Source organism: Oncorhynchus tshawytscha, linkage group LG07, assembly GCF_018296145.1.
Source record: "Oncorhynchus tshawytscha isolate Ot180627B linkage group LG07, Otsh_v2.0, whole genome shotgun sequence".
Classification (NCBI taxonomy): Eukaryota; Metazoa; Chordata; class Actinopteri; order Salmoniformes; family Salmonidae; genus Oncorhynchus; species Oncorhynchus tshawytscha.
Window position 1 is genome coordinate 37,753,119 of NC_056435.1, and position 60,948 is coordinate 37,814,066.

The 60,948-nt window shown below is 41.9% G+C and overlaps 2 protein-coding genes across 3 annotated transcripts; one reads left to right on the top strand and one right to left on the bottom strand.

The window, feature by feature from the left end:
• Positions 1 to 18,668: 18,668 nt before the first annotated feature.
• Positions 18,669 to 43,204, top strand: LOC112254455 (rap1 GTPase-activating protein 1). The gene is given in 23 exon segments (XM_024427063.2): positions 18,669 to 19,005; positions 20,772 to 20,807; positions 22,086 to 22,133; positions 22,709 to 22,747; positions 22,921 to 23,106; positions 23,476 to 23,579; positions 25,727 to 25,805; positions 25,944 to 25,997; positions 26,569 to 26,652; positions 26,915 to 27,015; positions 27,369 to 27,498; positions 30,880 to 31,035; positions 31,278 to 31,349; positions 31,446 to 31,532; positions 31,809 to 31,918; positions 31,920 to 31,944; positions 32,953 to 33,072; positions 35,268 to 35,377; positions 39,169 to 39,285; positions 39,810 to 39,945; positions 40,088 to 40,199; positions 40,290 to 40,390; positions 40,962 to 43,204. Coding segments are annotated over 23 exon segments (2,178 nt in total). The 5' UTR covers positions 18,669 to 18,918; the 3' UTR covers positions 41,046 to 43,204.
• Positions 42,563 to 60,116, bottom strand: LOC112254457 (protein-arginine deiminase type-2). Of its 2 annotated transcripts, none has more exons than XM_024427070.2 (16): positions 59,839 to 60,116; positions 53,656 to 53,824; positions 52,095 to 52,164; positions 51,510 to 51,571; positions 51,096 to 51,213; positions 50,687 to 50,833; positions 49,355 to 49,545; positions 48,450 to 48,553; positions 48,222 to 48,333; positions 47,860 to 47,967; positions 47,602 to 47,753; positions 46,390 to 46,537; positions 46,050 to 46,143; positions 43,999 to 44,075; positions 43,792 to 43,917; positions 42,563 to 43,552 (listed from the first exon to the last, which is right to left on the bottom strand). In XM_024427070.2, the coding sequence occupies exons 1-16, from the start codon at positions 60,018 to 60,020 to the stop codon at positions 43,319 to 43,321; spliced, it is 2,094 nt and encodes a 697-aa protein (XP_024282838.1). In that variant the 5' UTR covers positions 60,021 to 60,116; the 3' UTR covers positions 42,563 to 43,318. The 2 variants fall into 2 exon arrangements, with proteins under 2 accessions (XP_024282838.1, XP_024282837.1); XM_024427069.1 differs by having other exon boundaries at positions 49,355 to 49,548; positions 59,839 to 60,115.
• Between the last annotated feature and the right edge of the window lie 832 nt (positions 60,117 to 60,948).

Below are 60,948 nucleotides of genomic sequence, written 5' to 3' on the forward strand. Positions count from 1 at the left end.
GGAGTGAATTATCTGCAGTATGACAGTGTGTAAATGTAGAGTTTAGCCTAGCTGCCTCCACAGTTGACTGCAGGGACTGAAAAGACAGTGACAAAGGGATAGGGAGTGAACGGAAAGGGAAAACATGAACAGAGGGATGAAAATAAAAACTGACGGGAGAGAGAGGGAGACAGTAATCTCCAGTTTAATCTCCAGTCAAATGGGGTATTGTACATTCCTTTAATTACAGCACAGTCCAAAGAACATACGTTTTCTAAATGTTCCTCAAATACATTTTGTGGATCCCTGCCTGGGCTGACAATGAGAGTGATTTGGGATATTGACTCCCCATGAGCTGGTTTGACTCACTCATTCCCTCTGTTTGGAAACAATGATCCCCTGCTAATCCTATTGCAGCCATGCCAAAATCTGAGAGGCCCAGATTGAGATGTGTGTCTAGCCTCACACACCACGTGCCTCATCAGCCCATCCAGGCTGCCTGAGAATTGGTCTGGTCATTGTCTCCTGAGAGGAATCGTTATCTGAGGTAAAAGGATCTTCTCTGTTTGCGTGCCAAAGTAGTTAATCTGGGATAGAGACAGGGGGAAACCACCGGCTGTTAAAAGCAAATTGTAAAAAAGTTTTGAGAGGGGTGTTCTGGATGGCCTTTAGGGAGTTCTGGACTGACTTGTAAGACTACACTCTGAACTTGGTGTGGGCCGCAGGACTAAGACCTAGATTCAATCAGATCAAGAATCAACTGCCGATAGCAGACACCCACATAGTGGATGTTTTGCCGGTGTCAGGACTGCATTTGAGCCGTCAAATCAACCGAGCAGCTGCTCTTGCAATTATTTTCAAGAAGCCACACCTACCCCACTCGTGTTAGAATTTAAAAACAAGACAGTGTAGGCTATATATAAGAATAATTATGCTCAAATTGAAAAATCATTCAATGAAATAATGACGATTTCTATCATCCTAATCGAAGTGTAGATTAGTTCTCACATTCCAGTGTTTGAACTTGTAAACAAGGCTGCATGGAATTTCTGTTAATGTGACTCCATGCAGCCAATGGCAATGTCCACTTTAGTTATAATGCCAGGAACAGCTTGTGGATTGACAGCTTCAATGCAGTTCCACATCGGACACCCCCAAAACAACCGCTATGCGGATGTCGGCTAAAGTGGATCTGATTGAAAAGTGTCTTCTTTCCGTCAATGTCCTTTGGTTTCCTTTGGCATCCACCATGGTCCTTTGTCTAGCTGAGTTTCAGTGGTCCAGGCAGGTCCAGGTGGACCCTCCTCCAGTGTAGAGCTGCAGCAGGCAGCAGCCAGAGAACATGCCTCAGAGCAAGAGGACAGTAGCAGGTACCATGGGCCTTGGAACCAGGAGAGGGAGCTTCTCTGATACTATCCTCTGTAAGTTGCAGCCCATCTGGTAAGGACTGATAGGGGAGGTGGAAAGAGACATCAGTCTGGCTCAGTGGGGGATGAGATAGGTTTCTATCCCTGGTAAACATAGTAGTTTAATGATGATGCGATAGAGTGAAAGAGAAAGAATATAGTGGGAGAGTGAGAGAGAGAAAGAGAGAGAGAATCTGGAGGGTCCTTTGACCTTGAGAAAGAGGAGAGAGAGATAGAAAGGAGAGAGAGGAGAGAGTGAGAAAAAGAAGAAAGAGAGAGGGAAAAGAAAGTGAGCAGCTCAATGCATAGCTGTTCAAAATCGATCCAGTATTGGCTGCAAACATCCTTTTCCCACTCTTCACTAAGATCTGGATGAAGGGAAAGATACCTTCAGACACCAAGGGTACCTAAGAAGGGCACACTATCCGATTGCAACAACTGGAGAGGCATCACACTGTTATCTGTTCCCAGCAAGATCTTTTGCAAGATTATCGTACAACAGATGTCTTCCTCTGTAGACAAAATGCTTAGGAATGAACAAGCTAGTTTTAGGGGAGGTAGGAGCTGTACAAACCAGATCTTTGCCCCTCAGGAACATAATTTAGCAATGTAGTGAGTGGCAATGGAAACTCTACATCAACTTCATTGACTTGCAGAAGGCTTTTGACAGCATCCACCGGAAAGGTTTATGGAAGATCTTGAAAATGTATGGATCCCTACCCATGTTGTTAACATCATGAAACTGTTCTACAGCAACTTTTCATGCAATGTGGGAACGAGCGACATGAGCTTTGCTGTGAAGTCTGGAGTTCGTCAAGGTTGTGTTTTGTCAGCTGTACTCTTGTGGCGAACAGAAGATCAGGCAAGAGGAGAACGATGGACCTTGTATTCTACTCTAGAACACCTTGACTTCGCAGATTACCTGGCTCTTTTATCACATACCAACGTCTACAAGACTAAACTGACAGAGTCCAGTCCTTTGGCTAGCAAGTCAGCCTGGTTATCAACTGCAGCAAGACAAAGGTCATATCCATCAACATCAACACAGCAAAAGCAGTCAAAATCAAGGAACAGGACCTGGAGTTCACCCGCAGTTTTACTTACCGTGTTAGCACAATATGCAATAATGGAGGCACCAGCAAGGATATTTGCACCAGAATCAATAAAGCAAAAGCAATTTTTATGAAGTTTTGGAAATCTGGACCATACAGCACAAATAAAACCACAAAATATACCAGAGCTGTGTACTGGCAACTCTACTTTATGGTTCAGAATGCTGGAAAATAACAGAAGCAGACCTGAAAAAACAATCTTTCACACAACTTGTCTCTGGAGAATCATGCACATCTTCTGGCCAAACACAATATCAAAAATACTTAGACAAATGAAGCAGGAAGCCATGGATTCCATACTCAAGAGATGCTGCTGGAGCTAGATTGGACACTTCATGAGAAAGAGTACAGACTCTATCCCAAGAATAGCTGTCCTTTGGACTCCAGAGGGCAGATGTAAGAGTGGGAGGCCCAAGACAACGTGGCGGAGAATAATCAAGATCGAGCTTCAACAACATCAGCAGAGCTAGAGAAGATGGCCAGAGACAGACAGAAATGGAGTGGCTTTGTTGCTGCCCTATGCGCCAGCTGGCACAGCAGGGATGAGTGAGTGAGTTAGCACTTCACATCATGAGTCTCCTCCACTCCATACACCCACTGCACTCTCGTCACTCATATGAACATTGCCCTTTTATCGAGGAATCAAAGTGAGAGGAATGCTAAATGAACCAATAACTAACAGCTTGGATGGACATGCTTCTCTGTCTCCCTTGTTATAGTTAGAGAAAGGAGAGAGAGAGGGGGGAGGGGGAGAGAGGGAAAGAGAGAGTATGTGCATGTGGTGTGTGTGTACATGTGAGAGAGCGTGAGGAAAGAGAGAGAGAGGGATGGAGAGGAACAAAGAGAGATAGGGAGTATATGTGTGAGAGGAAGGTAGGGGGAGCTTTCCACAGTATCATCTGACAGGAGAGGCTGAGCTCTGGCAGCAGGTGTCAGAGCACTACGACTGAGTTAGACAGAGAGGTAGAGTCACAGAAGGAAAGAGAGAAAGTGGGAAGACATTTGGTGGTGAGGGATAGTGAAAGACCACTCTGTGAAGGAAGTGAGTAAAAGAGGGAAGGAGAAACTAAGAGCAGGTGAAATACGGAGAGAGCGAGAAGGAGAGAATATAGGTGTCTCCAGCACTTTTCATCAACGGTCTCCTGGCTAGGTTCTGCTGCATAGAGCAGTGCTGATCTTCAGCTGATTTCTTCATCCGATGCTGGACCCTGCCTCTGCGCTCTGCTCTCTGCTCACACACTGATGCCTAGAGTAAGTAACTCTGCTTTCATTGTGCATTAGCTGCTGCAGTTGATTTGATTGCCTCCTGTCTGTTTGTGTCCTGGCTGGCTGGATTGGCTGGATAAGCTCCGGTAACTATAATGTGTGTGTGGGTAGATGACCAGTGGAGTGGGGCAGAGGGAAAGGAAGACAGCAACATTAACTCTAGCTGTTGTTAGTTTTAAGATGGCAGGGGATTACTGAACATGTTGGCGTAGTAGAGTGGTTGTATACATGATAACGATCCAATAATCTGATGATAGTGCTTGGATTCATGGTTTTATGTCTGTAGGCTACGTTTGCAATCCAGATGACATATTGTAACAATTTGATGATAACAATTTGTGTCAGTGACACATTCAATACCTTTGAATGTAAATGTTTTATACTCTGTTTCTTGATTATGCTTGTACTATTATGCTTTGATACCTCATTCATTAAGTACATGTTGGTATCAAACTTTATAATATAAGCACTCCTCAACAGACTTGATTTTGCTGCTGAAGTTAATCACTAGATCAAATTGAATTTTTACTGCATCTTGAACCATGGTATCCATCTCTTGGTTGCACCAATAATGAGTGAGAATTTGCCCTCCACATTCGAGGCGTATCAATGGACTGCAGGATATGTTTATACAGTATGACTGGTATGGATTATACCCAACTGCGAGCATTGGACTGAGGATATTGAGCTATTGTCTTGGCGCAAACATGTTCTCGCTCGCTTTCTTTTCCCTCTCTCTTTCTTCTTTTCCTCACTCTCTCCTCTCTCCTTTCTATCTCTCTCTCTCCTCTTTCTCAAGGTCAAAGGACACTCCAGATTCTCTCTCTCTCTCACTCTCCCGCTCTCTCGCTATCTTCTTTCTCTTTCACTCTATCGCTGCAGCTCAGGGACCAAAGAAATGAATGTTGTTCCATTTTGTTGTAATACATGCAAACCTGTCCAGTTAATTTGTATTTCCAGGTGTACTCCACACCCATCAGGGGAGGAGAGTGAGCTAATTTGCATTTTCTTATCAGAGCCCATGACCCAGCAGTACTGTGAGGAGGAAGGCTGTCCAGGTTTAAAATGCTCTCCCTGACTGGAAGTTTCCACGGTCGGTGTGGGACACACAAACAAACACCCACACATAGCATTCATGGTAGTAGTGGCATCTTAATCAGTTGTGATTGAAGGTTGGTGACCTCTTGTCCTCTTCGCCTGGGGATATTTTTGGACAGCTGTATTATGTAATGGTTGCATGACTCATTCTCTGTTTCAGTTCCCCAGATTAGCCCTGGACCAGGACATTCCCTCTGTCTGCCAATCACTCCTCCGTTAGAGAATGTTAACTGAGGCACGCATGGATGACCCCCAGCACCAATCTGTCAGTTAGGCCAGTGTTACTATTAAATAAAAATAGATTACAAAAACCATTGATCTGGACTTGGTGTATCAGTGTATTTTTTAGAACACTCATCGTATGGTAGGTGTCCCGGTAATTGGTATTGTGATGTGACACATATAGGATAGTATTGGTGCTGTCATCAGTCACACTGTGAGACCATCATCTCTTATCTCTGTCAAACTCGCCCTCTGTTAAAACTCACCCTTAGTGAAATGATGATGATACACTCCCTGTATGTGTGCGTTGTTAGGTGGCTTTTAAGCTGCCATTGATAGGCACGCGCACGCACACATTCTGCTCCCGTGATCAGAGCCATTAAGCAGGCTTTGTGTGTTCCTGGGGTGAGGTGACAGGTTTCAGGCTGATCCTTCTAATCCCTCCGTACCTGTAGTGACTCCCTGTGTATTAGTGCCTGGGCTTTACCCAGCCTCTATCTAAACCAGACTAATACCTGATGCCAACGTGTTGCGCTGTTGTTGTTTGGCATAAGCGCAGCAAGACCTTGCTTTTTAATGGGACAGTATTATGACGGCCATGTTTTTGGTTTAGAAAAGCTTTTGACATGAGCTCTCTGTCTTTCTACTGTGTTTTCATATTGAATCTATGAAATAATTATAGAAAAGGAGCATTTCTGTCTAGGCCTGCCTAGGGTGACATAGAAACTGACAACCACTTTCAGCCATCTGAAAATACTATAGAGCCTAAATGAAAGAAGCAGGCAAACAAAGAGCATCATAATTGCTGTAATAGGGTCATCCTATGTTATAAGAACTACTGTTCATGAAATCTCTTGAATGTCCTCTGTTTACATAGGACAATGTGAATCACCAATGCATTCTAGCCAACTACTACTATACTACCCATGTTCACTTCTGCAAGTTTCTTCCCTGCCCCCTAATTTTGGCAATGAATGAAATGGCCTAGACATTAGTAGATCATATTCTATCCCAAAAAGATCAGACTACAGCAAGTATGCCAATAAAACCAAAAGAGATATGCATCATTTTTCATCAAGTGGTGATTGAATCCATTATACGATTAATTGGCATTATCTAATGCAACATTTACTAATGTAATGTTAAAGAAAACAGAGTATAGTTAACTTTATTTACAGGATGATCTATAATGATGCATAAACCAAACATGGGATGACTTTATGAAATGTGAAGGTGTAGAGCGAAGATGTAAAGTGAAGATGTCTCTGTTTCCACCCCTCTCTCTACCCTGGTGCACTGGAACAATGATGTATTCTGGATAGCTGAACTCCTGTAAATAGTGAAAGGACATTTAGATGTCTATGGAACAGTTTTCCAACCATAAAACTGTAAAACACTCACAGTGGGCTATGAGTTTTTCTAATCAGGTCACTACATTTTAAAAATCTTCTGGACCCTAGGGAGGATGAATAGGGACACAGAGATAACAACTGCAATTGGACAATAGAGAACAAATAGGGCTGAGCTTGCTTTATGCAGGGTTGCAATGTCTATGCACCTATAATTAAAAAGTTATTCACATAGTCTATGTCATCACTATGTTGATAAATTAATTTCAGTCAATAATTTGGAATGAAAAGGTCTAGGTAGCCTAACCAGCCGAAGCTGGTTAAATTGATCACATTCACAATTTGTACCGAAATCAATGGGCTTATATAGCTAAATGCGTGATGTAGCGGCTTTGTTTTCCCGAGGCAGAGGGGACAGGGCGCATAGGCTGTAGGCTACCTGTTGTTAATCAGTAGCCTACAGTTTGTCAGACTGAAAAGGATTTATCCATTGTGCCCATGTTGGGCAGAGGTGTGAATGGTATCAAGGAAAGACATAAAGGAAAGGGTTGCATGAGCTTGTGCAAGCCAGAACGGCTCATAGGATCTACTCCTGTTTCTGTAGCGTCAGGCAGCTTGATGTACAAGTATAACCCCTGGTAGGACAATAGTAGGACAATAGTCTATCGCAGTAGGACAATAGTCTATCGCAGGGCCTCACCCCCCAATCTATCTTCTTAATACTGAGTGCCAAGCAGAGACACACCAGGTCCCATTTTCAGTCTTTAGTATGAATCAGCATACTGAGAACCACAGCTAGCTATCTATATCATAATGTATCTAGCAAACACTTTGCATAAAAAGCAGTTCATTTAGAAAGCCAATCAAAAAGATGCATTGAAATCTACCAAGGTCGCACCTAACCTTCTGATCTTTGCAGCAGCTTGCTCTAATGTCGTCTTGGCACACCACAGATAGGTCTACCACAGATTATCCATTATATTGATCAGATACTCAAGTGGCCTCTCATACAATTAAAATAGCAAGGCAGTCAGGAAGAAGCAAGGCAGGTGGGACCATTCTAGCCAATGAGAGGGCAGATACGCATGTGAACAAGAGGAACAACTCTGATTTAATGTGTTTTTTCTGAAAGTTGCCGGGATGTCACATCCTACTTACGTACACTTGTAACAACCTTAGCATTACGAAACTTCTATTCGGTCAAATAAGCCTCACATAGCAAATAAGCCATACACATTTTTGTTGACCAAATTCGACACTCTATCATTGACCTCCATACAAAAACTTTTTTTTTAACTAAACAAACGCCACCTGCTGGAGAAGATGATTTTGGGCACAGTTATCCCTCTCGCTTCGCCTATCCTCTCTCGCTGTACACATCCCATCTTACATATTTCCCTCATCTTGATTCCTAGACAAGACCACCAAGCTAATGTTAGACATACTAGCCAAAAAAAAGCTAGTTAGCAAGTTACTTGAGTAGAGACTTCAGCCACGGTTTCTAAATCAGCTATAACTAGCTAGATACAACAACAAAAAATATCCAGTAGTTTAATAGCTAGCTAGCTAGCAAAATAACATGAATGGCTAAAGCTAATTCACTAGCTAGCTAACAATCGCTAACTAGCTAGCTAAATAATGGATTTGAGCTGTCCAATTAATTAATTCACTCTGGCGGCTAACATGTTATTGATGTGTTCAATAACTTTAGCTAAATAGTAATTACATCTTCAAAGCTGACATCAAATTATTATTACTATTATTTAGTTATTTTTTGTGGAATTTTTACCCCCTTTTTCTCCCCAATTTCGTGGTATCCAATTGTTTTAGTAGCTACTATCTTGTCTCATCGCTACAACTCCCGTACGGGCTCGGGAGAGACGAAGTTTGGAAGTCATGCGTCCTCCGATACACAACCCAACCAAGCCGCACTGCTTCTTAACACAGCGCGCATCCAACCCGGAAGCCAGCCGCACCAATGTGTCGGAGGAAACACCGTGCACCTGGCAACCTTGATTAGCGCGCACTGCGCCCGGCCCGCCACAGGAGTCGCTGGTGCGCGATGAGACAAGGACGTCCCACCGGCCAAGCCCTCCCTAACCCGGACGACGCTAGGCCAATAGTGCGTCGCCCCACGGACCTCCCAGTCGCGGCCGGTTACGACAGAGTCTCTGATGGCACAGCTGGCGCGGCAGTACAGCGCCCTTAACCACTGCAACACCCGGGAGGCCCCCTGACATCACATTTTGATAATATGCACCGAGTGTAGAACAACTTTGTGACAGACAAGTAGATAGCTATTTTCCAGTGTCACAGGAAGTAGGCAGACTGGCTAATCGGAATGTGGAAGTGCTGCCAAAAGTGGGCGTAGCTAAAGGCTATAGAGGAGATTAAGAAATGTATTCACACACCTCTGCTCCAGGTCAACAGTGTATTGTCAGTGATGTTCAGTGGTGTGCACTGAGGGATGCAACAGGGTTAATGGACAGGGAAACCTTCAGAGTAGAGCTGCAATTTGCAGATAAAGTATTTCTGAGAAACAAGACCGCTTGGTAAATTGGCTTATTGAACCTCCAAACCACCCCCTGTGCCATGTGATGGAAATGTGTGTGTGTCTGTGTGTGCGTTCGTTCGCGTGTGTGTGTGTGTGTGTGTGTGTGTGTGTGTGTGTGTGTGTGTGTGTGTGTGTGTGTGTGTGTGTGTGTGTGTGTGTGTGTGTGTGTGTGTGTGCGAACGGAGTGTGTTCATGCATGTGACCGTATGTGCTGTGAGTGTGTGTGTGTGTGTGTGTATTTGTGTGTAAGTGGGGGGGATTTATATATTAGCAGCTCACCTTCCCATGCTAACCAGAGATTGGTTGTTGTGACAATCCTTATTCCTTAACTTTAACCCTTTTCTCAACCGGCTGGTAGAGCATGTTTTGACAATGGATTTAGAAGTGGATATGAAAAGAATCTTCACTTGAACTTGATTCGTCAATTGATTCGTCAACTCCCCCAGCACTCCTGCATCAATGTATATATAATTTGTATCCTTTTGGGTTGTTGTAGTTCAGTGTTGTGGCACTCTAACTTTGCCCACTCAGAGGTCTGAACATGTGGGAAACATGGTTTAAGAAAATGGATCATTTGAAATTTAAGGAAACCATTTTGAGGGACATTCCATTTGGGATGTGACAAATGGACAATTTTGCTTAACGTTTAAACAGCCATTTTTTGTATTGTTTTCCTTCCTATTACGTATGTATGACCGCGAAAAGTTATATTTAACACAGTCATATAACCCTGAAAACACCTTGGCTACAACATGTTTGTCTATAAGGGTACACTACGGCTTTTTAAATGCAGACACATAACCTTTTCTGGAGATACAATGCATTCGGAAAGTATTCAGACCCCTTGACGTTTTCCACATTTTGTTATGTTACAGCCTTATTCTAAAATAGATTAAGTAGTTTTTCCCCCCTCATCAGTCTACACACAATACCTCATAATGACAAAGCAAAATCAGGTATTTAGAAATGTAAGTGCCACTGAACTGGCATTTTACTTTTCTGTAAAAGAATACCGCTTCTGAAGCAGGACTAACATCCATCACTAGGCAACCAGAAGTCAAGCAAATAATCTTGAGCTGCCTACACTCTCCTAAAAACATACTTTAAAATGTGTTAAATACCGTGACTTACCAAGCTTTTTAGTAGAAAAAAAACACGTCTTCCGCTAAGAATCGACTCCTAAGATTCAGTATTTTTGGAACGGAGGAGACTGATTAGTACTTCAGAGAACACAAGCACTTGCATCTTTCATAGTGAGCTAGCGAGGGACGGAGAGAGTGGGGAGGGACACACTATAAGCATGTCAGCCACCAGGCAGATGGATTCAGAACCGTGCAGTAGGCCTATCTTCTGGCAATCTTGCAATGGAATGCTTTTTTTCATAATTTCTTGGCTTACAATGTCTCGCAACTTCAGTAAAGCAGGGCCTGTTATCAAAGAATAGGCTAGGATATTCTATACGCAACAGACCGAAGACTGAACACACACTCGCATCATTAGCAAAGAGAAAAAGCAGGCGAGCCAGCTTCACTGTGATTCAAATTTTGTGGGGGGAAAAAAAGAAAAAAAATATTAACGTTAAAGATCCCAATTTCGTTTAAACGTTATAACGTTAAAATATTTGTACCTCTACATTGCACTATACACCACCTGATAGCATTGCTGGTGTGACCTTCTTCTAACTGCTTAACTGCCTGATAGAACTTTGTTATTGCACCAAAAAATAAATGTTGGAAATTCTTATTTGAGTTGTTAGAAATAGGAATTTAAGGTGAAATCATTTTTTCGACATGCTTTTCAAGAAGAGACAGCTCAAGTTAATAGAGCGCTTCCAGCTTAAAGGCTCAGTAATGGTGCCCTCTGCTCAAGGTTTGTGTGCAGAATGCAGAGAGGCTCATTAATTGATTGTATATGGGCCGTTGAAAGCCTGACTGCCAGTCAATCCAGCAGTTGACTGCTTTGTGAGACGTTGTGTGAAGTAACATGTTTTGACTCAGTATACAGCTCTGGCCAGGATGCTAATAAGATTCTGTCACCAGAGAAAACGTGCACAGACAGAGGGAGGGAGTAGGAGATCTTAACCTCCCTTTTCCCTCTGTGTTGTTCAGAAAATACAATTAGAATTACCTAGTAGTTATTTTTCAATGGTTCAGATATCCCAGTTTCCTGACAGCCCTAGTTATAGCCTGTCCTCACCACTTCACAGGCTCAGGAAACAATACTGTAGGCTAGTGGAACAAGGCAGAAAAACAAGTCTGGTTTAACCCCAAGTATTTACTGTTGAGAGACTGGAAAGACATTCAGCTCAGTCACATGATCCACAGTGTTAGCATGTTCCTCTCTCTAATGTGGTGAGGGCAAAACTTGGAACTCTATAATGGCCAGAATTCACAATACCATATATGTGATCTCTACCAGAGATTTTCCACTCAAAAGCAACCTAACCTGATTTTTCAACTGTAATAGACTCTAATCGTACCCACATAAAGTCATGATATATAAATGTCAATGACTCTGACTTTTCCTCTGTGCCCCACAGGAAAGAGGATGGAAGGATTCCTCGTATCTCTAACACACTAGAGCCCTCGCTGTCTCACTCCCACCCTTCGTATCGCACTCGCTCGTTATCAAAGGTAAGAGGGGGGTCCAAACCGCCCACTGCACCCACCCTGTCAGCTCTTCTATTCAGCCATGACTTCTTACCTCTCTTCACAAGCCTCTCTCTTACCTGTCTCTTTCTCTCCTGTTTTCTATTCATCCCCACTCCTCTCTGTGTTGTGTTCCCTTGTGCTGCTCTGTGTGCAGGTGAAAGGTGTCACCAATCAGATCGCTCCAGATCCAGTCTCATGGACAGTCTGCTCTGATATTTTTTTTCTTTCTTTTTTTGTTGTTGTTTCTTTAACCTTTATTTAACTAGGCAAGTCAGTTAAGAACAAATTCTTATTTACAATGACGGCCTACACTCACATTGAGTGATGGCCTATATGCCACAAGCTCCTGGGGTTGGGTCCGGTATTCATTGAAGTCAAAATCAAAAGTTATTATCAAGGCTATTGTTTGTGGGGGCCTTTGATCTATTACTTTTGATAAAATAATACACAGGTTATTCCAATAGCCAAGGACAAAGCTTTTGTTTTATAGTCCTGAAGTTGTTAGTGGGTGGACCAACAAAACACCTTAAATACCTTTATGATGCTGGGGGCTGAGAGATTTACAGAATACTATAAATTGGGCCTCCTGAGTGGCGCAGTGGTCTAAGGCACTGCATTGCAGTGCTAGCTCTGCCACTAGAGATCCTGGTTTGATTCCAGGCTCTGTCACAGCTGGTTGCGACCGGGAGACCCATAGGGCAGCCCACAATTGGCCCAGCGTCCGGGTTTGGGGAGGGTTTGGCCGGCATCACGCTCTAGCGACTCCTGTGGCAGGCTGGGTGCATGCATGCTGACACGGTCGGCAGGTGTACGGTGTTTCCTCTGACACATTGGTGTGGCTAGCTTCCGGGTTAAGCGGGCATTGTGTCAGTGCGGGGGGTCATGTTTCGGGGGGCACACGGCTCTCGACCTTCACCTCTCCCAAGTCCGTACCGGAGTTGCAGCAATGGTACAAGACTGTAACTACCAATTGGATCCCACGAAATTGGTAACATTTTTTAAATAAAAAATTAATGAATAAGTATACTATAAATTGTACATATAGAAATACATATTTCATAGCATACTGTTTTGGCTCTCGGATCCCAGCTCTTCACAGGCACATAGCTAGAGTCTCATAAAGAATATCTGTCTCTCAAAGACCCACACATTACAGAACTGGAGTGTTAGAGTGAGGTAAACAGTTCCAGTGGTCTAGATTCTAGTGGTCCTTCCTCAACCTCTGCAAACCCGCTGTCACTCACTCTCATGGTGATTCATTTATGCTGCTCTATGAACAAAGGTGCTGTGACTCATATGGACATGAGGAACACTCAATGATTAGGTCTGCAGTAATGCGCACGTTTATAGGTGAGTGACCTCGTCAAGAAGCTGTCCATTATAGTCATGCATAATGTCCATGATTATGCATTGCATCCTTATTTAAAACATATTCGGCAGAATATGAATCACAGAGTACTTCAGTAGAACTGTATCCGGTAAATGCTCTTGGTCCAGACTGTATTGCCATAGTGTCTATCGGTCCATATTCCCACTGCTGTGTGCTGGGGCACAATGCCTCAGCCTGCAGATGTCTCTCTGGTGGTGTTGGTGGTCCTGGAGACACTGCTACCCTCTGCATCAGTCAAGCCCTCTGATGGATGGATGTGTGAAGAGCAGAGGAGAGCAGACCAGAGCAGATGCTGCAGTGGAGACTGAGGCCTCTTTGTGCTCCTCAGCTCGGCTAGCCAGAGGAAGGTCATGTGGGAGTCTGCTGCTGACAGCCACAATGAATGGATCCTGATGCATTTTCTCTGGCCCGTGCCAATTGGCTTTTGTGCACACTGAATACTCCTTTAGTCAATCAGAGAGCATGATTGCAGAGAAGTGGACGGAAGAGTGGGGTGGCCAAAGCATTGTCAGGTCTCTCCACAGGTCTGGGATGGGAAGTTCAGGGATCTGGTGTTGGAATAAGTGGTGGGAGTGAGCTGAAAGTTGTGATGTGAGCTATGGGTTACAGTGGTGATGGGGGATTCAGGTCCATCTTCCTCAGCCCAGTTTGTCTGATCTTACCAACATCCCTGTTCATGTCCTTGTATGCAAAAGCCTTGTAGCGATTGTAGTCATTGATTCATGGTCAATAGGGTCAATGTTATTGCTGTGTAACTCATTGGTATCAGATGAGCCACAGCGAATCGTCTCTCCCTCAGGCCCTGGGCCTATCAGGCGCCTTCTAACTGAAGCTTTGCCACACTGTTATATTTAGGGTTGGAGGGAACATCATTGCACTCACACAGAGTAGCTCTGGTAATCAAGTCAGAAAACAAAAATGGGTAGCGTGTAGACCCCCAGGCAAGGGAGGGCAGTGAGAGTGCATCAGTGGGAGAGAGGCTCCTTATTGCATCTATCCTAGGGCACTAACCTGGAGTGCTTAAAGGACTTGTAAAGGGAAATAAAGGTAAAGTGTACTTGGACTCTCAATATAATGTTGGGGCTTGAGAAAGAGAGCTCTTATCTATTCACTATGCTGGTTATTACTTTTCTACAGTATTTCCCTTTTATCATTCAGCCCACATCCCTTCTCTGTGTGTATGCATGGTTTCCACATGGTTTCCATTGAATGCTACTTGTATTTGACAATGAGCTAAGATTTTAACAGTTTTGACAGTTTTGTTTATTACATTCACTTCCCACATCCAGTGTGAATTCTAAATTCCACTTGAGTTTAATTTAGACTTATAATTGATGTAAATGGAAAAGGAAAGTGTTATGCAATGACCACATACAGTGCATTTGGAAAGTATTTCCACATGTTGGTACGTTACAGCCTTATTCTAAAATTGATAAAATTATTTTTTCCCCCTCATCAATCTACACCCAATACCCCATAATGACAAAGTGAAAACAGGTTTTTAGAAATGTTTTCAAATGTATTAAAAATACATAAGTATTCAGACCCTTTCCTATGCGACTCAGAATTGGGCTCAGGTGCACCCTGTTTCCATTGATTATCCGTGAGATATTTCTACAACTTGGAGTCCACCCGTGGTAAATTCAATTGATTGGACATGATTTGGAAAGGCACACACCTGTCTATATAAGGTCCCACAGTTGACAGTGCATGTCAGATTAAAAACCAAGCCATGAGGTCATATTACAGAGGGTAGTGCGTAGGGGGGGTAGTGTGCACTACAGAGGGTAGTGCCAGCGGCCCAGTACATCAATGGGCTAAGCTGCCTGCCATCCAGGACATCTACTGTATACCAGGCGGTGTCAGAGGAATGCCCTAAAAATTGTCAAAGACCCCCAGCCACAGACTGTTCTCTCTAAGCGGTACGGAGTGCCAAGTCTAGGACAAAAAGGCTTCTCAACTGTTTTTACCCCCAAGCCATAAGACAGGTATGAAGGTAAGACCCAGATGCAGACCATGTTGAGGAAACAATAGTTTAATATTCCACCAGGGGCAGGCAATAGACAGGTCAAGACAGGCAGGGGTCAGTAAACCAGAGGTGGGGCAACGGTACCGGGTGGCAGGCAGGCTCAGGGTCAGGGGCAGGCAGAGTGGTCAGGCAAGCAGGCTCGGAGTCAGGACAGGCAAGGGTCAAAACCAGGAGGGCGAGAAGAAAGACTGGAAAAAGCAGGAGCTGAGACACAAAACACTCGTTGACTTGAACAAACAAACAAACGAACTGGCAACAGACAAACAGAGAACACACAGGAAATAATGGGGAAGATGGGCGACACCTGGAGGGGGGTGGAGACATTCACAAAGACAGGTGAAACAGAGTCAATAATATTTAAACCCCTTTGTTATGGCAAGCCTAAATGAGTACAGGAATAAACATTTGCTTAACAAGTCACATAATAAGTTGCATGGACTCATTCTGTGTGCAATAATAGTGGTTAACATGACATCTCCATCTCTGTACCACACACATACAATTATCAGTAAGGTCCCTCAGTAGAGAAGTGAATTTCAAGGACAGATTCAACCACAAAGACCAGGGAGGTTTTCCAATGCCTCGAAAAGAAGGGATGGGTGAAAATACAAAAAAGCAGACACTAAATGTCCCTTTGAGCCTGGTGAAGTTGTCAGTTACGCTTTGGATGGTGTATCAATACACCCAGTCACTACAAAATGCAGGCGTCCTTCCTAACTCGTTTGCCGGAAAGCAAGGAAACCGCTCAGGGATTTCAACAGGAGGCCAATGGTGATTTTAATACAGTTACAGAGTTTAATGGCTGTGATAAGAGAACATTTAGGATGGATAGTTACTCCGTAATACTAACCTAAATGACGGAGTGAAAGGAAGGAAAAATATTCAAAAACATGCATCCGGTTTGCAATAAGAGGAATAAGAGGAAAATCTGGTTCAGTCTTGCTTACCAAGAAGACATTGAATCGGTTTGAAAATCTATGGTAAGACTTGAAAATGGCTGTCTAGCAATGATCAACAACCAACTTGACAGAGCTTGAATTTTAAAAAGAATAATGAGCAAATATTGTACAATCCAGGTATGTAAAGCTCTTAGAGATATACCCCAAAACACTCACATCTGTAATCAATGTCAAATGGGATTCTAACATGTATTGACTCTGGGGGTTGAATACTTAGCTAACCAAGATATATTAGTGTTTTATCTTTCATAATACATTTTTTTTAATCTTCCACTTTTACATTACAGAGTATTGTGTGTGAAACGTTGACAAAAAAGGACAATTAAATACATTTTAATCCCACTTTGTTACGTAACAAAATGTGTAAAAAGTCAAGGGATGTCAACACTTTCTGAAGGCACTGTATTACCCTGTAGCCTTGCGTCTAATAATAATACACTGATATGTTCTCAGACATTTGCACACATCTTTACAATATCGACAGAGGTTACCTTTTTTAGGATATTACTGCTGAACCCAAGTTTGGTTATTTAATATAAAGTCTGAGTATACAGACTGACAAATGAGATGTGGTACATTCTAAAGAGCCTATACCAGGGATGGGCAACTTCATTTGTTGTGGGGCCCACAAAAAGACTGCATTTTATAACTAATTTCATGCAATGCAATAGCTGACATGGGCTAATTGAGTGACTGCTTATGCACAACGAAATGTTGAAATTGCACCTGATGTATTCTACTACTCTAACTCCCAACAGCAAGTAGATACCCAGTCTGAATTTTTAAAATTGTATTTATAGGTCCGCGGGTCGCCAGTTGCCCATCCCTGGCCTGTACAGTGTTTTCTCCTACAAAATCCAACTTTATCTGCTGCCATTAATGCAAATGTACGCTTCGCTCAAAGCTCTTCCTACAGTACAACAGTCCTTCACAGTAAAGTGTCTCCATTTTATATAAAGACATCAATCGGTATTAGAGGTTTAATGCTGCATACATAGCCTCCTCATCATAGAAACTCAGAACTCTCCCCTCTAGTGTTTTGTCCATTGATTTTCTCTCTGCAGAAATGTATTTTGGTGGATGAACTGACAGTGTTCATATTCTTGTACAACTGCAGCGCCATTAGAAAATAAACCCAATCAGTTTTCATTGAGAGGTTTCTGAAATGTGTTTCCCTGTGGCAGGAAGTAGGTCAGTATTGGTTGTAAATGTGATAGTGGGAGAGTACCAGAGAGGAGGAGTTCCATAAAATACACAAGTGTACACTTTCACATAATAATACAACTAGACTCTTCCCCTTTCTCTCCTCCCTCTTTCTCTTTCTCTTCCTCTTACTCACACATACAAACCCAATATACTCCAGAATGTTTACCCTTCTTGTTGTTCTGAAAGTTGAAGAGATGTTGATACCCTGATCTCAGACCCTGGACCTTGCAGAATCAGCAGACCCTCTTTGGGCTCATGCAGCCTGCTGAGTCATCTGAGACCAGGCCCATTAAAACTTTCACAGGGTCAATAAAGGCCCCTGGAGAAAAGGGCTGTGTGTCAATACAGGAAGAAGGAGGGTCTTACTGTAACATCAAGAACCATGGTCTTTACAGAGCACACCAATAAATTGAGCATTTGCTTCTTCAGTTCATGGAAGGCAGTTCATACACGTTATTCAGACTGGAAGGTAGACTTACTTTACAGTGTAAATAAGCTGGTTTTGAGCACAGACTACTGTATGTACAGAATGTATATTTATGTAATGTGTTTAGCTCAGAGGATGGACTATGGCACTCGTGGACTGTATGTTTGCATAGTTTGACAGCCGTGCGTATGTTAGTTTAGACAATGTGTATTCTTGTTATATTCAATATAGTGTTTATTTTACCTTTATTTGAACACGGAAGACATATTGATACCTATGTCTCAATTCCAAATGCACTCTGTATAATACTATATAAATATACGATATGCATACACATTTAAATACAAAAACACAGTCATTGTTAGCACAAATAAAACATCACAAATCACCAGTGTGATAATTCATTTAGCTAGACCATTTGACTTTGTAGTTGTTTGTAGTGTGTGGTGGAGAAACAAGCTTTATTTGAAGTGCATTTATTGGGGAAATGCTGTAGAGTGGGAAAGGCCTCTGATGATTGTTTATGAGTTCATGGTGCTTTTGTCCTCAGATGAGAGAGAGGTAGAGAGGGAGAGAGAGAGAGAGAAAGAGGGAGAGAGAGAGAGAGAGAGAGAGAAAAAGAGAAAGAGAGAGAGAGAGAGAGAGAGAGAGAGGACATTTGAAATGGCTCTATTCAAAGGAACTTTTGTGAGTGTAATGTTTACTGTACATTTTTTATTGTTTATTTCACTTTTATTTATTATCTATTTCACTTGCTTTGGAAGTGTAAACATATATGTTTACCATGCCAATAAAGCCATTTGGATTGAGAGAGGGGGGGGGAAGAACAGAAAGAGGAAGACAGTATTTTCACCATATGAAAGGGTAAAAAAGAGAACTATACAAAGCAAGAGAGGCAGGGCAAATAAGCCAGAGAGAGGCATCGTTATTCACAGTGGGAGGTGGAGAAACGCAGTGCCTCTCTCTCTCTCTACTTCCTCGAGAACAGACAGTGTGTGTGAAAAGAGGAAGAGAAGGGGAGGATCTTTACAGTCAGGCACATGCTCACACAAATATAGTACATACAGATCTATACCCACAGACACACCCATGCATTCTAATGGGCATGCAGAGCTATTTAGACATGAGACACAGCAGCAGTTCCTGTAGTGTTTTTAGATGCAGAGTGTAAAGTGACAGTAGTAGTCAGGCCTCTGACCATCTGGTCACTACACACACAGAGAGACAAATATACCAGTACACTCTTTTTTGGAGTCTGAGTTTTGAAGTTATGACTGACTTCAGGATGACTAAGAGTGGCCATGTGTTCCTCAGTCCTGCGGTTATTACACGGGGTCAGAGGAGACGACACAGCGATGTAAGTATTTATTCTTACTGTTGTAAATGAGTAAGAGACTGAGTGATACTGTAGTGCAGATCAGTGTGATCTTAGATATCTTTCAGTGTAGTGTTACTCTAAATGTATATCTGATCGACATTACTCTGTAGCAGTCAGAACAGCTGTTCTCACTTGAAGGCACAGCTGTGTCTTATCATTCATATTAATTTGTTGATTTCTCATGTGCACAGAGATTGGTTGAACATGACAGATGTGTGATCAACTCATTTGGTTTGCTTGGTTTTGATAGGACAGTTTACAGTAGCCACAGAGACAATTGAGAGTCTAGTATAGGAGGCCATTAGGTCAGGGTTGGTCTTTAGTGCAGTTTCCAGTCCCATCACTGTTACTCATTATCATGTCAGCACCTCTCAATGGTCTGTTTTTGTCTGGCAGATAGTTCAGTCATCCTGCACGTGCAGGCTAGGTTATTATTTTACAGTCACAGATTTTGAGGCGAATATTTGTGTATGAAAAACAGTAATATCTTAGTTTTGGGTTCCGATACATACTGGCAATTTGGTCCATGTTGGTTTGCACTTATGTTTGTTTTCAAGGCGGCAGTAGGATCTGCCAGCGTATCATATGACACTGTTTGTTCACACAGGGAACAATGGGTTGCACCCATGGCTTTATTGAGACAAGCCAATGTTGGTCAGTATGTGTGTATGTGAGTAGTGTGTGTATGCACCCTTTTAGTAAGTCCTGGTGTGACCATAGTAAATGTATGTTGTCATGTGGAAACATCAGCTTGACACCTCATTCCACGTTTGTTACATGGTACAGAGAGGGCCTCTCTGCACAACAATCTGGGCTATCATTGGCTATGTGACGCTCATCATTGGCTATGTAGCTCACAAAGTGTTTCATTGGTAACTCCCCTAGCCGATGCGTTGTGGTCAGGGTGGAGCTGCCCAGCATCAGGGTAGCAGGTTCTGTGGAGAACAACTGCCTGGCTGTGGGTATTACTTATCTTACTCTATATGAATGTCTCTTATCTGGGATAGAATGGATCCTGCAGTTAATGGGAGCTGATAGTGAATGGAGTTTGTAAAGAGGTTACAGCATTGGTGTTGATTTTTGGTTAGAGGAGTATGAATCTGATGGATCTCTGCCTCACTTCTTGCAGGAGTTGTACAGTAGACTTCTATTGATTAGAAATGAACAGGGCTGGCAGACGGAGGGTAATATTAGAACCAGTTTGTAAAGCCAGGTATCTTATTTGTTTTCATTTGCTGACATATCTACTCTCCCCATTCCATGTTGATCTAATGGGCTAAGTGTATTACGGTCACTCATCAACACACCTTGAGAGTCCAGAGTTAACACACAGTGCCAGGAAGTCAGCTGAGGTGGTTAGTGGCTGTTTGCAGCCTTAATATTCCTCCACCGCCTTTAGAGGCACTGGGCTGCACTCCTTCAGAGGAATATATATGTGTTTCCAGGAGATTGTTTTCCAGTGTGGAGGAGCAATTCAGTGAATACTGAATGGTGTCTCAGTTGGGCTGGTGTTGTGCTGGGGTGGTGTGACAGGCCTGGGAAAGAAGTGCAGCACATTGATGCCATGGAGGAGTCAGAGGCCGGTTGTAAATAAAATAGGACTTGGATCAACAGAACTCCCAGCTCCATATCCACAAATGGGTTGGGATGAACACAAGAGAAATCTCATGTGAAGAACACTGCAGAGCCAGCATATTTTACCAGTCAGTAAACCACTCTCCCTCTTCGATTTGTCTCTCCCTCAGACCTCGGACCTATTTGCAATGATCGAGAGGATGCAGGTACAGTAAAGTGGTCTGAGAGCTCTGCTGTATACTATCCTCACTGCATTGTCTTCTTTGTAGTTTCTCCTCTGTGCTCTGAGAGGCCGAGATGGAAAGTGTCTTCGTCCTGTTTCCTGTTTCCAACATTTGTGATTTATTTGTTGTGTAACACTGTTAGGGTTTAGGAGACAAAACCAGCTCATATTCTTATTCATTTGATGAGCACAGCGTAGTAGAGTATATACGTGACACAGATCTTAGATGGTTTGATGAATTATGAGTGCTACTACTATACTGCATACTGGGTCTTTGTATTGGAATATTCCCTCTTTATCTACGTTATCAGCTCAAAGAGCTATCATCCTTTGAGAGCCTATCAATATCTCTATCTCTATGTGTAGCAAAACTCATTCTAAGCTATAAACTGTCCCTGTTGGAACAGTGACCAATTAGCTTCTTGTGTGAAGCACTGGGCCTTTTAACTGCTTCTGTTTCAGTTACTTTACTCACTCTGATTATCTCAATGCTGTGTGTTTATATGTATCTCCATTAGCTGTTGCATACGCCCAAGCTACTGTATTCTTCCTGGGGTCCACAAACATAAAAACATAAAAAATAATACACTATAAAAGAAAAATATGAAAAGATAATAGAACATAAACAATTACATATCATACATATTATGCAAATCCAAAACCAACTATATACAGAAAATGCGGGAAGTTAAGGTAGTTTGCTGTGAGGTGCTGCTTGATTTGTCTTTTAAAGCTCATCTTGCTGTTCGCTTGAGCAAGCTGCGACGGAAAAGTGTTGCATGCCACCACTGCTCTATATAGTACTGTTCGATGCCCCAAACACGTTCTGAACATGGGTACTGTGAATAGACCCCTGGTCTGTGTAGTCTGGGATCTGGCTGTTGATGACACCTTAACTGTTGTCCCCTGTCTTTCACACTGTCACTCCTCTGCTTCAGTTGCTACACACCTCTCTTTTCTCTTCCACTTACATTTGAATTCTCTCTGCCTTTGCTTCCTCGTGATGCTACGTATGTCTAGTTGATGTGTTGAAACAATGTATTGCCCTTCATCTGAAAGCTTCTCATGTCTCTCTTCCTTTGTACCTGTAATGCCAAGGCTCGTTATAGAGGAATATTTGATACATTATGAACTTGAATATTACATTTTTTTTGAGTGAAATTGGAGTAAGAAGTCTAATATTTTGTGCAGATGTGTGAGTGTGTGTGTGTGTACTGTGTATATCACCTGTCCCCTGGCATGCCTCTATCTCCCTCCACAGGGCAGTAGAATGGACGAGCAGAGATGCATCCTCCCTCCACCCCTCAAAGTGAGTCTAGGAACGGTAGACTTTGTAGCATATCCTCAGCGGGTTGACAGTCTGTATCCAAACAAAGGGATGATCACCAAGGCGGCAGGGTAGCCTAGTGGTTAGAACGTTGGACTAGTAACCGGAAGGTTGCAAGTTCAAACCCCTGAGCTGACAAGGTACAAATCTGTCGTTCTGCCCCTGAACAGGCAGTTAACCCACTGTTCCTAGGCTGTCATTGAAAATAAGAATGGGTTCTTAACTGACTTGCCTTGTTAAATAAATTTAAAAAAATAAAGGCCCTGAGTGTCACAATAGGGGATAATTCAGATGTAAATACATTGTTAAGTTTATTGTGTTGGCCACTCTAAAAATGGTGTTGTTTTAGTTGGGTTGCCCACTCAGAGTTAAAGTGGTTTCAGTCTCTGATGTAATGTAGGTTCCTTTCATTTAAGTAATGGGCATTGTAGATTGAGCATTTGTATATTGATTGATTGTGCTTTGAACACATAAGTCACATGCTGCAATTATGAGGGCACTATGATGGGAAATAGAACAATGTTGTTCATAAGTATGACATGTGATTTTCTCTGCAGACAGAGGAGGACTATATCCCTTACCCCAGCGTTCACGAGGTACAAACAATCTGAAACTGAAATCTGTCTCGCATATAGAGCTTTGTGATACGTCATAAACATTCTGTGTGAACCCACAGTGTGGTAACCGTTTATCTGCTGTTGAATTGAATTCCATGTATGGTGTTTATTTTCATGTAACCATTAACCTGTGTCATCATGGTTGATATCAGGTCCTGGGCCGTAGGAGCCCCTTCCCCCTTATCCTGCTGCCTCAGTTTGGAGGCTACTGGATCGAGGGGACCAATCACAAATCCAGTGCCACACCTGGGCCTGAGCAGCAGCCATGTGCTTCCTCCCACATCAAGCTGGAGACCAACAGCATTGCCAAGATCTACAGGAAACAGTTCATGGGCAAGGTGATGATAGTCTTATAGGCAGTATTCTGCTACCCGTGTTTTTCTGGAGTATTCATTCCAGCTGAAATTGGAATAGATTGAAACTGAAATGGGAATAGAAGGAAGTATTGTTTTTTGCTAGCTCAGATTCCCTCAGGTTGCTTACATCACAGGGTGAGCCTACATCCATTCATTTTCCTGGGGGGAGACTGTGTTTCTAACAAATGAAAGTATTTTCTGTATTTACCACTGTTAGGTTAGCTGGAGGAGCTTCTGTCTGTTTGAGCAGTGGAGCTGAGGGGGACTAGGCCAGTCAGAGAATTAATGAACAAGTGCCTGAGGCATGGATGAGTTGTAATCTGAGGGGATCTCCTGGTAATGTCTCTATAGGAACACTTTAACTACTACTCCATGGACACTGCCCTGGGCCACCTGGTCTTCTCCATGAAGTATGACGTCATCGGGGACCAGGAGCACCTCCGCTTGCTGCTAAGGTACCAATTATCTTTATCTCTCCCCTGCCACCTCACTCTCTACACATTACCTCCTCTCCTGTTTCTTTTCTCTATTGCCCACTGCCGTTCTCCCCCATTCTCTTCTGTCTCCAGCACTCTCTTTATTTCTCTCCCCATTTGCCGCTCTTTTCCTCCCTCTCTCTCTCTCTCTCTCTCTCTCTCTGTATCTCTCTCTCTGTGTATCTCTCTCCCTTTGTGGCCTCCTCTCAGGCTCTCTTCACCTAGTGTGCAGTTCAAATACTGTTCCAGGACAGTATAGTCAATAATGGACTGCAGGCTCTTGACCACCATGTAGTGCTCAATAACACCTGACCCAGAGTAGAGGAGAGGGCATCGGTCTGCTTCAGCCTCTAAGCAGTCCTGTCCACATTTCCATCCATATCGAGGTCCACTATGTGGTCAGAGAGAGGTTAATTTAGCTCAGGGTTAGCACTCTAGCCTTAAACACAGGCCACTGAAATTCTCAACTCCTCCCCGTTATAACACTAATGATAAAGTAGCAAGGCGGGAGGCAGCACTCAACGCTCCATAAAAGCTGTGAATGAATTTTACGACCCTAGAGAGAGGACTCCAGCAGTAGCGGCTGTTTATCCTCCTCCCACTTGATGTAAGAAAGAAGCTGGCGAGCGGGTGGCCCACCTGCTGTATAATAATCAGCTGGGCAGTTTCCATGCTTCTGGTACAGTCACCACCTCAGTTACGTCAAATACCAACATTCACTGAGTTGGCTCAAGACCTATACTGAGAAATGACCCATGAAGACAGAAAATATTGAGACAAGGCTCTCTGTTCCAATGTGGCCTGAGTTTGCAGGTGGTGTATGGCTGAGAGTAGTTGTGTTAGTTAGTGTGCTCGGTTTGCAGGTGGTGTATGGCTGAGAGTAGTTGTTAGTTAGTGTGCTCGGTTTGCAGGTGGTGTATGGCTGAGAGTAGTTGTGTTAGTTAGTGTGCTCGGTTTGCAGGTGGTGTATGGCTGAGAGTAGTTGTGTTAGTGTGCTCAGTTTGCAGGTGGTGTATGGCTGAGAGTAGTTGTGTTAGTTAGTGTGCTCAGTTTGCAGGTGGTGGTGTTTCACAAACACTAATATATTAAGTCCAGCATAAGAAAATGGCGAAAATCAACGTAATTTTATCAAATCTCGAACTGATATTGTACATTGGATCTACTTAATATTTCTGATGAGTTACTTTTATTGATCGTGTCTTAGTGTTAAACATGGCTTTACATATTTAATCACTTTACATTTGTATCCAGGAAATGTTGAGCACAGTGCTCATTCCACTTACACTAATTGGAGGTAAAGCTGAACTCATTGTAGCTTGATGTAGTTTCCTCTGTCAAAAGTGGCTCGCATGATATTACTAATTGTGAGAATGGGTGGTCTCATCATTGATTGTCAATTTCCCCAACGGTTTTGATATCCGTTCATCATGATCCATTATACCTCAAAGCATATACAATTGTTTGATACTAATATAGAAATGTGCTTTTCATTCTTCAAACATGCATACAACATTGTGTAAAAGTATCGTAAATTTGAACAAAACAAAATGACCCACAATCCTCTGAAAACAGAGCCACATGGCAAGTTGTTAGAAGAACTTACAATTCCTAAGATGAAAGGAAATATTATGAAAATTGAGTAAGTTAAACACAATTTCCCTTGTAGTTGTTTTTACACACAAATAGTTATTTATATTATGCGTTTATCTTATGTTGAAATCTTTTTTTTTTTTAGGTTGGTTGAACAAATGACGTAGAGTAAATTACTAATTATATTCAAGTAAATGTTTTTATGGCAAAATAATGATATTTTCAAGAATAATTTACTAACCACCTGAATAGTTTTGTACAGTACTGGTCTGAACAGTTTGTGTTGCTCATAGTTGGCTGTGGCAAGGCAGGCTATGCAAATCACCATTGTGTCTCCACAGCATTCAAGGGAAGATTCTCTACAATAGTTCTGCATCACATTTGCATCAGCAGGGATGTCAACAAAATGGGAAGGAAACAGATTTGAAATGGCACCAAAGTGTTGAAGGTTCTTTACATGGAAAACAAATATAATCCCCTCTATAGAAACAGAATGGTGAATATCTATGTGACTGTTCTAACATTTTGTCTTTTAGGACCAAATTAAAAACCCACCATGATGTGATTCCTATCTCCTGCCTGACTGAGTTCCCCAATGTGGTCCAGATGGCCAAGGTAGGATGACAGAGCCCAGAGGGCATGTTGTGGACAATGGTTGGAAAGGGACTTCTTAGATGTGGAGTTGAAACAAAAGATATTGTATAAAGTTGCAATGGCCGGAGGAAAAGTTGAAAGTACATTTTTATTTTGCAGCTGGTGTTTGAAGAGGTAAACGTGGACAGATTTTACCCAGTCCTCTACCCAAAGGTAGGCTCTGTATTCATCATGAAATGTTCAATGGAGTAGCAAACTATTTTATTGCTTTTTTATTATACACTAATATTTCTCTTTATCCCCTTACACTGTGTATAAGACAGTAGTTTTTTGGAATTGTTAGTTAGATTACTTGTTCGTTATTACTGCATTGTCGGAACTAGAAGCACAAGCATTTCGCTACACTCGCATTAACATCTGCTAACCATGTGTATGTGACAAATAAAATTTGATTTGATTTGATTTGATATTTTGGTCCAGCAAGGAGCATTTATTAATGTTGTATTTCTCATCTATTTATTGTCCCCCCATCACTGCTCTACATTGATGCTACACTATTAGAAAAAGAAAAGGTGCTACAGTATCTAGAAGCTAAAAGGGTTCTTCGGTTGTCCCCATAGGAGAACCCCTTTGTAGAACCCTTTTTGGTACTAGGTAGAACCCTTTTGGTTCCAGGTAGAACTCTTTTTGCTTCCATGTGAAACAATTTCCACAGAGGGAACTCTTTTTTCTAAGAGGTAGTCACCTTCACCTTGACTCTGCTAAATGTACTATCATTTTCCAGGCCTCAAGGCTCATTGTCACCTTTGATGAGCATGTCATCAGCAACAACTTCAAGTTTGGAGTCATTTATCAGAAGTTTGGCCAGGTGAGTGGTATATACCCTGTGGTAGTAAAATCATATAAAGTCATATATACTGTATTTATAACAGTTGATGGGTTCCTGAATTTGGAGTATTATTATGACTGTGCTACTCATCATTGCATGGCAGCTTGGCCACCTTTAATAGACTATAGGTGTCTGAGCTTCTCCCTCCCCAAACTAAGAGGACTTTCTGTGCTTCCTCCTGTGGAACTGTTGAGTTCAGATGTCTTACTTCCTCTTCATGGCCTTGTATTTCTCCCTGCAGACCACTGAGGAGGAGCTCTTTGGGAACAGCGACGAGAGTCCTGCTTTTGTGGAGTTCTTGGAGTTTCTGGGCGACAAGATTGAGCTCCATGACTTTAAAGGGTAAGAGTGGGCTTGCAAGGCATTGGCATGGCAGACGATAGACTGGTCATGTCTCTTATTGATTACAATTTACTTTGACATGACTCCCTGGGTGATGACACTGCAGTCTTTCAGCCCTGGAAATAATACATCTATGTTTATTACTGTAGTTCTGCTCTTATTCTCTCAATTTAGAGCAATATAATATTCTTAGTGATACTGACATTATGATTAAGTGGAAGGGAATAAATGCCCTTCGCATTCACTGCATGATGGATGAGACAGAGTGGTGTGGATGGGCTGTCTGGTTGCACAAAGACTGAGACTACCTGTGCTGCTGCTGTAACAGTCTGGTTCACACTCTGGCTCTGCAGGTTCAGAGGGGGACTGGACGTCACCCATGGCCAGACAGGAACAGAGTCAGTCTACACTAACTTTCACAACAAGGAGATCATGTTCCATGTGTCCACCAAGCTGCCATACACAGAAGGAGACACCCAGCAGGTAACTGTCTCAGTCAACTCATAGGCCCTATCCTGTCTGTCATTATGTCTGTCAGTAGTTGTAGATTGACTGTAGATTATATCTACTTAATTTCTATTGAGTAACATAACTGGGTAATAAGTACCGGTTTGTAAAATCAGTGGAAAATATTTTTTGACCGAGGGACTAGCCACCATGAATTATTATGCTTTTTTACTGTTATTCTTTTCTCCTGTTGGTGTCCTCAGTGACCCTGTCTGCTTTGACCTGAAAGGGTTATTTTTCATGACAAGTTGTAACTTCCGTGAAGATGGGTGTGGAGTAGCTAGGCATGAGCAACATGTAGTTTCCAATTTGATGACAGTCTGGTGGCTTAATGCTTTATCCTGCTGTTTTGAGTGATTTTAGCTACCTCACCTGCCCCCCTGGGAGAATATTCCCAAGGAGAGTCCATATTCTCAGCAGACGAATGAGTAACAGAGCTGAGCCATGTGGGCACACAGAAGATAGCCTTGTAGGCAAAGACGAGCAGGGATTCAGTGTGACACCAAAGAGATACAGGCAAAGATGAACAGACACAATGTGTTGAGAGGAAGAGGAAGGAAAACAACTAGCAGTCCAAAGTGGAGGTTTACTTGGCGTTGAGCCTGTGTTGAGATCATTATTGAGTGTCTGTGTTTCATACATTTCATACATGACAGCGCTCACTCCCTTGTTGTCCATCTGCCCTCATGCATAGTAGCTGTTCTGGTACCATCTGGCCCCTGTGTGTGTGTGCGTGTGATTATTGAATAGATATATAGCCTCTATGATAATAACAACAACATCGTCCTTATTTCTTTAGAGCTTGAAACAGATGGTTGATTGTTCTCATGTGTAAAACACAGTGTCAAAACACAGGACTATAAAGCAATTCAGCAGCTAAAGCCCTAAAAATAAATATTTGCCTTACTGTTTTATGCATACAATCAATATGCTCTGTGCTATTTTATGGCAGAGCTTAGCTCTGCAGTGAATGTCATTAATCAACAGGTGTCATGAATATCTCCCCAATGTTCACAGGGGTGTGCAGAATAACATGTCAAACTGGTGACTGATCAGTGAGTCAACACATGTTAGAGAGCAAGTGCTAAGCTGTAGAGGCCTATAATCACAGTGCAGGGAAATATGATCTCCCAGTGACCAAAATGAGGTTGAAAAGAGGCCCAAAAAATTGTCAAAGATTCCAGTCACCCTAGTGACCCAAGTCCTAGACTGTTCTCTCTGCTACCGTACGGCAAGTGGTACCGGAGCGCCAAGTCTAGGTTCAAAATGCTCCTTAACAGCTTCTACCGCCAAGCCATAAGGCTGCTGAACAATGAATCAACAAAAGACTGCTGAACAATTAATCAAATATTTTTTACTTTAGTTTATTTAGTAAATATTTTCTTAACTCTATTTCTTGAACTGCATTGTTTGTTAAGGGCTTGTAAGTAAGAATTTTCACACAACGCTTTGTGGATAGGCACTGTTTTAGATAATGAATTGTCTCTAAAGGATTTTACGTTGATTTTAATTTCTGTGGTAATTGGCGCATGTGACAAATAAAATGTGTCACAAGTTTGTACAGCACAGTACCGCACAGTACAGTACAGCAGAACACAGTAGAGATTAGTTCAATACAGAGGGGTACAGTACAGTAGAGTTTAATTCAGTAGAGTATAGTACATTAGAGAACAGTACAGTAGAGTTTAATTCAGTAGAGTATAGTACATTAGAGAACAGTACAGTAGAGTTTCGTTCAGTAGAGTATAGTACATTAGAGAACAGTACAGTAGAGTTTAGTTCAGTAGAGTATAGTACATTAGAGAACAGTACAGTAGAGTTTCGTTCAGTAGAGTATAGTACATTAGAGAACAGTACAGTAGAGTTTCATTCAGTAGAGTATAGTACATTAGAGAACAGTACAGTAGAGTTTCGTTCAGTAGAGTATAGTACATTAGAGAACAGTACAGTAGAGTTTAGTTCAGTAGAGTATAGTACATTAGAGAACAGTACAGTACAGTTTCGTTCAGTAGAGTATAGTACATTAGAGAACAGTACAGTAGAGTTTCATTCAGTAGAGTATAGTACATTAGAGAACAGTACAGTAAGGGACAGTAGTGCTGAGAGATGAATACTTTTTAAGGTCGGTTCAGTTTTTGATATTTATCACAGTTTTCAATTTTGGTTTTGCAAATGTTGTTTTAACATTAAATGTACTATGCATTATGTGGGTTGAATACTGTAACAACACAGAATAAAACAATTAATAAAAGTCCCATGATGGTAGTGACTGCCCATTACTGCTTATCACTTATTAAGCATCATTTACTCACAATACTTTAATAAAAATTTTCAATTGTTGTTTAGATTACATTTATTTTATTTGATGAATATATTATTTCATTCCAAATCATCATCATCTCTCTATAGAGCTGCTGCCTATGCTGTCTGACAAAATCACTATTTTAGTTGTTCTTCGAAGTAAATAAGGCATACTTTTATGACTGCTAAGAACCCGCTATTAATAATTTAGATCATGTATTTTCAGGTAGAGATACCTTGTGAAGCAACTGCTCTCTATCCCTCTCCATCACACATTCTTCTGTCTCTTCTCTCCCTCTCCATGTCTGCCCCACACTAACGTAGCAGGCTTAAAATAAACATACAGACCGGACAAGTAGGCGTGCAATGGATTATGGTCATTGAAGTTAATTACCACATTTTCCGCAACAGACTATCTAGAATATGTGCCTGTTGGAATCTACAACTCCGTACTACATGGCACAGTTCGAGCTTGATCTAATTTACCTCTATACGCAATGCGCGCATTGAGCTCATAGAAAAAAACTGAACGAAATGGAATTCAAATAATTCATCCAACGTCGATCAATTAGTTGTTTAAAATAACCGAAATGTTAGTAATCGTACTCTGCTGTGCTGTACTGTACTGTACTGTGGTGTACTGACTGTCCAAACTTCTGAAACCTAGACATCTATGATTTGTTCAAATTTGGTCCGGTTCAGATTTGAAGGGACATCTGTGGACATTGAAATCAAGGCCAGTCAAGGTCTTTTCAAAGTCCATGGACACCAGACATTGCTCACTGGGCTGTCCCTTTTAGTCTCCACTCACTGAATGGGCTATAGGCTGCCCTATGCCTTTCAATAAGTATCACATGACTGCAATTGTTACTTGAAAACTGCTTTTAGAGAGATGTTTCATACTTACAATTAGTAAGCACAAATTGTTTCTGTACTATGCATTTAGTGGAGTTTTTACCTGTTTAATGCATCAAGGTGTTCCTGACTGATCTTAATGCAGTGGTAAAGTTTATGTCCATAATGGTGACACTGTTGTTTGTGCTGTTGTGTTTGCAGCTGCAGAGGAAAAGGCACATAGGCAACGACATCGTGGCCATCTTGTTTCAGGAGGAGAACACGCCCTTTGTGCCAGACATGATAGCCTCCAACTTCCTGCATGCCTATGTGGTGGTGCAGGTGGAGAATGCCTGCTCAGACACCGTCACGTACAAGGTACTATAAGCCTATAGGGACACTCCTCACAGTCTATAACCCTGCTCAAGCCTGCTATTTCAATACATAGAGACTCGGCCCAAGGCAACCTACATATGCCTTACTAGAAATCAATCAGTAACTGACTGCCCATTATCTTCCTCATAAAGGTTTTTAGGAGCTAGCCAGTGTTATGTGATTTAGTGGTAGCATAATGGGCTGTTGTCATTTGGATACATTTCACCGCTCTTCTTCCCCTCCAGGTGTCTGTGACAGCGAGAGACGATGTGCCTTTCTTTGGACCCGCTCTACCGGACCCGGCCATCTTTAAAAAGGTGAGAAGTCATGAATCTAAGTAATGCATAAACTAGGTGAGCCCATGAGAGGGACAACATATTCATGTAGCCCTTCCTCCTCCCCTTCCTCTCTAGGGACATGAGTTCCATGAGTTCCTGTTCACTAAGCTGATAAATGCGGAGTACGCCTGTTACAAGGCTGAGAAGTTTGCCAAGCTGGAGGTGAGAGCATGAGCATGCCACGACATGCTGTGCAGTGTGGGGGCGGAGTCACGCGGCTCTCGCTGCACCACTTTACTATGACGTCTGTTTGTGTGTTTGTAGATGCTTTATGTGATGATGAATGACTGGATCGTGTCGGTTCACATACTCATTACGTGTGTGTGTGTGTGTCTGTGTGTGTGTATTTGTGTGTATTTGTGTGTTGAACAAGTGCACAAGTTTTTACATACGATTGATTTCTATAGTTCTGACTGGCGTAATGTGTGTTGTTGTCAGGAGCGCACACGGTCGGCCCTGTTGGAGACACTGTATGAGGAGCTACACATCAACAGCCAGTCCATGATGGGCCTGGGAGGGGACGAAGACAAACTGGAGAATGGGGGTGGAGGGGGGCTTCTTTGAGTCCTTTAAGGTAACCCTCCACTATATGAGGTGCAAGCATCGGGCACATGACATGCATGAGAGAGGTTGAATATTATTTCCTGGAAGGGATTCTGGGTATTCAAACATGAAAAATAATGCACAGAAAAGAAAGTGCTCTCTGGCAGTGCCCTGGTGCTGTTGAAGATTCCATAATTAGCTGTTACCGTATCACATCCCACTTTTAGTGTCATGTGACCAGGCGGGGATCAGGGAGTTGGGAGCATCCCTGTCAATGTGCATCCTGCAATCTGACTCTATGTCCTTCATCAATGACCATTAGGGTGGCTGAGCGTGGAGTGTGGGCAGGACAGTGTGCCATGACAGTGGAGGAGCTGTGATTATGTGTCTCTGAAGAACACTGTAATGGACTCTCATTAGTGAGCCGATGACGCTGCTCACATGGCAACCCATGTGCCACTATGCTCTTTTCTTCTCTGGCTCTGTCCTGTCTGTCTCTATCTATCTATCTATCCAGCACCGCACATTTTATTTAACTAGGCAAGTCAGTTAAGAACAAATTCTACAATGACAGCCTAGGAACAGTGTGTTAACTGCCTTGTTCAGGGGCAGAACGACAGATTTTTACCTTGTCAGCTCAGGGATTCGATCTAGCAACCTTTCTGTTACTGGCCCAAGGCTTTAACCACTAGGCTACCTGCCACCCCACATCATTCATGGATGAGTCTACTGAGCACCTGCAAGACATTGAAGGAGTATATCACTCTCCTCTGAACACCCACTCTCAGACCTCAGACTTATTTTACACTTTCCTGTCAGTGTGAAGCACTGGAACTGTCTTACACTAATAGACATCTTCTCTCTTTTGGCCTCTCTTTCCCTCTCACTTATCTACACTGCCCCCAAGTGTTCAAATACGGTCCTGCATGATCTCCATCACTGGTTATCATTAGAATCAGGGTTAGTGTTGTTAAGGCGAGGGTTAGGGTCCATACACACTTACCGACCGTGTCTCCTCGTCTCTCTCTGTACTCTGTAGCGGGTGATCCGCAGCAGAAGCCAGTCTATGGATGCCATGGGCCTCAGTAACAAGAAGCCACACACTGTCTCCACTAGTCTCAGCGGCAGCTTTACCGAGACCCCCAAAACCCCAGGGATAGTAAGTAACCCTTTTGGTTTTACCAGAGGCCCACGTGGGCCTAAATACTGACTCCCCTGTAGTAAACACTGACCCTCCCCTAACAACACTCAATACATTCATACCCTATCCTCTCAGCCCTGTGGGATTGGCCTAGACTGTCTGTAGCAAACGCCTTATTCCTCCCATCCTTGTCTATCCTACCTGTGCTCAAACCCCTTTATTTAACACACTGTTTCATATATGTGCCCCCCACTTTAAACCTCATATCCGTCACCTCTACATTTTGCCATTTTCCATGACTTTTTCCATGGCCTTTTTAAATTAACCACGGTTAATTCAACAGTAATGATTGTCATTTTCATATCATGATAATGTTATACAGTCATGCTTAATCTCAAACCATATTTATTTTCATAAACCAGAAACCCAGTTCCCAGATCTGTTGAGGCATAAAAATAGGCGCTAGTGCACCTTTTTAAAAGTTTTTCTTATGTGAATGATCCCTTTCTGCCCTTTTACAGACTTAGTGGGCTTTTGACTCAGACTCTCATAACATTTTGAATCCAGATTTGCTTTCTCTGACAACCTGAGAGCCAGTTGAGAAGAGATGAGTTGAGCTGTCTGACTACCCAGAGTCCCTCCCTTGTTACCTTGCTGGCATGAGTGTTGCATGTGCTGCTGTAGCCTCTTTATGCAGCCTAGCATTGTCGCTGCATGAAGCCTATCCTGTATGGAGCTGTGCCTGGTGGCCAGTCGAGAAGTTAGTACACAGTCTCCTGTATGAATGCACCCACCTATTTCCACTTTGTGACACACACTGTTGCAGAATACTCTGACTGGCAATCCAAAGAAACAGCTGCCGTTTTTCAATTAGTTCGCCAAAATAAATCTGCCCTTTCACATACTAACTTTTTGGATTGTGACAGACCCTTCTGTATCTCTCTATCTGTCATATTTTATTTTTAAAAGCCACAATCACGATAAATTGACTAAAGGATCACGATAACGAGAAATTGAAGGATACGTTTATAGCATTGTGCACCACAATGTTTCCCTTAAAACTAGTACTTTGAATGTTGTTCCATTAACGATCGGCCATATTAGCAAACTGATTTGATTTTAAACATCACACTTCTCTAGTTAAGGCTACTTATCGTAGTGAACAATATCTACAAAATGTCCACGATAAGCTGTCGGTATGGTCGGTGTCGATACCTTTTGGTTTATCATCCCAGCTCTACAAAATACAGTACGTTATGCCCCTCTGTGGTCTCGGACTCTAGTCGAGCTTTCAATATGAATGGCCTTCCAATGTGTGTTCAATATGTCACCTGTCTTCTCTGTCCTATGGTATACTGTGAGCTCATGTTCTAATTTGCAACTTGCTGTTCCAATGCTACATGCTGCATGAAATCTCATGGTGACTTCGTTTCTCTGCAACTCTCAATCTCTTTCTATTTATCCCTCTTTCTCTTTTTCTGCTTTCTACTGCCCTGTGTGATTCAGTCATTACTTGTCCCAGGGAAAAGTCCCAGTAGGTATCATGGACGTCGCGGCAGTGCCATAGGGATAGGAACAATAGAAGAGGTTCATGTATAATTCTCACTTCTAATTCGCTGTTTCTCTGCTGTTTTCTTTGCTTATTTGTCTGGTTATCTGTCTCTTTGCATAACTCAATTACTGTTGCTTTCTGCCTCAACCAATATTTTTAGTTTCATTTATGAAGCAATCATTTTCAACATCTCAAGTGTGGGGTAAAACCACTGGGTTATATTAAAGCTATAATTGAGGTAATAAAGAGTTTATGAAGAATATCCATCACAAAAATGTAAAGGTTTGTGAGAATACTTACTGGTTTATTACCTTACTCCGTGTATCAATTCCTCTCTTTCACTCATGATGAAGTGATGGACTATCTCAAATTGTCTTTCACCAACATGCTGCTGTCACTTCATTTTAGTCCCCCCATAACGTTTATCATGTGTTGTAGATAGCAAGTATCATATACTGAAGGCATTTGAGTCATTGTGCAGACTCTCAATGACATTTAACAAATGCCTTTCACTCATATTTGAATGGAATTCACGTTTTCACTGGCTGTAAAACAGGCCAAGTAATATCTCAGACAGTGTACTACAGCCTCCATGTTTTACTATAAGTCATGCTAGAGTAATATAGTACTGTGGCTGACTAACCTATCCACTACTCCCCAGTCTCTGATCATTCCTGGGAAGAGCCCCACCAGGAAGAAGTCTGGGCCTTTTGGCACCCGACGGAGCAGTGCCATCGGGATCGAGAACATCCAGGAGGTGCAGGAGAGGAGGTGAGAGGAGGGCTTGGGCTACCTGGAGATAAAAGAGGAAAATTGGAGTGTCAGAGAAAATGGATAGAAAGAGGTGGAGAAATTAAACATATCAGAAGTGTGGGCCAATACCACAAGTCACTATAAATGGCTGTCAGTTGTTACGTGGTTGCATTTTACAGAAGTGTCTCAGTTGCGTTAGCATTAGTGGCTAACGGTAGATTAGAGGTAGGGATAGGTTAAGGTTAGGTTCATGTTAGGGTAGGGTTAGCTAACAAGTAGTTGCAAAATGCTATGGTTGTGTTTAGCTACATTTTATAATTAGCTAAGATGCTAAAGTTGTCCCTGAGATGATTCAAACATGCAACGTTTAGGTTGCAAAACATTCGCATTTTACGCCTACCTATCCTCCTCAACAACCTCCTTACTTTTGTTTCTGTCTAAAGTACCTCCCACAACATCAGATTGCCTAGTGTTTTTTTTGCCAATGGTATGACGGTTACAAACTAGTGGTTTTGTCCTGCGAATTGGCACGGTTTTATGCCTCAAGAGATGGGAGACAACGGGTAAAGAGAGACATGAGGCATTCAAAGATACAGGGCTGCCAACTTTTGAATAAATCTTGGAGTGAGATTTGTTATGTGAATTTCATTGCCCCCTGGCCCTAGAAGGGGGACTGGGAAAATTGTTCTGTTTTAAAGCTAATTTCCTGCAAATCTATGTATTTTGACAAGGCTTAGGTTTATGACCAGAGTGGAAAATAACAAAATAAAAACCACAGGTCAGGTGTATTCAGGATGCTTTGAACATTAAATGAACACTCAATATTCGACAACTTTGTTACTTTGAGATTTTGGGGGGATCAATTTTAAAGTATGCTAATATTTTTTTTGGGGGGGGGAAGATATTTTTTAGGTGGTTTGGCACTTCATTCAGATAGTAATGAAATGAAATAGGTGACAGGCAAATGCTAGAACCAGTGGGAAGGTTGGATTGATCCCTGTTCTCAGCTAGAAAGTTATATGCAACATGTGCCAGGGAGTGTTACCACTACACCAAGACTCTGCACAGCAATTGTGTTATATTAATGGTTGATGTCAGAAGGTAACCAAATCATAGATTACAATCTCTGTCACGTTCGTGTGGAGAGACGGACCAAGGCGCAGCGTGATTGGAGTTCCACATCTATATTTTTAGTGAAATTTAAAACAAACCAAGAAACAAACAATGACCGTGCAGTACTGAGGTGACATGAATCTGCCCCTACACCCTAACCAAATTATTAATCCATTTTCTCCCCACTCTAGAATCAAATGTACACTTTTGGGATCACAACCTGTTTGACAAAGTTATTTTCACAGTTACGAATCAGGTCACCCTACCAAACTTCCCTGCTAAAACATAACGTAGGTCTGCTGCATTTTTGTTGCAAGTGTGGATTACATCGATTTTAGTACATGCTGTCAAAAGGCTGCATTCTGCAATAGATTTATGGACGGAAGTAACAGCAACCTAATTTTGTTCACAACATTTTACATAAAACAGTGCTACCATGCTACTCTTTTTACAGGTAAAATATCTTGAAATAATATAATTTATTTGTATTTAGCCTGTTTTGGGTTAAAATAAGACAAATATAAAATCAGCGGAGAACGTCCTCTCTCCATTCAGCGCCACCCTAATCTGAGAGGCATTTCTGTAAAACATGCATCCAATCCTGACATGCTTTAATGTGCCACTTTTCAGAGTGCTGTGAATCGCAGGAGCAGATGGTTTGATTTCAAAACGATTTGGAGCACAGTTGAAAAGTAAACGCGCTAATGGACTAAATAGAAAAATAAAAGCAGTTAGTTTTTAATAAGTGACATTTAAGGTGTGTCGTGAGAGCGTGAGGGTCAGGTGCCTGTGTCTCACGGCCAATGTGTGAGAGTTGGCAGCTCTGAAGATATGTGAGGTCACTGGAGAGACATGTTGGTGTTTGGGAAACATATGTTAACATTGCCTTAGCAAGTGAAGTAGATAGTAAACAAAAGTGGAATAAACAATTAAAATGAACAGTAAACATTACACTCACAGACATTCCAAAAGAATAAAGACATGTCAAGTGTCGTAGTATGTATATACACTGCTCAAAAAAATAAAGGGAACACTTAAACAACACAATGTAACTCCAAGTCAATCACACTTCTGTGAAATCAAACTGTCCACTTAGGAAGCAACACTGATTGACAATAAATTTCACATGCTGTTGTGCAAATGGAATAGACAACAGGTGGAAATTATAGGCAATTAGCAAGACACCCCCAATAAAGGAGTGGTTCTGCAGGTGGTGACCAGACCACTTCTCAGTTCCTATACTTCCTGGCTGATGTTTTGGTCACTTTTGAATGCTGGCGGTGCTTTCACTCTAGTGGTAGCATGAGACGGAGTCTACAACCCACACAAGTGGCTCAGGGAGTGCAGCTCATCCAGGATGGCACATCAATGCGAGCTGTGGCAAGAAGGTTTGCTGTGTCTGTCAGCATAGTGTCCAGAGCATGGAGGCGCTACCAGGAGACAGGCCAGTACATCAGGAGACGTGGAGGAGGCCGTAGGAGGGCAACAACCCAGCAGCAGGACCGCTATCTTCGCCTTTGTGCAAGGAGGAGCAGGAGGAGCACTGCCAGAGCCCTGCAAAATGACCTCCAGCAGGCCACAAATGTGCATGTGTCTGCTCAAATGGTCAGAAACAGACTCCAGAGAACACCAAGATTGGCAAATTCGCCACTGGTGCCCTGTGCTCTTCACAGATGAAAGCAGGTTCACACTGAGCACGTGACAGACGTGACAGTCTGGAGACGCCGTGGAGAACGTTCTGCTGCCTGCAACATCCTCCAGCATGACCGGTTTGGCGGTGGGTCAGTCATGGTGTGGGGTGGCATTTCTTTGGGGGGCCGCACAGCCCTCCATGTGCTCGCCAGAGGTAGCCTGACTGCCATTAGGTACCGAGATGAGATCGTCAGACCCCTTGTGAGACCATATACTGGTGCGGTTGGCCCTGGGTTCCTCCTAATGCAAGACAATGCTAGACCTCATGTGTGGAGTGTGTCAGCTGGAGTGTGTCAGCAGTTCCTGCAAGAGGAAGGCATTGATGCTATGGACTGGCCCGCCCGTTCCCCAGACCTGAATCCAATTGAGCACATCTGGGACATCATGTCTCGCTCCCATCCACCAACGCCACGTTGCACCACAGACTGTCCAGGAGTTGGCGGATGCTTTAGTCCAGGTCTGGAAGGAGATCCCTCAGGAGACCATCCACCACCTCATCAGGAGCATGCCCAGGCATTGTAGGGAGGTCATACAGGCACGTGGAGGCCACACACACTACTGAGCCTCATTTTGACTTGTTTTAAGGACATTACATCAAATTTGGATCAGCCTGTAGTGTGGTTTTCCACTTTAATTTTGAGTGTAACTCCAAATCCAGACCTCCATGGGTTGATAAATTTGATTTCCATTGATAATTTTTGTGTGATTTTGTTGTCAGCAAATTCAACTATGTAAAGAAAAAAGTATTTAATAAGAATATTTCATTCATTCAGATCTAGGATGTGTTATTTTAGTGTTCCCTTTATTTTTTTGAGCAGTGTATATGCACAGTGTTGTAACGATGTGCAAATGGTTCAAGTACAAATGGGAAAATAAATACACATAAATATGGTTGTATTTACAATGGTGTTTGATCTTCACTGGTTGCCCTTTTCTTGTTGCAACATGTCACAAATCTTGCTGCTGTGACTGCACACTCTGCTCTCTCTCTCTATCTCCCTCAGTCGGGAAGTGTCCCCCAGCACACAGAGGACCCCAGACAGTGGACACATCTCCCAGGACCCCAAATCAGAGAACTCATCCAATCAGAGCTCACCAGAGATGCCCACCACAAGGACCAGGTGAATAGACAGCACTCAAAAGGGCTCAGTTTGAACCCAGGCTGAAGAATGTGTGTGTGTGTGTGCACTGCAAAAAATAATTGATAATATTTCAAGATATTTTTCAAGATAATTTACCTTCATATGATGATTAAGGTCAAATATCTTGAAATAATATAATTTATTTGTATTTAGCCTGTTTTAGGTTTAAAAAAAAAGATTATATGACAATGACGATAGATAATTTAGCTTGATAAGAAACAACTAGAAAAGGGAAAAAAGTGAATTATCACTCAATATAAGATTTTTTGGCTTGTTTAGTTTGTACTTTTTGCAATGTGTATGAGAGTGGTCATTTACATTTTAGTCATTTAAGCAGACTCTTATTCAGGAACAATTTGGGTTAAGTGCTTTGGTCAAGGGCACATCGGCAGATTTTTTTTACCTTGTCGGCTCGTGGATTTAAACCAGCGACTTTTCAGTTACTGGCCCAACGTGCTTAACCGGTAGGCTACCTGTCACCCCAGAGTGACCCAGGTGTGTAGTTCCGCCATCTGTTGCAGGGCTCCATACATCCCTGAGGCCCAGGACCTGTCCCGCTCCTCATCCAATGCTAGCAGCTTTGCCAGTGTGGTGGAGGAACACGATAATGTGTGCATCGAGGAATACAACACTGGACTGGTAGGTGCCACTGTTTTCCCACCCACCCTCACTCACTAACATACAACACACCGTAACATAGAGGTTCATGTCTATATAATTGTGACACACACTCGAAAAAGATCCTGACTGACATTTGCTCTTGTGTTTTTGTTTGTTGCAGGAGAGTCTATGCTCTTCTGGAACACCACACAAGAAGGACTCCTTTGGGTATGTCTCCTGGGTAGAGGATAGTATGAGCAATACTAGTGCAACCAGCCAGGTCAGCTCTCCAGGTGAGCTTTTTAATAGTGTTTTCAATACTGCCATAAGGCTTCAAAAGTTTAGTTTGTCATGATGGCCCATCGTCTGCCCCTCCCTGACAGCACCTGCACTGCCCCATCAGACTGAGGGGGGCAAAAGGGTAGAGCTCAAAAGGGCAGAGAGCCGAGACAAGACAGAGAGGTCACAGGATAAGTCATCATCGGTAAGATTGGTTATACTATTTTAATAATCAGATCCACTGTAACATCTACGCTCGTTCACTGTACTAGATGTGTACAATGGAATACAATCAAATACAGATTTCATTCTGCTAACATACAGCACAGGAGGTTGGTGGCACCTTAATTGGGTTTGTGGTAATGGCTGGACTGGAAAAAGTGAAATGGTATCAAACCCAAACACATGGTTTGATGCCATTCCATTCAGTCCTTTCAGGCCATTATTATGAGCCGTCCTCCCCTCAGCAGCCTCCACTGACATACCGGTATATATTGGTGTTAATAAATGGGCTTAGAAATGTATAAACTTACCCTTCATTGTTGTTCAGTAATTGTGGTCTTTGTTAACCTTGTCATTCTCTTTCTGTGTCTGTCTGTGTGTCCAGAATTGTTAGCCTCTCCCCATTGATCACTACATGGGTGTCCATTAGCAGGTACCTGGAGTTTTCCAAGTCAGTAGATGTAACTAACCATGTGTTACCCATGTCTGTTTTTGGATTGGTTATGTGTGATGACCAGATAGGGTCTGACCCCAGTCTCTCTCTCCTTTCACAGCATTCCCATAAGAGGCACCCCCTGCAGGAGATGAAGCAAGCACACGTGTTTTCCACCACAGACGCAGAGGAGGATCAGAGCTAGTTGCTGGGACAGGCAGACCTGGTGTAGGCTGGTCTAGTCTGTACAGCCAGGTCCATGGACATGCACTTACAGCCCTCCCTCATTCCAACTCCATGTGGCTGACTCCCAGCATGCCTAGAGGGGTGAAGGAGAGGAGTGTCCCGCACCCCACCCAAAAGGAATGCCACTCACACAGCATCGCCTCTGGCTGTCGTCTGTTGGCTCGCTTAGCCTGCATCTGTTCATGTGGTTTCTCATTGTATACACTCCCTTGTCTTCTCAATGGCATTGTTGATTGTTTTGAAGGTCGAAGCATGGGTGGATCTTATTCGTTCAATAGATTGGTTTTGCAGGAGAGCCGTTGACCATGTGTGAGGTACAACAGGACATTCTGTTAGGCTAAGGAGGAATGCATGAGGAGGATATAAGGGTGTTGTCCTGTTGCCATTGTGGGAAGAAATTACATTATTGCACCCATAAACCTCACATTCCACCATGATACTGTACATGTGTTACTCTTGGTGTCCTGGACCCTTTTTTGTCACATCAATCCTTGTGTTTCAATTATGAGTGTAATGGTGGGTGTTGACTAGAAACTTTTAGTAAATGTTACATGTTTTTAATAGAAGGTACTTTTGTCATCATGCTGCTGCCGGTTTCAATTTCACTAATTCCCCTGACAAACTGTACAATCACAGTTGATGTTGGAAAATGGAAAATCTTTTACTGACTCAACAATTATGCTCATCCTATTTCATGCCATTTAAGCTGAGCAAAAACCATGAAGTATTGAATTACTGGATAAGGTCCAGTGTCCAAACTAAATGAGTCATCAGTCTTCATCCCTGTTCCATACTGTAGATAATACCGCACAGACATTCCACCAAGGTGACCTAACCAAAGCAGACAGCCTCCAAAGTCAAGCTACTGTCCAGTGACTATAGTCTTCAGCTTTTCTTTAAATCAAGCTTGTGGTTTGGAATAAAGTATGTGTTTGGATGTGTATACAACTGTGCATGGTGTAAATCTGCTTGCAACCCCCAGTCAACTGGTACCATGCTCGAAATAGGTGTTGTCCCTGGACTGTTCCTGTGATGTGTTACTCCAAACCAGTCAACTTCTCCAAATTCAGTGCACAATGCAGATATACAATCACTTTCAGTTTCATATAGGTTTTGATTGAGAAAGATGGGGCTACATTGTGTAGATGTGGAAACCGGCACTACGTTTTCAGATTGCTGATAGTTTGAAAATCGGACTTATTTCTAAAAAGAATTACACTGTGACAAGTCTTGAAGTTGCCTTTTTGATGATTGTGTTAAGCTGCTTTGTAGGAGGGTAACCCCCTTCATATAAGGAATCTATCCAATGGTGGACTTTGCCAACTGGAATCTATCACCAACTGGTTTGAATGTAAAACTAAACAGATGTCTATGAATTTGTACATATCTACTCTCTATGAATGGAACCTGGGTCTCGTGAAACATCTAAACATTTTCCCTCTGTATGTGATGAAAATAACTGATATGAAGGCATGGTTTTCATTACTTTTTATTTCAATGCAATGAAGAGCCGATGTGGAATTTAGTTGTGCTTTCTCTGTTGTGACATTAGTACATTCGGTTTTCATACAATCTTTTTTAAATCTTTCAGTTGAATCTTAAGGATCCCTGTCTAAGTAACACTACACCAAAATACAGTTAGTCTTGCATTTAATCATAAAAACACCATTCTGAAGATTACGATGAAACACTATTAATTGGAAAGTCATTGGAAAGATGATTAAGTTTCATCATGTTAACAGAGCCTTTGGAGTCAGTGTGTATTGCACACAAACTCAAAATATATTTAAAAAAGACTTTATCACAAAGGTCTCACTGGTCTTTGTGAAATGCTTGAATACCAGTAGTTGGATTACACCCTCCGGTGGCTCCAGATTATATTTGCACATTTCTCTGTGGTCCTGTTTGTACATGCAAGACATTTGGATTGAGCCCCCAGCCAATTCAAACAACAGATCTAATTTGCAATGTGCTTGATTCAGGTGATTGTATTGCTCTTCTCGTTGACAGTCCGCTTAAGCCCTTGTTCAAGTTCCAAAGTCTTGTTTGTAAATATTGCTCTTCACCCTTTTGTAAATTAAGCCAAATATGTTTAATAAAGACAAAGGTGTAATACCATTGGAGGACTACTGTGGTTGTTTGAAGGCAACTGCTGCTGGTGATTGTTACTGCTGTTCATTTCAAGCATGATTCCCTCTTTCTAACTACAACCGTTCCTTCCCCCCAAATCCGTCACATCTCCAGGTTCCACCACTTGAAGGAGAACGGTTCCCTGCGGACGTTGGAGCCACAGTGAACCTCTCCCAGCAGTTTGTGGTAGGAGGCAAAGTCATCAATGTATGTGCAGCTGAGTCCCAGGCCCCCCATGAGGGAGGTCATCTCTGCCTCCAGGGCACAGCGGCCATCCACCTTGGGCCCAAATGGCTTAGGGATGCCCAGGTTCTTTCCCAACACAATCATGTTTACCTGGAGGTAGAGACATACGCCTCATTTAGGAACTGCCTCTTGGGTAGTAGATGACTTGAACATACTCCTTAATCACATGTAGAAAATCATCAAAATAACTACAAAGCTGATTTGGCAGCATTTTTGAGAGGTTTGCCATTCTGTAAGAATAATAGGTCCCAAAAGTAAGTAAGAAGTACTTTGGGTCTGGGTTAGGGGTCAGCATGAGGCGTTCTAGTGTAGAACCAATGTATTCTCACCATGTCTGGGTAGTAGGCCACTGCCCTGTTCTCCATCACATGGAAAAGGATGGGCAGGTCAATGATGTCATCGTCGTCTAGACCCAGCTCCCTCTTCAGGACATCCCTGTTCCAGTCTATACAGCTCTGTAGGGTGGCAGTATGGTTATTATACCAAGCCATGCAAAGCTCTGCTCGCTTCTGAGTAACTAGTCATTCTGGCCTCACCTGGACATAGTTGTTTTCTGCCTTGAGTTTCTCGTCACTCAAAATCTCATGTACTGTAATCTCTTCTGCTCCAAGACCTGTGGGATCAAAAAGCTCAAGTTGGTGTTGATGAGTGACAAATACAATTATTAATACAGTGAAACACACACAGCCACGCTGAAATGAGTCCCCTAACACAGTGGTTCCCAAACGTTTTATAGTCCCATACCCCTTCAAACATTCAACCTCCAGCTGTGTACCCCATCTAGCCCCAGGGTCAGCGCACTCTCAAATATTGTTTTTGGACATCATTGTAAGCCTGCCACACAATATACGATACATTTATTAAACATAAGAATGAGTGCGTTTGTCACAACCCGGCTCGTGGGAAGTGACAAAGAGCTCTTATAGGACCAGGGCACAAATAATAATATAATAATCAATCATTTTGCTCTTTATTTAGACATCTTATTTATAAAACCTTATTTGTTCATCGAAAAATGTGAATAACTCACCAAAGGTTAATGAGATGGGTGTGCTTGAAAGGATACATATAATCTGCAATGTTGGGTTGTATTGGAGAGTCTCAGACTTAAATCATTATCCACACACAGTCTGTGCCTGTATTTAGTTTTAATGCTAGTGAGGGCCGAGAATCTAGTCTCCCATAGGTAGGTGGCTGCAAATGGCATCAGTGTCTTAACAGCACGATTTGCCAAGGCAGAATACTCTGAGCACAGCCCAATCCAGAAATCTGTCAGTAGCTTCTGATTAAATACAATTTTCACAGAGCCGCTTGTTGCAATTTTGATGAGACTTTCTTGTTCAGATATCGGTAATTGGACTGGAGGCAGGGCATGAAAGGGATAACGAATCCAGTTGTTAGTGTCATCCGTTTTGGGAAAGTACCTGAGTAATTGCGCACCCAACTCACTCAGGTGCTTCGCTAGATCACATTTGACATTGTCCGTAAACTTGAGTTAATTTGCACACAAAATATCATACAGCGATGGAAAGACCTGTGTGTTGTCCTTGTTAATGCAGACAGAAGAGCTCCAACTTCTTAATCAGAACCTCAATTCTGTCCTGCACATTGAATATAGATGCGGAGAGTCCCTGTAATCCTAGATTCAGATCAGGTTTGCCTGTCCTAGCCACTCGGTAGCTCACCATATAAGACGCTTCTAGCTCCTTCTTATTAATGGTATCTGTTGCTTTTATACATGTCTTACTACTTGAAAGTCATCTTAATTCTTGCTCAAAAAACTCCTGTTGCTTATTTTTCAAATTGGCATGTTATGTTTCTAAATGTCTGCGCAAGAGTGAAGGTTTGTGAGATAGTACTTTTGCACATATAACACACTGTGGCTGAGGAAATGCACTACTCCCAATATAAGTGAACCCCAAATCAATGTAGTTTTCATCATATTTGCGCCTCTTCGTTGGTCCAACGTCCCGGTCAGTTCGGTGCTTTCCCGGGTAAGGGGGCAGTAGCTCTTCGGCTACATCAGATTCACAACTGTCAGTGTCCATGCTAGCTGGGCTAACAACAAATGTTGAATTACTGATGATAGCATTGGATGTGCTCGTGGAAGCAGAGCAACTTGTGTCGTCGACAGGTGCTTGTAGTAGCAGTACTGCTCATAGTAGCAGTACTGCTCGTAATAGGAGTACTACCAGTAGAGCTGGTATGTGTCTCTATGGACACGGGCCTTACTTTTTTTAACCATTTATCATTTTTTGAGCAAACGGAATGAGCAGCAGCTACGTTTGGCTAAATACGGACCGTTAGTGGAATTCCCGCAAGAGAGTAACGGTTAATGTGATTGGATGTTAATTATTTGACTAGGCTACCTGTATTTGACATTGTGGTGTTATTTCTCTGAACACTAGATGGTTTAATTTTATTTTTGGCAGTGAAATGAGGCTACTCAAGCGAGAAAAAAACCTCACCCAAATGTTTAGCCCTGTTGGAAAATCTAAATGGACTGTTTGAAAATGTCGGCGTACCCCTGACGGCATTGCGCATATGTACCCCAGTTTGGGAATACCCGCCCTAACGGAAGGCCTACCATCAAACATTTTGGCTTGTCCATGCCCGCCATTCTGTAAGCCCCTGAATAGTTTGTAGCTTGCATCGGGGCTGGCGAGCAGAAGCCGGAATCCCTGCAAAGAAAAGGGAGACAAAGACAACATTGGCAGTGCCCTTCCTTTGACAGCCTGAGAGCTTTACACTATCACATAACCACAGGGCAGCCAAAGTCTGTGTCATGTCCAAGTGCAAATAGATGGGATGAACAATTCTGGTGCTCAAAGGATCTCACTAATGTCTACTCTAGATTACAGAGCAATGACATTTTACTAGAATTTACTAGAGTGAAAAAAATATATTTTCCTTGAGAAGATTTGTACCTTTTTGTCCGGAGCTGGGACGAAGGTCATGAATTCATCCACATGCCCAACCAGGAGCCAATCAGAGAACAACGCAATGGGCTCCTGGACTTTCTGGGCCCACAGGAAGTCTTGCACTACTTTGGTCATGTTGCGGCCCTTAGTAGCCCTGAAAAGTCAAACAGCCTTATCACCACTGGCCAGACTTATTTGAATGTTCCACATACTCACCATTACAATGAAATCCATTATTAATTCATCTTAGGTCCTAAGAAACATAAGTAATAAAATGTATTTTCAAAAGAATAGAATGGCAAATTTTGAGTTTAATTATGTTATACTGGTCTGTGTAGCCTATATACTACATGGCTACGCCATGCATGAAATCAATATTTATTTTGTTAATTAAAACAGACAAGACACTCTTAGGCTACCCTAATCACAGTCATCACACATAGGCGATTGTATAGTAAGCTAAGAATATAATGAAATACAACACAATAAAATACAAATAAGATTTTTCCCACAACTTGCTTCAAGGCAACATGTGGAACTGCTGTCATATAAAAAAATACAACAGATATTTTGAAACAGAGCCCAAGGCAAGCCAGTGCTTTTTAAGCCATGCTTCATCTGTCCTACCCTCATTCCGCTTTGTTAGAGAGCAGGCGTAGGATCTTACATTGAAAGTAGGCCATCTTCATATGATACTGATAGAAAATAATAGCAATCTGGATTTTCAAAAGCATGAGAGCCTCAGGATCCTATTTTCACAACATCTGCGGGACTGAAATAATTGACCACATGCAAGTAGGCTTCTGCTTCAAATGTAGGCCTATTATAACAATTGGATTACTTTGGGAGTTTCAGTAACAAACAATTTGATGCCCTCAATTGCATTAGCGTATTTTATCCCAGAATTTTCATCATTTAGGAATATTTATTCCCACAGTAATTCTTTATGAATCCATCCAGTGGTGGTTAAGAAAACACTCCATGTGGTGAGCTATGCATAGAGATGGGTGAAGTGACATGCCTTAGTACATTTCAAGCTAAGCCATAGGCAGAACTTTACCACAATCATGGCTAGGTCATTTGGCGGAAATAAAAGTAGAGGCTTTGTCACCGGCAATACCTTTATATATATAAATAAAAAGTATGCAAAACGTTGGTAGGATGCTAAAGTTGGCGGGAAAATGTCTTGGTTTGAAAAGTGTATTATGTTCCACTCACGTAGGGAAGGCCACTCCAATGATGATCCTACCCAGAGGGTAGTTCTTTCCATTTACAGTGACTGGAGGGCTAACCTCCAGGTTACCAAACGAGTCCAGGCTGCTCACTTCTTTGCCATATGCTGTCCTAGTCACATAGCCAAAGTCTTGGCCCTGAGGGCACCAGGTAGAGAGCGGTTAAGACCCAGGTCCACCACACCGCTCACATTTCAGAGATAAGAACATTTTAACTCTAGGTGTGGTGAATGCCTTTTCTTACCAGTAGCACATCATAAGGGAAGTCCTGTAGGTCTCCGTCTCGGGGGGAGTCCAGAACAACAGGGAAACGTTGGTGAGGAGAATCAATGTAGCCAAACTCAATCTCATCCTGAGAGAGAAACCTCCATTACATCTCTATACATTTTTTAGTGCAGTTAGAAACAAGACACTGGTCTTTGTTCTGATGTCTTTCATTTAAAGAAGAGGGTATCTAGAATTTAAATTGACAATGGTTAGCAAACATATGGAAGACATTTTGTTTTGATTGAAAACAGGTTGGAATTGTAAAGTGTTCAAATGACAAAGATTTCAAGCACAAAACGGCTTGAAAGATTACAAGCTGAATCACACGGCTTACAGTACCTGCATCCAACGGTCTCCTCTGTTCATATCCTCAGGGCAAATCTTCAGTTTGCACCCACTGTTCTCCACCAGCCTCCTCATTCTCTTTAAGAACTGGTCATTATCAGTTGTGCTGGGTTACCAATGCACAAAAACACTTGTCTCAGTACGTTTACAGCTGGCATCATTATTTCCATCAACATCAATGCCATCATTAGAAATTTCTTCATCATCATCATTGCCTCTCACCTGCAGACAAAAACCTCTACAGGGTCGAGTGTGTTGGGTGTCATGATCCAGGGAGCCACTCGGAACACCACCGTGTCTGTAAAGATGGGCGTCTCAGGAAAGCCCTGGCAAAAGAAAATTTAAAAAACAAGAGAGTCAGGATAGAGATATATAACCTTGGAAGTTTTAAACTAGAAAATTACATTTATTGAAGTAAATGTGGTGTGCTTGCTATTCAAAGTATTTATGGCTGTGAAATGGTAGTAATAGTGGTAGTGATGGCAGTAGTAATAGGCTGTGTTAGTTATAGTGACCTATTTTGGGGTGGTTTGTAAGTGTGGAATTATTATAGTAGGTTATAGTGGGCTAATATAGTTGGCTAGGGTAAGTACTATATCATCACACACCAGTTTGAATATTCTGAGAGTTTTGTGGCAGTGATTTCAGTTTAGAATATTGAAGCCTGCATCCCGCCATTTAAATTAATGGGGTTACAACAAGCCTTTTAGTTTGTGAAGTAGGAATGGTAGCAAAAAGCTGTGTTGAAGAAATCTAAGTTCAGTCAGTCTACCCATGCTAACATTGGGGTTGTGTTTGTAGCTTTAACGGTTAAAGAGCAGAGGCGAATCCAAATACTTCCTATTCAAGCCTATGGAGCTTTTAAGTACATATAAAATGGTTATAGTTCAAAAGCATAAATGGTGTCAAAAAGCTGTATACAAGCACACTATTCCAGATCGGTCTGCACCTTTTAAAGTTTGAATGGTGTTCCTAGGTTAAACAGTAAAGTATAGTTATGACCTGAATTTTTCCCATTCAAGACTATGGCCATTAGATAAGAAGTATGAACAGTTTCTAATGTTGTGCTTTGCTTTCAGCAACCACACCTAACAAACAAACAATAAAAGTGTTCAATTACACCGTACCTGAGAGCTCGGCTCCAGCATGCTGAGGTTGATGCTGATTAGGCCCTCAAAGTCTTTGTCAGGGAACCTCAGGCCTTCAACGTAAAAGTTCATCTCAGCGTTTCCCCAGAGGCAAGGTACCTCCTTGGACAGATCCTCACCCCCCACCACTAGTGGGTAGTCCTTCACAAAGCTCTTGTAAAACAGGTTTTCTGCTGCAGTAAATAATGTTTTAAATGTAAATAATAGGGCTGGCATAAAGCTACAATATGTAACACTTTGTATGAACTGACAAAATTAACATAGAAATGTGAGTTAAAGATCTGTCATTCTCATTAAAAGCAAGTATAATAAGCGGTAGATCAGGTCTATGTGTGCTATTTCTATGCTTCACGTTTTAAAGCTTAGTTTTTGCATCTTTTTCTTTCAGTTTTGTACACCAGCTTCAAACAGCTGAAACAACAATATTTTTGGTTATGGAAAATATATTTCACACAGTTTAGATGGTACAAGGATTCTCTACACTATACTTACTTGTTTTGCCACATAAACTGAAATGAACTATTAGAATATTAGCAACCAGGATATGGCATAGTGATCTTTACAAATGCTATCAAGTTAATCACAGGGCGGCATGTAGCCTAGCGGTTAGAGAGGCGAAGCAGCAACTGTAAGTTTGAATCCTGGGTCTGACAGGTATGTGAGCTGGCAACCAGAGGGTTGCTGGTATCAAAACTTAGATACTGTTGAGCCTTTGAGCATGGCACTTAACCCCCCACAACACCTGCTACACAGGCACCCAGTGTGGTTCCAACATGTATGTGTCTCTTTCAGAGACGGAGGGATCAACAAAGAAAAATAGGTTGGACCTGAACTCGATCGCAAATTCAGAATTTGCTCCAATTAATCTGCAATTTAAAAAATGTTATACAAAAAACATTGCAAGAATATTGACATCTTGATTTTGTCTTAATTGTCTTAAGTAACGTGTAGCAAATTGGGGTAAAATGATAAAGCACACTTTCTTTAACCTCTAACCTCAGATTAATATAATATTCAGCCATAAAATTGTAATCGTATATCACGTGTCCAACTCATTCCACGGAGGGCCGAGTGTCTGCGGGTTTTCGTTCCTGCCTTGTACTTGAATTATGAATTAAGGTCACTAATTAGTTAGGAACTCCCCTCACCTGGTTGTCTAGTTCTTAATTTTAAGGAAAAAAATAAAAGCAGCAAACAACAGGCCCTCCATGGAATGTGTTTGACACTCCTGTTGTACATGCATGGATAGCCACACACACCACATACAAGATCTGAACAGACTGGACTCATTACATAATTTATTTGACTCACTCAGGGTTTGGTGCATGCCTGCTGTGGACCTGAAGACCCTCACACACTCTGCATCACCCTGGGAGATGTGCATGGTCAGCTTGTAGCCTTCTGGGAGCTTGGCAGGGCCACTGGTCCGCAGCACCATGGGGGACATATCTTTAAGATCTGACATATCGAAATATTGGAATTATTGTACATCAATTGTCAACCCATCAACCACACAAGACACAGGGATCCATCTAATCAAACAAGACACTCCTAGCTCAGGAATGTTGTATTTAGCCAACACAAACATAACTGCTGCTCCTCTCTAATGAATCCACACAAGAGACCTGCAGCCTTTAAATGTTTATTTACTGCAATGCCTGCAGCACTGTCAGCAAGGCTGTCAGCTCAGTAGACCAGGATGACTTGGATGTTGTTATACCTGAGACTCTGGTGACCTCAGCATGCTCACTGTCCAGGCTCTTCCGACAGGTGTGTTCTGAGTCACAGTTGACCAGTAGGATGGCACCGTGGCCATTAGGCCCCCACATCCAGGATCCCTGAAGAGAGATGAACAATCTCATTCAGGGACAAACAAACACTTCCCTGTCAAATTAGCTTTTCCCAATTTGTTTGCAAGAGGTTAGATTACATTTACAGCTGAGTGGAAAAGTACAACGTTTTAATTTCCTATGAATACATTGACAATCTTCCAGGATTATAGCATGAACACTAGTCTTCTGACATGCCTATTCATGTTAGAGCGTCTCCTGTGTCCTGCTGTGTTAGGAGACAGAGATAGTGACATCTGTGCTGAAAGCGACTAGCCTGGACAAACCCTGCAGATATAACTAACCTTGTTGGGGTTGTTCCTCTCCACCTGGCCATCTCGATCAGCATCAACATCCAGGGAGATCTCTGTAAGATAGACAGGGCCTCTGTGCCATTGAAGCTCATAAGCTGCTTTGGTCTAGAATAGACCAATGAAATATACCTTAAAGGGGCCATCTGCAGTTCAAACAAGGCCACTGGTAAAAAGTTGAGGGATGGGGCTAAATACATGTAAACCACTAGAGAAATGTAACCACAAATTCATAGAGATGACCATCCATTATATAAAATTATACTTTTAACCATGTTTTGAGACCATACAGTGTTCATGTACGTAGCTTACAAACACTGGAGCAAAACAAGCTTATATGTTGGGTTCTGATGTAGTACGATAGTAGACCTACGCTAATGAGGTTCTATTCTTCAAGAATCGATGGATATACAGTATATCATTATTTTAAAAGATCCATAAATGAATGCAGCAATCAAAGATTTTCTCTAACACGAAAATGTACACCAGACAGATTTACAGTACAAAAGGTATGGTATTAATGGGGTCAGAGTAGTTTATATGTGTTTGCTCTCCGGTCATCAGCATGACATGACATACCAAAAGCAGTGAGGTGAACGACAGCTTTACCCAACACCTTCATCTTCTTTCCATAATACATGACCGATAGCTGCAACAAAGGAGAACATTTACAAAGTCACAGGTAAAGTAATAACATCTCTAGACCAAAGCAGTGGTTGTGTTTTGATGGGGGTCTTCAATGTTATATTCCTGTCCAGATATGTACAGTACATTACTTCAGTGGAGAATCTGGACACCCGGCCCATTTTGGAACTGGCACTGGCTTAATAACATAACCCTGGAGTCCCTTATCACCCTCTGAACCTTTCACCTATTACTACCTGTCAGGGCAAGGAGATTGAGGTTGTAACCTCATATAAATATCTTGGAATTTTAATTGAAAATTAAAATTGCATATCTTTTAAAATTGCATATTCAACAACTTACAAAAAAATTGAAGCTGAAATTGGGATTTTATTTTAGGAATAAGGCCTGTTTTTCTTTTGAAGCCAGAAGGAGGCTAGTATCAGCTACATTTATGCCTTTACTAGACTATGGGGATATTTTATATATGAATGCTTCCACTCAGTGTTTGAGATCAATTGACACTCTTTACCATGGCACTTTGAGATTTATTTTAAACTGCAAAACCCTTACGCACCACTGCACTTTGTATACCAGGGTTGGCTGGCCTTCTCTAGTCACTCATAGGCTCAGTCACTGGTATACTTTTATTTACAAAGCTATTTTGAGTTTACTACCTTTTTATTTGTTCAGAAATGTGGTGGGTACTCTCTTCATTCACTGGACTTTATCCTGCTAACTGTTCCAAATGTCCGAACTGAATTTGGTAAAAGGGCTTTTATGTACTCTGCGCCATCGTCTTGGAACACCTTACAAAATACTTTTAAACTGGAAGAACACTTTACAAAATACTTTTAAACTGGAAGAACACTTTACAAAATACTTTTAAACTGGAAGAACACCTTACAAAATACTTTTAAACTGGAAGAACACTTTACAAAATACTTTTAAACTGGAAGAACACCTTACAAAATACTTTTAAACTGGAAGAACTTGTGCCGATTGGTGTTTTTAAATCGCTGATGAAGGATTTTGAGGCTGATTCCTTAACCTGTCAATGTTTTTAATTTGCTGTTTTATACCCTTGTGAATTCAATAGTTTTTACTAGATTACTTGTAGTTTTTCATGTTGTCTGTCTGTAATTTTTTAGTAATGACTTGATGCTGCCTATCTTGGCCAGGGCGCTCTTGAAAAATAGATTTTAATCTCAATGAGCCCTTCCTGGTTAAATAAAGGCTAAATAAAAAATCAATAGGACTGACACTGTGGTGTACCACTTCACTTTCCAACGTTTGACATTTTCTGGTATCAGGTTGAGACAGGACCATATTGGCATTATTTCCATGTGGTTTGCACGCCACTCTTGAGGAGCTGTGGATACTTGTCTTAATTAAATACTTCCCTGCAGCATGTTCAGTCACAAGAGGGAATAGTCAACTCGGGATTCTTTTAATATGATTTCACATACTGACGTCTCAGGGTAGTTTTCATGTCTGTGCCTGTGGCCTACTTTACCTTGCTATCATTTTCCACTTTGCTGGCAGTGTCCATGGTGAGAAGAAGCACTGTATTCCCATTGAAAGGGGTGGGGATTGGTCCACTCTTCGCTGTGGGTGGGGTAATCCTGTACTGCACGTTGGGGCTGCACTTCACAGAGAAGTACGTGGAGCTGGGAGGGGCACTCCTGGGGGAAAAACAAATACACGTGACAGTTACATGTCACATCCTGATGCTTTGCTTGCACAAATCTATAGCAATAACAGAGACAACACAATTTATTTATTTTTATTTCACCTTTATTTAACCAGGTAGGCCAGTTGAGAACAAGTTCTCATTTACAACTGCGACCTGGCCAAGATAAAGCAAAGCAGTGCGACAAAAACAACAGTTACACATAAACAAATGTACAGTCAACAACACAAAAGAAAAGAAAAAGAATATAAGAGAACAAGTGCAGTGGACCACCAGCAGTGAGTACAGTTCATAATCTCCTATTTCCAGAGACAACGGGTGGTAGTGCTAGTTCTACAGTCATCGTAGAGGTATGATGGCGTCTACATCCCTCTAAAATTAATAACATACCAAAGGGGGAGAAATACTGGACTGTCAACCTACACTAGTATAATTTCACAAGAATACTGGCAATAAGGATGTACTTACAGTATATATATATATCTATGTATCAAACTACATCTCAAGGTGTTTATACTAAGTATACACCTGTTTATAAACATTAAGCTTGGGCTGTAAAACCTAATACCTGAAGTCCAGGGCTCCAGGCTGGACCAGGGAGTTGGTCCATGCTAGAGGTCGACCGATTAATCGGAATGGCCGATTAATTAGGGCCGATTTCAAGTTTTTATAACAATCGGAAATTGGTATTTTTGGACACCGATTTGCCCGTTTAAATTATTATTTTTTTTTTTTACACCTTTATTTAATCTTTATTTTACTAGGCAAGTCAGTTAAGAACACATTCTTATTTTCAATGGCGGCCTAGGAACGGTGGGTTAACTGCCTCGTTCAGGGGCAGAACGACAGATTTTCTCATTGTCAGCTCGGGGGATCCAATCTTGCAAACTTACAGTTAACTCGTCCAACGCTCTAACCACCTGCCTTTCATTGCACTCCACGAGGAGACTGCCTGTTACGCGAATGCAGTAAGCCAAGGTAAGTTGCTAGCTAGCATTAAACTAATCTTATAAAAAAACAATCAATCATAATCACTAGTTAACTACACATGGCTGATGATATTACTAGTTTATCTAGCGTGTCCTGCGTTGCATATAATCTGACTGAGCATACAAGCATACAAGTATCTGAGCGGTGGTAGGCAGTAGCAGGCTCGTAAGCATTCATTCAAACAGCACTTTCGTGCGTTTTGCCAGCCGCTCTTCGTTGTGCGTCAAGCATTGCGCTGTTTATGACTTCAAGCCTATCAACTCCCGAGATTAGGCTGGTGTAACCGATGTGAAATGGCTAGCTAGTTAGCGGGTTGCACGCTAATAGCATTTCAAATGTTACTCGCTCTGAGACTTGGAGTGGTTGTTCCCCTTGCTCTGCATGGGTAACACTGCTTCGAGGGTGGCTGTTGTCGTCGTGTTGCTGGTTCGAGCCCAGGGAGGAGCGAGGAGAGGGACGGAAGCTATACTGTTACACTGGCAATACTAAAGTGCCTATAAGAACATCCAATAGTCAAGGTTAATGAAATACAAGTGGTATAGAGGGAAATAGTCCTATAATAACTACAACCTAAAACATCTTACCTGGGAATATTGAAGACTCATGTTAAAAGGAACCACCAGCTTTCATATGTTCTCATGTTCTGAGCAAGGAACTTAAATGTTAGCTTTCTTACATGGCACATATTGCACTTTTACTTTCTTCTCCAACACTTTTTTTGCAATATTTAAACCAAATTGAACATGTTTCATTATTTATTTGAGGCTAAACTGATTTTATTGATGTATTATATTAAGTTAAAATAATTGTTCATTCAGTATTGTTGTAATTGCCATTATTACAAATACATGTAAAAATAAAAAATAAAAATCGGCCAATTCATCGGTGTCGGCGTTGAAAAATATATATTTTTTAAATCTAATAGAAATGTCCCTTGAGAGGAAGCATTTCGTTTTTACACACACCGTTGTTATGAAACCATCTGTATCTGCTGTGTAATAATATCTTGTGGAGTCTCAGATATACTAACCACAGCCTCAGAGGCACGACAGTTCCACAATATTGTAGCGACCTTAACTCAACACCTAGCAAGCTCATCAACAGGTTCTTACCTCTTGGTGTAACGGTTAACGTGTTGGCTTGACAGTCACTGGACCTAGGTTCAAATCCCAGTTGGAATTCCCTATGATAGGTTTATTTCTTCAGAATGGTGGTTTGTGTTGGGCTTAACACTTTTCTATCCTGTTAACGTCAAAATCATAGGCCATAATTGTTCCGAATTTTTAATTTTTTTTACCTTTATTTAACTAGGCAAGTCAGTTAAGAACAAATTCTTATTTTCAATAACGGCCTAGGAACAGTGGGTTAACTGCCTGTTCAGGGGCAGAATGACAGATGTGTACCTTGTCAGCTTGGGGATTTGAATTTGCAGCCTTTCGGTTACTAGTCCAACGCTCTAACCACTAGGCTACCCTGCCACCCCTCAGTTGCACTGTATCTTTGCCCTTGATTGGCAAGACTGGTGTCATATGAATTGGCAGCTTGTAAGAATAACAAAAGAGTCTGTTGACTAGCAGAAAGACATCACTAATGCAGACTCCCTCTTAAGAACATGTGGTCCGACTCCTCCACTGAATACAAATGCCATCCACAAACAGTACTTTCAGTGCAATGAATGATCCAACTATTTATGCAGTTGGAATATCCCAAATATATGACAACAAAATCAGTTGATCATGTCGCCTAATTAGTCATTTGAAAACATATCATCGTCATTTGATATAACTTCTCAGGCTAATGAAATGTAAATAATGGCACCACCACTTTACATGAGACTAATTTTCTATAGTAACTATTACAATCTTGTGTGCCATCTTAATTTTACTCATAGCGGAATAATAAAACAAATGGGATACATTTTCCACAAACAATAACAGAGATTATTGTATATTAGCCTCAAATCAACCATTTTTACCAACGCATGACATTAGTAAATATTTTTTATACAATTCAAATGAATGAATAAATAAAACACGACAACCCATATTTGAGCACACGGGCAGTTCGGTGCAAGACGACCGTTAGACCCGAAGACGTGCTTCTACGCATGAGTTTAACTAGCCAAAGTCACCATGACATTACCTAGAAATGTGATCAGGGATTTCTATTGGAGAAGCAGTTTTAGCCCACATTCATACTGTACTGTCTTTGATTGTATCTTAAAGCTACAATACGTAACTTTTTGGGTGTTCCGAACAAATTCACATAGAAATATGAGCTATAGATCTGTCATTCTCATTGAAAGCAAGTCTAAGAAGTCGTAGAGCTTGCTCACGAGCTTCAAAAACAGCTGAAAATAAAATATTTTTGGTTATGGAAAATATATTTCACAGCTGTTTAGATGGTACAATGATTCTCTAAACTACCCATATGGGAAAGTAATATGGCAATATATGTATATTACTTATACTGTATGTTTTATATTGGCATATATTGTGGAAACATATGCCCATATATGCTTATATACTGTATGTATTGTGGCAGACGGCAGTGAGAGGAGAGGAGAGTGGTTATTGAGGGGAGATATTTTGCAGCCCGCTAGCTCCACCCCCTGAGCCTTATATGGACTTCCTGCCCCAACAAGGCAAGGATGTCGTTCGTTAAGCCAGGGAGTGCTTGGGGATAAAGGAGGAATCAGCCTGAACAAAGTGCTATATGAAGAGAGGGAGTAGAGAGAACAATATCTGTGGGATTACCTGTTGTGACCTGGACTGTCTGACTATTTGGGCTGCTATCTGAGGCTGGTAACTAATGAACTTATCCTCTGCAGCAGAGTTAACTCTGTCTTTCCTGTGGCGATCCTCATGCGAGCCAGTTTCATCATAGTGCTTGATGGGTTTTTGTGACTGCACTTGAAGAAACTTTCAAAGTTATTGACATGTTCCGTATTGACTGACCTCCAACTCAATCATCAAGTTTGCGGACGACACAACAGTGGTAGGCTTGATTACCAACAACGACGAGACTGCCTACAGGGAGGAGGTGAGGGCCCTCGGAGTGTGGTGTCAGGAAAATAACCTCACACTCAACGTCAACAAAACTAAGGAGATGATTGTGGACTTCAGGAAACAGCAGAGGGAACACCCCCCTATCCACATTGATGGAACAGTAGTGGAGAGGGTAGTAAGTTTTAAGTTCCTCGGCGTACACATCACAGACAAACTGAATTGGTCCACCCACACAGACAGCATCGTGAAGAAGGCGCAGCAGCGCCTCTTCAACCTCAGGAGGCTGAAGAAATTTGGCTTGTCACCAAAAGCACTCACAAACTTCTACAGATGCACAATCGAGAGCATCCTGTCAGGCTGTATCACCGCCTGGTACGACAACTGCTCCGCCCACAACCGTAAGGCTCTCCAGAGGGTAGTGAGGTCTGCACAACGCATCATCGGGGGCAAACTACCTGCCCTCCAGGACACCTACACCACCCGATGTCACAGGAAGGCCATAAAGATCATCAAGGACAACAACCACCCGAGCCACTGCCTGTTCACCCCGCTATCATCCAGAAGGCGAGGTCAGTACAGGTGCATCAAAGCTGGGACCGAGAGACTGAAAAACAGCTTCTATCAAGGCCATCAGACTGTTAAACAGCCACCACTAACATTGAGTGGCTGCTGCCAACACACTGACTCAACTCCAGCCACTTTAATAATGGGAATTGATGGGAAATGATGTAAAATATCACTAGCCACTTTAAACAATGCTACCTAATATAATGTTTATATACCCTACATTATTCATCTCATATGTATATGTATATACTGTACTCTATCATCTACTGCATCTTTATGTAATACATGCATCACTAGCCACTAACTATGCCACTTTGTTTACATACTCATCTCATATGTATATACTGCACTCAATACCATCTACTGTATCTTGCCTATGCCGCTCTGTACCATCACTCACTCATATCTTTATGTACATATTCTTTATCCCCTTACACTTGTCTATAAGGTAGTAGTTTTGGAATTGTTAGCTAGATTACTTGTTGGTTATTACTGCATTGTTGGAACTAGAAGCACAAGCATTTCGCTACACTCGCATTAACATCTGCTAACCATGTGTATGTGACAAATAAAATTTGATTTGATTTTGACCTTCATGTCTTAAAGTAATGGACTAATTTATTTGAGCTGTTCTTGCCATATTATGGACTTGGTATTTTACCAAATAGGGGTATCTTCTGTGTAATACCCCTACCTTGTCACAACTGCTTGGCTCAAATGCATTATGGAAAGAAATTCCACAATTTAACTTTGAACAAGGCACACCTGTTAATTGAAATGCATTCCAGGTTGACGCTGGTTGAGAGAATGCCAAGAGTGTGCAAAGCTGTCAAGGCAAAGGGTGGCTACTTTGAAGAATCTCTATGTTTTGATATAACACTTCGGTTACTACATGATTCCATGTGTTTTCTATTCTACAATGTAGAAAATAGTACAAATAAAGAAACTCTTAAATGAGGTTTCAACTTGACTGGTACTTTCTTTTGTATGGGAGTGTAAGATGTGTTTAAAATACACCATATTTAAAATATTTCACGTTTATAATTAAATCACATGGCCACGTTACTTTTCCGTATGGGTATACTTGGTTGTCACAATTTCAATGTCTGAACTAAAACCATTTTAGCAACGAGGAAATGGCGGCACGATCTCTGTATAGTGCACCTTTTAATTGCATCGTAGCATAGCCATATAGCCTACAATTTCGTTAACGAAATAAGGCAATACGGATTTATGCCGCGTTCATGTGATAGTCGGAACAAGGAAACCGGGGACAAACTGGGCTACTGTTAATTCAAAGGTAATCAAATTGTCACATGCGCTGAATACAACTGGTGTAGACTATACTGTGAAATACTTGCTTACCAGCCCTTAAAAATAGGGCTACCCAGCTACTACCGCCTGAAGAGACAATTCTGGGTCGAGTAGCATGGACACATACCTGTTCAGGTTCACTTTCAACACTGTGCCGACGACGTAAAGAGCCCTCAAAGTTTTCTCAGTGTCGAGGCGAAATGTCCGTTGGTACTTCTGGTCTACTGGCTTGTTGGTGGCTATTCTATTAAAGTGCTGAAAGAGATTAGGGTGCCCGGTCAAAGAAACTTGCTCCTGGGAAACATTCATGGTGATAGGCTACGTTGCAGTGAATCCGATTATGGAATGAGACATTATGGAATGAGACATGGCGGTGTAGTGTATACAGGTCTAAGGATTGGCCCTATTGTTGAGGGGGTGTTTTCCTGCATGTAATTTGAGGCAGATGAGGCTGCAATTACCCAGCAAACCAAACGTATGCCAATTTGCATGCATCTTCTAGAGTATGATGGTGTACGCAACAATTGGATGTGCATTCCACCACCTACTGTGCGGGTGGATAATAAGGATCCCAAAAAGGAAATTAATGTGGCTAAAATTGCATTTGTCACATGTGCCGAATACAACAGGTGTAGACCTTACAGGGAAATGATTACTTACAAGCCCTTAACCAACAATGCAGTTGTTTATTTATGTATTTTTTATTTCACCTTTATTTAGCCAGGTAGGCAAGTTGAGAACAAGTTCTCGTTTACAACTGTGACCTGGCCAAGATTAAACAAAGCAGTGTGACACAGAGTTACACATGGAATGGAATAAACAAAAAATACAGTCAACACAATAGAAAAAAAGAAGTATATATACAGTGTGTGCAAATGAGGTGAGATAAGGGAGGTAAAGGCAATAAATAGGCCATAGTGGCAAAATTATTACAATTTAGCAATTAAGCACTGGCGTGATAGATGTGCAGAAGGTGAATGTGCAAGTAGAGATACTGGGGTGCAAAGGAGAAGAAAAAAAATAGTATGGGGATGAGGTAGTTGGATGGGCTATTTACTGATGGGCTATGTACTGGTGCAGTGATCTGTGAGCTGCTCTGACAGCTGGTGCTTAAAGTTAGTAAGGGAGATATGTCTCCAGCTTAAGTGATTATTTTTTTTGCAATTCATTCCCGTAATTGGCAAGCAGAGAACTGGAAGGGAAAGCGGCCAAAGGAGAAACTGGCTTTGGGGGTGAC

What these genes read in the sequence shown, in the direction of transcription:
- LOC112254457 (XM_024427069.1), bottom strand. Translation starts at nt 60,020, where the DNA reads ATGAATGTTTCCCAGGAGCAAGTTTCTTTGACCGGGCACCCTAATCTC. An exon ending in AAGTGGAAAATGATAGCAAG is followed by an intron (nt 52,165 to 53,655) that starts GTAAAGTAGGCC and finishes CCTTTGTTGCAG; the next exon opens with CTATCGGTCATGTATTATGG. An exon ending in CAGAAAACAACTATGTCCAG is followed by an intron (nt 43,918 to 43,998) that starts GTGAGGCCAGAA and finishes GCCACCCTACAG; the next exon opens with AGCTGTATAGACTGGAACAG.